At 37.4% G+C, this 72,089-nt stretch overlaps 6 protein-coding genes across 6 annotated transcripts; all 6 read left to right on the forward strand.

Annotated features, from left to right (window-relative positions):
* The first annotated feature begins 2,531 nt into the window (after positions 1-2,531).
* On the forward strand, positions 2,532-3,479 carry LOC125136479 (olfactory receptor 12D2-like). The gene has a single exon (XM_047797311.1). It carries the CDS (start codon positions 2,553-2,555, stop codon positions 3,477-3,479), a length of 927 nt encoding a protein of 308 aa, XP_047653267.1. The 5' UTR covers positions 2,532-2,552.
* A 12,350-nt stretch (positions 3,480-15,829) lies between these two features.
* Positions 15,830-19,704, forward strand: LOC125136576 (olfactory receptor 14J1-like). The gene is made up of 2 exons (XM_047797432.1): positions 15,830-16,732; positions 19,669-19,704. Exons 1-2 carry the CDS (start codon positions 15,830-15,832, stop codon positions 19,702-19,704), a joined length of 939 nt encoding a protein of 312 aa, XP_047653388.1.
* Positions 19,705-28,057: 8,353 nt separating this feature from the next.
* LOC125136386 (olfactory receptor 12D2-like) lies at positions 28,058-29,005 on the forward strand. Its single transcript, XM_047797155.1, has one exon. It carries the CDS (start codon positions 28,079-28,081, stop codon positions 29,003-29,005), a length of 927 nt encoding a protein of 308 aa, XP_047653111.1. The 5' UTR covers positions 28,058-28,078.
* An 8,171-nt stretch (positions 29,006-37,176) lies between these two features.
* Positions 37,177-38,115, forward strand: LOC125136577 (olfactory receptor 14J1-like). Its single transcript, XM_047797434.1, has one exon. The coding sequence runs from the start codon at positions 37,177-37,179 to the stop codon at positions 38,113-38,115; it is 939 nt and encodes a 312-aa protein (XP_047653390.1).
* A 13,153-nt stretch (positions 38,116-51,268) lies between these two features.
* Positions 51,269-52,216, forward strand: LOC125136495 (olfactory receptor 12D2-like). The gene has a single exon (XM_047797333.1). It carries the CDS (start codon positions 51,290-51,292, stop codon positions 52,214-52,216), a length of 927 nt encoding a protein of 308 aa, XP_047653289.1. The 5' UTR covers positions 51,269-51,289.
* Positions 52,217-62,998: 10,782 nt separating this feature from the next.
* LOC125136578 (olfactory receptor 14J1-like) lies at positions 62,999-63,937 on the forward strand. The gene has a single exon (XM_047797435.1). The coding sequence runs from the start codon at positions 62,999-63,001 to the stop codon at positions 63,935-63,937; it is 939 nt and encodes a 312-aa protein (XP_047653391.1).
* The last annotated feature ends 8,152 nt before the right edge of the window (positions 63,938-72,089 follow it).

Below are 72,089 nucleotides of genomic sequence, written 5' to 3' on the forward strand. Positions count from 1 at the left end.
TGAACTTTTGCAAAGCCCCAAAAATGAACCTCTGTAGAAAGATGAAAGAAGTACATGGCATTTATAACTAATTAGAAGGCTTGAAGAAATGTCAGATAGCATATATATAGTCCTTGGAATCAAGCATATAAAATATTTTATATAAAAGATATAGCAAGAAGTGAAGATACACATTGGAGAGACCAGCCTCATTCTCTCGGAGAGAAATGTGCCTTTAGATCCCAAACTTAGGAAATAATTTAGTGTTATTACCAACAATGAAGAGTCAGATTTGCAAGAAACAAAAGCAATACTACTTCTCCCTATTCCTCTTCTTTTGTTTTCCATAGGACCACATTGATAAATAAGTAAAAATAGTAAACATCTTTCTCTGTGGATCAATGGTATATGATTGGCCCTCATTCCTTAACTATCATTACACAATTTTTTCCACTTTACACAGAGTTTTTCTGGGGAAGTCCCCAAGAGGAGAAAGTGTATCCTTCAACCCTGTCACAGGAAATGAAAGGTAATTTAAGAAAACTTGAGGGAATTCCCATCGTGGCTCAGTGGTTGACGAAGCCGACTAGGAACATGAGGTTGGAGGTTCGATCCTGGCCTTGCTCAGTGGGTTAAGGATCCGGCGTTGCCGTGAGCTGTGGTGCAGGTTGCAGACGTGGCTTGGATCCCGCGTTGCTGCGGCTCTGGTTTAGGCCGGCGGCTACAGCTCCGATTGGACCCCTAGCCTGGGAACCTCCATATGCCACGGGAGCGGCCCAAGAAAAGGCAAAAAAAAAAGGAAGAAGAAAACTTGAGGCTACTGAGAATTGTACTGTCCATGGTTCTGAAACTAAAACATATTAGGGAAAAATCGTGGAAAGTATGGGGGAAAAGAAAGGAACTCAATGGAGTTCCCGTCGTGGCGCAATGGTTAACGAATCCGACTAGGAACCATGAAGTTGCGGGTTCGGTCCCTGGCCTTGCTCAGTGGGTTAACGATCCGGCGTTGCTGTAAGCAGCGTTGCTGTGAGCTGTGGTGTAGGTTGCAGACGCGGCTTGGATCCAGCGTTGCTGTGGCTCTGGCAGCTCAGATTCAACCCCTAGCCTGGGAACCTCCATATGCCGCGGGAGCGGCCCAAAAAAAGAAAGGAACTCAAGATGAAATTTCCCTAAGGAAAATTCTCTTATATTGTAGATATAAGAATGGATCCTGTTTATTCTTACAATAATCTTTTCAAACGCAGGGGACACCCTCTCTCTCAGGGTTTCAAAGTCTAGAGACCTGTGACTCATAAAAGACAGGCAGAATTTCAGAAAGAAATGGTTTTCGAAGATGAAGAGCTCAGGCTGCAACCCAAATATAAGCTATCACTTCAAATATTTTTCTACTATTTAGTTTCAAATATATTTTTACTATTTAATTTTCATGGGTATAAACCTGAAAAGATTCCATAGCTGTGAAGTTGAATACTGAATCAGGTAGGAAAATGAAATAGGAGACAAACTGGGAAGTTACCCATATTCTCTATCATCTTACTAGTATTAAAGTTAAATGTCCAGGATTTAGAGCTGGTTTTCTATCTTAGGATAGACTTTCACTGTATTTGTGGATTATGAAATCTCCGTACTGCCTATATTTTTCCTGCCATTTCTCTACATACTCTGCAAAGTAAATATGTAATTTCTAAATGAAATAAAACATTTGGTATAGGAAATCTGAATATGATTTTCTTTAAATGTTAGGGAAAAACTTTTCCCAGTGAATTTTTGATATCATATTGATTTGAGTGTCAGAGAACCAAAAAATTGTATCTTAAGAATTTATATCTTAAAAAGGAGTAATAAATTTTAACAATATACAAAATATACATGGCTATCAAACAAAGCTACTCTGAGTTCCTTGAAGACAGCCTTTTTAGAGGTGGAAAAAAAATTTAAATAGTTTCTCAAATTTCCCTAGCTATATAGCCTAGAGATGCCTAGAAATGTTCCCTAGTTCACATTTTTATTCCTTTTTATTGACATTAAATCTTTTTCTTCTCTTTCAGGGATTTTCCAGTTTTTGAATGGTACCATTTTTATTGGAAGCACACCAATGTCTGCGTATTTATTCAGATTTCCTTATAGCCCTTATTTTTCTCTAAATGTCTGTTCTTAAATAAAAACCCTTCAGATGGTTTCTTCCTAGGTCAAGAGATGGTGTAATGGAGTAGTTTACAATTTACCCTCTGTTAGAACTGACTTAGGACAAGAAAAGGCAAGTTGTGTCAGAACATAGAAGTTCAAAGATAAAATGGTAGGATAGAAATATGCACTGATCCCTAGGAGAAAGAAAAATACTATGATAAATCTAATAAAGAAAAAGCTTAGGTGAGTAACAGTTCATAACCAGTATATAACCTTAACCATTTTATAAGCTAATGGTCCACATACTGTAAAACCTCTGTGCTACTTACAACAACAAGGCTCTCCCTCAAAATGTTGTTGTCCAGGAGGGAAAATCCTCAGCCGGAGGACTTTAATTTCCAGCAGAGATAGCATTCCATATACTCTTCTGTCTTTGCTTTTAAGTGATGCCCAATCAAACATCAGTCACTGAATTTCTTCTCCTCGGAGTGACAGACATCCAAGAACTGCAGCCTTTGCTCTTCGTGCTTTTCCTCGCAATTTACTTGGTCATCGTGGCTGGGAACGGAGCCATCCTGATGGTTGTCATCTCTGAGCCAAGACTCCATTCTCCTATGTATTTCTTCCTGGGAAACCTGTCCTGTCTAGATATCTGCTACTCCACAGTGACACTGCCAAAGATGCTGGGGAACTTCCTCTCCTCACACAAAGCAGTTTCTTTCTGGGGATGCATAAGCCAGCTTCACTTCTTCCACTTCCTGGGCAGCACAGAGGCCCTGTTGTTGGCCGTGATGGCTTTTGACCGCTTCGTGGCTATCTGCAAACCACTTCGTTACACTCTTATCATGAATCCTCAGGCCTGTGCTCAAATGGCTGTCACTGTCTGGATCATTGGTTTTCTCTATGCCCTTCTGCACTCCATAATGACCTCTCACTTAAACTTCTGTGGATCCAACTACATCCATCACTTCTTCTGTGATATTAAGCCATTACTGAAGCTAGCCTGTGGGAACATTGAGCTTAACCAGTGGCTGCTCAGCATTGTCACGGGGACTATTGCCATGGGTCCATTCTTTCTAACACTTCTCTCCTATGTCTACATTATCATCCATCTTTCCTTCAAGACCCATTCTTGCAGCACGCTTCATAAAGCACTGTCCACTTGTGCCTCCCACTTCATGGTAGTTGTTCTTTTCTTTGCTCCCGTTGTTTTCACGTATATTCGTCCTACCTCAGGTAGCTCCATGGACCAGGACAGGATCATTGCCATTATGTACAGTGTGGTCACTCCTGTATTAAATCCACTCATCTATGCTTTGAGGAACAAGCAAGTAAAAGGAGCCTTAAGGAGGGTGATCAGAAGGAGGCTCTGACTTGAAGGAGTCTAGAGAAGTCTTCTGAGGCATAAAAAAAGGCAATGAGAAAGTTGAAATGTGAAATTACACTGCTTCTCAAATCATTTACCATATATATAACAGAAGGCACTGGATAAAAAATAAATAAATGTGTAGGTCTATTCAAGTTGTATTAAACAATGCATTCTTAGGTGATAGAAAGGGAAGTTGAAACAAATGAAACACCAGCCATGGAACTCATTCTGAATTTGTGAGGTATCAGGTGAATAAACTGATTTGCTATATATTCTAATGTGTTCACCTCCGTATTTACATATAGAAATATGCCTGTGTTGCCCATGAAGTGTATGATAGATAGTTTTAAAAATTGTTTATCTCTATGATCCCTCCAAGTTGGTAATTTTAGAACATTTTTAAGGATTTTAATTTAGGACCATAATCACTCAATTAAAAAATATATATTGACCTATATCCTTTAATGGGAATTTCAAGACAAACCTTATGATTTCGTGTGATCCAAGTAGGGAAGCAAAAAAAAAGTAATTAAAGAAAGACACTGTAATCATAAATTAACATAAATAATAAAAGCAGTGGTTCATGTAAAGAGTTCTGGAACCTTTTTTGGGGGGGGATATTTTAGAAGTCAAATGGTCCAACTGTCAAGGATTATTGCGAAATGTTACTAAAATGAAGGCAGGATTTTTTTTTTTCCCGCTGTACAGCATGGAGACCAAGTTACACACACGTATGCATACTTTTTCCTCCCATTGTTGTGTTGTGATGTAAGTATCTAGACATAGTTCTCAATGCTACACAGCAGGATCTCACTGTAAATCCATTCCAAGAGCAATAGTTTGCATCTGTTAACCCCAAGCTCCTGATCCCCACCCCCGACCCACGGCAGCCGCAAGTCTGTTCTCCAAGTCCATGAAGGCAGGACTAAATAACATCTCAAGAGTATCTCAGAGTTCCCGTTGCGGCTCAGTGGTTAATGAATCTGACTAGGAACCATGAGGTCACAGGTTCAATCCCTGGCCTTACTCAGTGAGTTAAGGATCTGGAGTTGCTGTGAGCTGTGGTGTAGGTCAAAGACATGGCTCAGATCCCTCGTTGCTGTGGCTCTGGCATAGGCTGGCGGCTACAGTTCCAATTAGACCCCTAGCCTGGGAACCTCCATATGCCACAAGTGTGACCCTAGAAAAAGGCAAATACATACATACATATATATATATATATATATATATATATATATATATATATACTATTTGTGTGGGTTTTTTTTTTTCTCAGCTTCTGGTCATGGAAAGCGTTGACTTGCAGAATTCTTTCTACTTTTTTGTTTGGTTTTCCTATTCTAAACTTATTTCACCAACCTAAATTATTAATTTTATTTTTCAGTTCCATAGAAAGAAAAAAAACTAGGTTAAAATGACGTTATTGTTCATAGAGGAAGAAAAAAGAATGAAGATATCTGCACTTCTGCATTCTAATTTATGCATAGTCCCATGTGATATGAATTGTATACAAAGAACCTGGTAAAGCAGGTAAGAAAAATGGAATGAAACAAGAAAGTAAATAAAGAAAAAAACTCACAAGTAATGTCAAATAAGATATCTCTATCTTCTCTAATAACTAAATAAAAAATATTTTTAAAACTTCAAGAAAAAAGGTATTTTGGGTACAGTAGATACCTTTCGGTCTTCCATATTAGGCCACTGTGAATGCTGTTCCTGGATTCCAGGCTCATTCTTAGAGTTAAATTTCTACATAGACTAACTTGCAATGTCCTAAGTTTGTTAAGGGACAAAACAGAATAAATGCAAAATTACATGTATCCGCTAACAAATACCAGCAGGAGTAACATGGAATTTGATGTTGAGAATGCTTAGGAGACTGGAGCATAAAACTGGATTTTGTGTTAGAACCCCTTACCATGGGGACATTGGACTCATAGGCAAGGACCCAAGGGATGTGGCCCTTCAAAGCCTAGACAAGGCAGTGGTCTATGAGGATGAGTGTGGAAATGCCTGAGTTGCCTTGAGAGGTAGGAGAAGGATAAAAGAGATTCAGGAAAGTGGAGTGGACATATCATGTGAGGTGAGAAAATACACCAGAATCTTATATTCCATGAGAGAGTCTAGAGGAGACATACCATTCACCAAGATCATCAGGAATGTTCTGGTAGAGGAGTATCAGAATTACCAAGTTCAGTGGTGACTCTCCTCTGTAGACTGGGGCTGACGATTGGAGAGATAACTACAGAGCTGGATCATTAAGAGTGATGGAGAAAAGGGGGATCTTAAGCAATAGAACACAGATGGTAGAACTGAACCACCAGAAATGAGACAGTTAAAATTTCCATAACAAACACTGAGGTCAGAGGGGCAGTCAAGAATCTCTGACCTACAGAGAGTTATGGAGATGGTTAAGACAATATTGTGTCTCTAGGGGCAAAATTAGGGGGCAGTCAGCAAGGGTACTGCTTAAACTCTACCGTTAAAAGGCAAGAGTGGAGAAGCAGAACACTGAGCGATCTTCCCCAGCAAAAGGTCACAATTACCTGTGCTGTTTCTTGACCTCAGTGCCTGAAAACTCAGTCATGGCCCCAGAGAAGAAGTGGACTGCAATACCATGGCAAACAAACATTACCTGAAAAGATACCCCTATTCTTCCCCAAAGAGAACTATTTCCATTTATGCTCCATTTAACTGTACACTGAGAAAAGGAAAATACCAAAATATTTCAAGAACTATTAGATATGTGGTCTGACGTGGCATCAACATGCCAAGAACCAAAGCATCATCATGGCCCACCTGTGAGTGTGGGCATAAGGAGATCGAGTAATAAATGGAGTCAGGTTAAATGACTTACAGTGTATCACCTGGTACTGAGACACATGCAATAGTCATTACCCAGCAATTAGGTATAAAATTTGGATTGAAATACCTAGAAGCTCCTTCAGCATGTCCTCAGTCAGTAGGAAATGAGCTATAATACTAGAGAAGGCCCAGTGGAGGCCTTTGAATATCTCATCTGGCTGGGATATATATTAAACCAAAAACAGTATCACATTATGAGTGGGATAGCCAAGATGAATGTCCCCTTTAAATGTCTAATGACAAAGATCACTTGAGTAGATCAGAAGGATCTTGGATAATGACTAATATAACTACTGATTAATCTCATAATATTTATTCATGATATATTTTTTCTGATGTTTTCTAATATCTACTGTGCTTTCATCTTTGTTTCTGTGCAATTCTCTTGCAGCTTGAGTAATCAAAACTTCCTGTCAATGTTATTTATTTCTTGCTTGACGATTGCAGATTTGTTGACTACAAAATCTACATGACTTTAACAACAGATGGATGAAAATGTTTGATAAATTTCAATTATTTTATGATAATAAGTCTCAGGACACTAGAAATATGATGAATGCAACTAAATTTAATAAATGACAACTGAAAAACTTACTAAAATATTGTCTATCAAAACTACAGTCAATGTCATGTGCTGTGAGGAACTTTAGAAATATACCTTCAAGATTTGAAAGAAAAACAAATGTTTTCCACTATCACATTTCTACTATTATAATTGAAGTTCTCAGTCAATATAATTATATAAGAAACTAAACAGTAAATAAAAGAAGAGGAAAGTAAGAGGCAAAAATTCTAAAAATGAAGACTATATTATTATTATTGTTAAAACCATGTAGATGTACCCCAATGAATTTTTCCATTCATACAAAAATCTAAACATGGATGTTTATAGCAGCTTCATTTATAACTGCCAAATCTTTTTTACTGATTTTTATTTTTTCCATTATACTTGGTTTACAGTGTTCTATCAATTTTCTACTGTACAGCAAATTGATCCAGTAATACACACACACACACACACACACACACACACACACACACACATATTCTTTTTCTCAAATTATGCTCCATCATAACTGACTAGATATAGTTCCCAGTGCTATATAGCAGGATCTCATTGCTTATCCATTCCAAGGGCAATAGTTTGCATCTATTAACCCCAGATTCCCAGTCTATCCCACTCCTTCCCCCACCCCCTTGGCAACCACAAGTCTGTTCTCCCAAGCCCATGAGTTTATTTTCTATGGGAAAGTTCATTTGTGCCGTATATTAGATTCCAGATATAAGTGATAGCATATGGTATTTGTCTTTCTCTTTCTGGCAATCTTCACTCAGTATGAGAGTCTTTAGTTCCATCCTTGTTGCTGCAAATGGCATTCTTTTGTTCTTTTTTATTGCTGAGTAGTGTTCCATTGTGTACATATACCACAACTTCTTAATCCATTCACCTGTCGATGGACATTTGGGTTGTTTCCATGTCTTGGTTATTGCGAATAGTGCTGCAATGAACATACAGGTGCATGTGCCTTTTTCAAAAACAGTTTTGTCCAGATATATGCCCAAGAGTGTGATTGCTGGGTCATATGGTAGTTCTATATTTAGTTTTCTGAGGTACCTCCATAATGCTTTGTACCAATTGATATTCCCATCAACATTGCTGGACGGTTCCCTTTTCTCCATACCCCCTCCAGCATTTGTTATTTGTGGACTTAATAATAATGGCCATTCTGATTGGTGTGAGATGGTACCTCAGAGAAGTTTTGATCTGCATTTCTCTAAAAATCAGTGATGTTGAGCATTTTTTCATGTGCTTGTTGGCCATCGGTATATCTTCTTTGGAGAAATGTCTATTCAGGTCTCTTGCCCATTTTTTAATTGCCCATTTTTTTTAGTTGTTGCCTTTTTGGTGTTGAGTTGTATAAGTTGTTTGTATATTTTAGAGATTAGGCCCTTGTCAGTTGCATCATTTGAAGCTTTTCCTCCATTCCATAGGCTTTTTGTTTGTTGTTTTTAAGGTTTCCTTTGCTGTGCAAAAGCTTCTTGGTTTGATTAGGTCCCATTGGTTTATTTTTGTTTTTATTTCTGTTGCCTTGGGAGACTGACCTAAGAAAACATTTGTAAGGTTGATGTCAGAGAATGTTTTGTCTATGTTCTCTTCCAGGAGTTTGATGGTGTCTTGTCTTATGTTTATGTTTTTAAGCCATTTTGAGCTTATTTTTGTGCATGGTGTGACAATGTGTTCCAGTTTCATTGATTTACATGCAGCTGTCCAGGTTTCCCGGTCCTACTTGCTGAAAAGACTGTCTTTTTCCCATGTTATATTCTTTTCCCAAAGCCTCCTTTGTTGAAGATTAATTGGCCATAGGTGTCTAGGTTTATTTCTGAGTTTTCTATCCTGTTCCAATGGTCTGTATGTCTGTTTTGGTACTAGTACTACATGTCTTGATCACTGTGGCTCTGTAATACTGCCTGAAGTCTGGAAGAGTCATGCCTCCTGCTTGGTTTTTGTTCTTCAGGATTGCTTTGGCAATTCTGGGTCTTTTATGATTCCATATAAATTTTTGGATTGTTTGTTCTAGTTCTGTGAAAAATGTCATGGGTAATTTGACAGGGATTGCATTGAAGCTATAGATTGCTCTGGGTAGTATGGCCATTTTTACAATATTAATTTTTCCAACCCAGGAGCATGGAATATCTTTCCATTTTTTTGAATCCTGTTTCATTTCCTTAATTAATGTTTTATAGTTCTCAGCATATAAGACTTTTACCTCCTTAGTCAGGTTGATTCCTAGGTATTTAATTTTTGGAGTTGTGATTTTAAAAGGTATTGTATTTTTATATTCCTTTCTAATATTTCATTGTTAGTATACAGAAATGCAACCTATTTCTGAATGTTAATCTTGTATCCTGCTACATTGTTGAATTCATTGATCCATTCAAGTAGTTTTTGTGTGGAGTCCTTAGGGTTTTCTATATATAGTATCATGTCAACGGCATAGAGTGACAATTTACCTCTTCTCTTCCAATTTGTATACATTTTATTTCTCTTGTTTGTCTGACTGTTGTGGCTAGCACTTCCAATAATATGTTGAATAAAAGTGGTGAGAGTGGGCATCCTTGTCTTGTTTCAGATTTAGCAGGAAGTCTTTCAGCTTTTCTCCATTGAATATTATATTGGCCGTGAGTTTGTCATAAATGGCTTTATCATGTTAAGATATGTTCCCTTTACACCCACTTTGGTAAGAGTTTTTATCATGAATGGATGTTGGACTTTGTCAAATGCTTTCTCTTCATCTATTGAGATGATAATGTGGTTTTGACTTTTATTTTGTTAATGTGGTGTATGATGTTGATTGATTTGAGTATGTTGAACCATCCTTGTGAACCTGGGATGAATCCCAGTTGGTTTTGGTGTATGATCTTTTTTATATGTTGTTGGAATCAGTTAGCTAAAATTTTGAGAATTTTTGTGTCTGCATTCATCAAAGATATTGGCCTATAATTTTCTTTTTTGGTGGTATCTTCATCTGGTTTTGAAATTAGGTGATGGTGGCTCCATAAAGTGTCTCTGGGAGTATTCTTTCTTCTTCAACTTTTTGGAAAAGTTTTAGAAGGATGGGTATAAGTTCCTCTCTGAATGTTTGGTAGAATTCACCTGAGAAGCCATCTCATCCTGGACTTTTGATGTAGGGAATGTTTTTATGACATACTCAGTTTCACTTCTAATGATAGGTCTGTTCATCAAGGTCTGTTTCTTCTTGATTCAGTTTTGGGAAGCTATAATTCTCTAGAAAGTTGTCCGTTTCTTCTAGGTTGTCAAATTTGTTGGCATATAATTTATCATACTATTCTCTTATGGTTTTTTGTATTCCTGCATATAACGGCCAAATCTTGGAATCAAATAAGATATTCTCCTAAAGGTGAATAGGTAAACTGGTACATCCATACAATGGACAATTATTCAGCAGTTTCAAAAAATACAACTATTAAGCTACAAAAAGACAGGAAGGCATTTTAAAGGCATATTGTCAAGTGAAAGAAGTCAATCTTTAAAAGGCTACATACTGTATGACTCCAAGAATATGGCATTCTGGGAAAGGAAAAACCAAAGCTAGTAAAAAGATCAGCGGTTGCCAAAGGTTTTAGGAGAGGGAGAGATAAAGTCATCATGCTCAGGATATTTTTAGGGCACTAATTGTCTTCTGTACAATACAGTAGTGGTGGATACATGACTATATACATTTGTCAGAATGCATAGAATGCACAACACAAAGATTGAAACATAATTAGAATCTTAAGAAATTCTGCCTGATACAAGACCAACATATACAAATCAATCATTCATCTATAGCAGTAAGAATTATGAAGAAAATTTAATCAGATATAAGTTACAATGAAAATAGAAACAAATACACTTTTTAAAATGAACAAAATATGCAAAAAATTTAAAATTCTATTGATATTTAAATTAAAACTGAATAAAAATACTAATACACCACATGTACAGATGAGATCATTAAACATTATAAACTTGTAATCTGCATATACACAAAAATGAATTTAATATAAATAAATCCCAGGAGAATTTTGTGAGGAATTCAAAACCTGATTCTAAAATTTATATTGAAGAATGAGACCTAATCAAACTGACAAGCTTTTGCACAGCAAAGGAAACCAAAAAGAAAACAAGAAGACAACTTACAGAATGGGAGAAAATAGTGTCAAACGATGCAACTGACATGGGCTTCATCTCTAAAATATACAAACAACTTATACAACTCAACAGAAAAAAGCCAACAACCCAGTTGAAAAATGGGCCAAAGACCTGAATAGACATTTCTCCAGGGAAGAAAGACAGATGGCCAACAAGCACATGAAAAAATGCTCAACATCTCTGATTATTAGAGAAATGCAAATACCATGAGATACCACCTCACAGCAGTCAGAATGGCCATCATTAATAAGTCCACAAATAACAAATGCTAGAGGGGGTGTGGAGAAAAGGGACCCTCCTGCACTGTTGGTGGGAATGTAAGCTGGTAGAACCACTATGGATAACAGTATGGAGGTACCTTAGAAAACAATATCTAGAACTACCATATGACCCGGGCATATATCTGGACAAAACTGTCCTTAAAAAAGATACATCACCTCTATGTTCATTGCAGCACTATTCACAATAGCCAAGAGCTGGAAACAACACAAATGTCCATCAACAGATGATTGGAATAGGAAGATGTGGTATATATACACAATGGAATACTACTCAGCCATAAAAAAGAATGAAATAATGTTATCTGCAGCAACATGGATGGAACTAGAGCCTCTCATCCTGAGTGAAGTAAGTCAGAAAGACAAAGACAAATACCATATGCTATCACTTATATCTGGAATCTCATATATGTTAAAAATGAACGTTTCCACAGAAAAGAAAATTATGGACTTGGAGAATAGACATGTGGTTGCCAAGGGGAAGGGGGAGGCAGTGGAGTGGTGGGGGAGCTTGGGGGTAATAGATGCAACCTATTGCTTTTGGAACGGATTAACAATGAGATCCTGCTGTGTAGGACTGAGAACTATATCTAGTCACTTATGGTGGAGCATGATAATGTGAAAAAAAGAATGTATATATGTATGAGTAACTGGGTCACCATGCTGTACAGTAGAAAAAAATTTGTATTGGGGAAATAACAATCAAAAGAAATTTTTTAATAAAAAATAAAATTTATATTGAAGAATAAATGGTCATAGATAGATAATTTTGCAGAAGAATTTTACTGACTGGACTTGATCTAAAAAATAGTGCAACTGGAATTTCCAATGTGTATAGCAGGTTAAGGATGTGGCATTGCCACAGCAGTGGCATAGTTCACAACTGCAGTGTGGTTTCAATCCCTGACCTGGGATCTTTGACATTCCAAGGGTGCAGCCAAAAAATAAGTAAAAAATAAAAAACAGAACAACTAAAGGAGCCCACATTAATAAAAAGTTATCATTTACTAGCATAAGAAGAGGTAAAGAGGATTTCCCATCGTGGCTCAGTGGTTAATGAATCTGACTAGGAACCATGAAGTTGCAGGTTCGACCCCTGGCCTTGCTCAGTGGGTTAAGGATCTGGCATTGCCGTGAGCTGTGGTGTAGGTTGCAGATGTGGCTCGGATCCCGAGTTGCCATGGCTCTGGCGAAGGCTGGCAGCTACAGCTCTGATTAGACCCCTAGCCTGGGAACCTCCATATGCCACAGGAGCAGCCCTAGAAAAGACAAAAAGACAAAAAAAAAGGAGAGGTAAATAAATCCATATACCCTATCTGTCTTGCTATGAGAAGTCAACACACAAGGAGAGAATACATTCAGATGCTGCAGGTGCCCTGTTGAGTTTTCACCCAAGAGCCAATATCAATTGCTCATCATGTGAGCAAATCATTTTAGACTTTCATTGAAATTGAGTTTTCAGGTGACGATAACCACTGCTGAAATCTGCCTGTAACTGAATAAGTGATCTCAAGCAAAAACTCTTCATCCAACCATACTAGAGAGAAAATAATAAATTGTTGTTTTATGTCACTTAGTTAGTTTGCTCTGCAGTGATGCACAACTGGAAGATGCTCACTAAGTGTTCCATCCTGGATGTACTGTGTAAGAGCTAAAAATTTTGCTGAGATTATTTGACTACTAAAGTTCTCATATTACTTAAATTCTTAGGAGAGGGGAAAATTCCTCTATGTCTGTCACTAGAGGAAAAAAATGTGTTAGAGCTTAATTAAATTCAACTCTACAGATAATTAAGAAGATCTGTTATGGATAAGGCACAGTGCAAGATGGAGGCTGTAACAAAAGATGAACTAGATAAGTCATTGTTTCAAAGAAATAACATTCTAATAAAATTATTTTTTATTTTTTCTAATAAAATTATTAAAATAGCTGAGAAAATGATAAATATCTATAGAGTATTACCTACTTCAACTTTGCAGTGACACACAGAGGGAACATGAGTCCCTTGAATAGGAAAAATAGATTTAACCCTTAATGTTGGGTTTTCCAGAATATAAGCCACAAATTGCAATGTGTTTCAACAGTTTAATCCCATGAACACAAATAAGCAGAAATTCCAGATAACTAGGTATGATCATTAACTCAAATCAAGAGAAAAATATTCCATAGGAAAACTCTATATAATTGCAAGTTTTGGCCCCAGGGTATTTTCAAGGAGCCCCAAATACCCACAGCATTTGAAAATCTCTCCACTCATGACAGAGGAGCTATATAGAGGAGCATAAACTCCAATAATGAGAATGGAAATCCTTATTTTTCCTCTCCACAGACAATGCTTTACTGAAAGTGGCTGAATTACCTTCTGCTAAGTAGTAGTTAACAAATTTTCCCCAAGTTTAGAAAGGAAGTTCCTGGATTTGTTCTGGTGAGTTTCTATGGGGTCGAAAATGGATGATTATACTCAATAATAGGGTTTGAGTGGGTGGGATAAAACCAGTCATTGTCATTTACTTCATAACAGAAAGTTTAAAAATTATCAACTGTGAATTTTTTAAATAAAAACTGAAAATCCAGGGAGAGATTTAAATTATTTCAGATACATTTTGCGCGGTGTAATTCCCATCTTCTCAGCAATTCCTTCCTTTTTGCAACTAGCAATCTAGAATAAATGAACCACAGGATGAAATCACTTGATATCCTTCTCTTCTTATTATTTATTTACCCTAACGGGGACTTAGAAGAGATGTGAGATCCTACCTCTATCTGAGATAGAGTGTTCTAACAGTACGGAAAAACGAAAAAGCTGATGATGTATCAAAACATTGTAATGTCTGCAAACAACCACATTTTCCATTTTCACAAAACAAGGGCCAGTAAAGATCCCAGAGAGAAAGACTGTAAGGACACAAAGATTGTGAGAAGCATGTGAGAATATGGTTCCTGTCACAACCAGTCATCTGGGTTACAAGTCTCTTCTATGTCTTAGGGAGAAATTCTGATGTCAATGAAATACAAAAATATTCAGTAACGATAAAGGCATGGTCCATATTTTGAGAGAAATACAGAAAATATTTCACAACCAGAAATAAATGATACAAATTATTAAATTATTCATATACACTTTTTGTTGTGTATTAAAAACACTAATATCTGCTTAAAAATAAGACCAAAGATAAAGGTATGAGGATTTCAATACCTCATATGCTAAAAGAGAGTCAAGTTGCAGAGAAAAAGTACTCAGTGAGATCAGAGAAGAAAAAGTAATCAAAATTCTGGATCAACATTCAAAGTAGAAAGCTACAAAAGCTTAGCAATTTCACTAAAGAAGTGACTCTTTTCTATCACTAATAACTTCTGAATCACTGATAAATATATCTTACTCTTGCTTTAATTTTTATTTAATTAAGAATAAAGGATAGGTCTGAGAATGAAATCTTATAAAATTAGGTCATGATGATAGTCATACAACTATAAATATAATAAAATTGATTGAGTTAAAAAAAAGAATAAAAGATGAGCAGTTGCTGTTGTGGCTCAGCAGTAATGAACCCAAGTAATACCCATGAGGATGTGGGTTCAACCACAGCCTTGCTCAGTGGGTTTGGGATCTGCAGTTGCCATGAGCTGTGATGTAGGCCGAAGATGCGACTCTGATCTGGTGTGGCTGTGGCTGTGGTGTAGGCCAGAAGCTGCAGCTCTGATTTGACACCTTACCTAGGAAATTCTATATTCCACAGATGCAGCCCTAAAAAGCAAAAAAAATCAATAAAATAAATAATATAAAATAAAATAAATAAAATAAATAAAATAAAATAAAATAAAATAAAATAATGGATAAATAATTTTAGCCATTTATCAACATTTTATTTCCTTTTAAAAATAATACCAGAAAGTTACTGGCCTTTTCCACTTCCTAATAGGAACTTGGCTTACTTTGCATTAAATTATATAACATTTTGTGTTAAAGGTAATGATTATTTGTATATTATAATGCAAATAAGAAAATGTCAATAAAAATGTGCTTTTCATTTTCAGTATTCATTTTTTCAAAAAACTCCTAGGAAAATGGATTGGGAATTTGTCCTCTCATACAAGAAAGGAAATTTAAAAACTGCAGTGAAAGAATCAGTGTGGTGGTGGCACAAATAGATATAATAACTAATGAGAAAGAACAGTCACCTCAAAAACTTATTAATAAATATGAACATGTGTTTGAACTGAGTGAAAATTTTAACATCCATAAAATTTTGATGCACCATACTTCCCAATAATAAAATATTTTCCTCTCCTTGGCCTGAAAAACATGACATTAAAATTCATAATCCAATTTACCTAACTCTTGTGCTTAAGTCAAAGTTATTTAAAATTACTCAATATGATTATTAGTATACAAAGTTACATAACATTTACAGTGATGAACTGTTGATTCTGGCATTATTTCCATAGGTCTCCATTCTGTCTTGCAGCCAGTAGCCTCCTTGGAAACTGAGAAGGAACATGGCCAATTTCACTACAGTGAGTGGGTTTCTTCTCATGGGATTTTCTGCCAAGCCTGAGCTAGAAGTCTTATGGGCCTCTCTGTTCTTAGTCTTATACTTAGTGGCTTTAACTGGCAACACACTCATTATCACTGCAACTTCCATGGATGACAGTCTCTACTCCCCTATGTATTTCTTCCTCAAACATCTTTCCTTCTTGGACATATGCTTTATTTCTGTGACGGTACCGAGGTCCATTTGTAACTCTTTCTTACATAATAGCAGTATTTCCCTCTGGGAATGCATACTGCAATGTCTGGCTTTCACTCTCTGTGGTTCTGCTGAGCTGGCCATGCTCACAGTGATGTCCTACGATCGCTACGTGGCCATCTGCCTTCCCCTGCGCTATGAAATCATCATGAATGTCAACACCTGTATTCACGGAATCCTAGCCGTCTGGATCAGTGGGGTCGTCTCTGGAGTTATGCATACATCTGCTACTTTCTCCATCCACTTCTGTGGTGCCAACGTCATCCACCAGTTCTTCTGTGAGGTTCCCCAGCTCCTAAAACTCGCCTGTTCTGATGAGTATGTCAGTGAGCTTGGGGTCACGGGCTTCGTGTCCTTGGTGGCATTTCTTTGCTTCCTCTCCATTGGCTTCTCCTACACACGCATATTCTCTACTGTGCTGAGGATCCCATCTGCCGAGGGGAGAGCCAAGGCCTTTGCCACTTGCCTCCCCCATCTAGCTGTGGTCACACTGTTTCTCTCTACTGGTGTCTTTGAGTTTCTGAAGCCACATTCTGACTCTCCAACTGCATTAGACTTTTTGCTTACTCTTTTTTATACTGTTCTGCCTCCCACACTTAATCCGATGATCTATAGCCTGAGAAACAAAGCCATGAAGGCAGCTCTACAAAGGGTTGTTAAAAGAAGAAAAGCTACCTCTTTTGCTGAATCACTGTAAACTTAATGAGGAAGTCTACTCCTTCCTCACTGAGGCAAATCACAATATACTGGAATAAGAGTCAATCAAGAAATTAAAGCTCAGACAGAACTCGTTATGAGGAAAGCCATAGGAATGGACTATCTTTGAGTAACAAAAACATTGACATGGAGTTAAACAAAAATTACGATAGTATGTGCAATAGATTTAAATTTTAGTCCATAATGTCAAGTATGGTGAAAACGTGAATTTCTTTCATTCTAAAGTCTCCAAATTGATTTTCCTTCCTGGTTCGTTTTATCAAGGTAGAGGAAAATTCTTTTTTTTTTTTCCTGAGTTACAATCAAGTTTGAAATATTATATAGTATTGAAGCATGCAGAATAACCACCTGGTTCCATATTCTCTGGCTATTCAAGGGTCCAACTGCTGTTCTAGTCATCTTTCAGGGCTTCAATTGGTAATGCACAATGGTCACCATCGAAAAGTCTATGTCAATTGTGTTATGTGAGTGAGAAGCTTAAGTAGTACAACAATCAGTGAATCAGAGAATGAATACAAGAAGAAATAAAAACACAATTAAAATAATGTTTTAAAAAGTCACATTTGAAAAATAGCAAAAACTTGATATAAATACAATATATAGTGACCAAAAATTCAAACCTGATGGATAGCACAAGCAGCAGATAAAATTCAAGAAAAGACAGAAACAATGCACTGACAGATCCAAGAATTTCCCAGAAAATGAGGAAAAAAGGAAAATACTTTTTGGTTAATGAAAAAGACTTTGAAGTCACAAATATACAGAGAAAAAGTTCAATATTTGTCTAACAATAGTTTCAGAAAGATCTAATCGCCATGTATTAAGAGAATGCATAACAGGCAACATCCAGTGCAACAACATTGAAGCCATTTCCCCAGAATTCTTTTTTTTTTAATATATGTTTTTTATTATAGCTATTCTATAGTGTTCTGTCAATTTTCTACTATACAGCATGATGACCCAGTTACACATACATTATATATTCTTTTTTCTCACATTATCATGCTCCATCATAAGTGACTAGACAGAGTTCCCAGTGCTACACCGCAGGATCTCATTGCTTATCCATTCTAAAGGCAATAGTCTGCATCTATTCACCCCAAGTTCCCAATCCATCCTACTTTCTACCACTCCCCCTTGGCAACCACAAGTCTATTCTCCAAGTCCATGAGTTTCTTTTCTGTGGAAAGGTTCATTTGTGCCATATATTAGATTCCAGATGTAAGTGATACCATATGATATTTGTCTTTCTCTTTCTGACTTACTTCACTCAGTATGAGAGGCTCTAGTTTCATCCATGTTGCTGCAAATGGCATTCTTTTGTTCTTTTTTATGGCTGAGTAGTATTCCATTGTGTATATATGCCACATCTTCCTAATCCAGTCATCTGTCAATGGACATTTGGGTTGTTTCCATGTCTTGGCTGTTGTGAATAGTGCTGCAATGAACATGCTGGTGCATGTGTCTTTTTCAAGGAAAGTTTTGTCTGGATATATGCTCAAGAGTCATTTCCCCAGAATTCTTAAAAACACAGATCTTCAGGATTGAGAAGCACAATAAAAACCGGTCAGTGTACGTAAAATGAATGCAAAAGTAGTTATGGCATCCTGAAACCATGGAATAATAAAAATGGAAATTTTTTAAATTTTAAAACAGAAAAAGTGATTTTATGTATGACTGACTGGGTCACTTTGATGTATAAAAGAAATTGCCAGAACATTGTAAATCAATCATAATAAAAAAATTATAAAAATAAAACTGTTGAAATGTAAAAAAATTAAAAATATAAATAAAATAATACCAGTATTGTATCCCAGAAGCTTTATTGTTTTACCTTTCATGTTTAGTTCTATAATCCATTGGAAACTTACCATTGTGATGGTATAAGGTGTTACTGGTCATTTTACTCACTGTTATCCAATTAACTACAATAATTACTTGGAAACAAACTTTCCCCCTAAAGAATGCAGTTGGTGCATTTGGAATAAATTTAGGAATTGTATGTATGTAAGGGTCTCTTACCTGTTCAACTGATCTATGTGTTTATGCTTATTCTATCAAGCTCCATTAATTACTGTAGCTATATAGTAGTATTTTATATTGGATAGTATAAGTTTTCTAACTCTGCTCTTCCAGATTTTGTTAGCTACTCCACATCTTTTGCTTATCTATATGTTTTAAATCAGGTTTTTAATTTGAAAAAAATATCTACTAAGATGTTCACTGAAGTACTCTGAATCCATAGCTCAAACTGAACTGTCCTTTTACCCCCACTGGACTTACCAGAGGATTTTAAAACCTTTACTTATAAGTCTACTGGCTCATTGCTATTGCTCATTTCAGTATGGTACACACATTCTTCCTTTAATTAAATAATAGAAACCAGTTAAAAGCATAAGAAAAAGAAGCCAAACTGTCTTCTTCAAAAGATTGTACCTACTAATGTACGAACAAGATACTTTTGCATTTTTTAGGTTCTTAAAAATTCATTCAGGAATGATACATAATTTTGGAAGTACTGGGTTTTATACATTTTTTATTCAATTTATTTCTCTATATCTGATGTTACTATAAAGTATATTTTTAAAAATTTATTGTCTAATTTTTGTGGTCAGCATATAAAAATTCAGTTTATGTTTGTATACTGATTTATACTCATTGATCTTCTATATTTACTTATAACTTCTAATAGACCTTTACAGAGATTCTTTCAAGTTTCCATTCCACATTGTTTTCTGTAAATAAAGAGTTCTATCTCTTACTTGAAAACTTAAAACTTTTATTTATTTTCCTTATTTTGAGCTGGCCAGGGACAGACTAGGTCAAATTATGGTACAGATTCTCACTAGCAGTGCAATCAGGGGCAAGCAGCTTATTTTTTCTGAAACTTTTGTAGGCAAGACATGAATGCAACACCTACTCTGAAAACAACTGAGATAATGAACGTGATATATTGCACAGGTCTTTGCAAATTATCCAAAAAACAGCAGAAACTAGTAAGAAAAATAACATAGAATACTTAAATTCTGTAATGGTGTTGATTAAATCACCTTAAATCTAACATAAAAGCTAAAAGACAAAATCATTCAAAATTATTCTAGAAGAGTGATATCACCAAGAAGACAACATAGATAATTCCCAGCTTCTATCCTCCTCACAAGGAGAATAACTAGCAACTTCATAGATAAGACAGAACACAGAGGTGAGGCCAAAGCAGTCCCCTGTACCACAGAGACCAGGACAAATGGCATTAGAAGGGGAGGAGGAGGAGCTCCCTGCTGCCTGCATTGCCCCTCCTCCAGGTCAGTGCAGCACCACACTGAGAGATCTCCCTTGAGCCTATGGTTTCTCCAGTGGGGAAAAGAAAGATCAAGGTGGACATCCCATGCTCCCCAGCATTGCAGGTCACTGCATGGGGACCCCTTCTCCAGGCTTACACCACAGGGACGGCAAGAGGGCTCTATAGAGCTTGACTGCTGGGAATGGGAATGTGATGGAGAAGAGGAAGGGGCTTCCAAAAACTAGTATTTGCATCTTGGCAGCAGAGTCCCTGTGTGTACCACCCAAATCATAATCCCAGCTAGCAGTTTTGCTCATTTTCAGAATCAAGAAAGTGGCACAGTCCATCCAGAAAAGTGGTCAGGGCACACGACTGCCTATTAAGGGCCCTCAAAAGAAGAGCCTTTCCAGTCCTGCAGCCTGGGATATGGCCATCATCAAAAAGACTACAAACAATAAATGCTGGAGAGGGCATGGAGAAAAAGGAACCCTATTACACTGTTGGTGGGAATGTAAACTGCTGCAACCACTGTGGAAAACAGCATGGAGATTCCACAGAAAACTAGAAATAGAATTACCATTTGATCCAGAAATCCCACTCCTGGGCATCTTCCAGAGAAAACCATTACTCGAAAAGACACATGTACTCCAATGTTCATTGCAGCACCATATACAATAGCCAAGACATGGAAACAACCTAAATGCCCATCAACAGAGGAGTGGATCAAGAAGATGTGGTACATATACACAATGGAATATTACTCAGCCATTAAAAGGAACGAAATACTGGCATTTGCAGCAACATGGATGGACCTAGAAATTATCATGCAAAGCAAAGTCAGTCAGACAATGAGGCACCAACATCAAATGCTATCACTGACATGTGGAATCTAAAAAAAGGATACAATGAACCTCTCTGCAGACAGATACTGACTCACAGCCTTTGAAAAACTTACGGTTTCCAAATGAGACAGACTGGGGGATGGGGGGATGCACTGCGGGTTTGGGATGAAAATGCTATAAAATTTGGTAGTAATGATTGTTGTACAACTATAAATGTAATAAAATGTATTAAGTAGTAAAAACAAATAAAATTTTTAAAAAGGGTTCTGAGCATAGAGAATCTTGGGATTAAGAACAATAAATAAAGTGCCCATAAATAAGCATTTGGGGGGAAATCTCTACTCTTTACCACCACGTTTACAGAGTCACTTAACACCAAGGGTGTCACAGAGCATATATGGTATATGGGAAATGACACTAAATAGAAATTAGGAAAACTAGCTTCTAAGTCCCACTCCTAGTACAGGCTTATTTTATATATTCCTGAGTTAGGTACATGTGTTATATATTATACTATCATTATTGCAAAATATTATATCAGTTATATGTCAAAGGGAATATATTTTGCATGATAATATAGAAATAGGTATATTATATAAACATAATATCCTGAAGGGTGGACTGGATGAGCTGTTCTCTAAATTGCCTTAGAACACTGATATTATTGAAACTTGATCATCTACTTCCCTCATTACCAATATTTTCAACATCACTGCCATTTCTGTCACCAGTTCAATAATGAATATCCTCACCATCAGCTTTATATAGTCAATATCATTTTTGTTGTCATCAGAATCACCCTACAGATCACCATCTTTGATTGCATTCCCATCAATATCACCAGTCCTCATCATGAGTAAGAGCAGAAACAGGCGCTATGCACATTTCCCCCCTTAGTGCATCATTTTTTCAGAATCTTTTGTCTAATTGTGTGTTTGAGCTATACTGAAGGTGTCTAAAGATTCTAGGCATCACTGCTGATATTGAAAGATTAGCAACAATTGGCCTATTTTAAGGTTATATTCCTGAGTTTTTAATAGAATTAAAAACATTTCCCATATAAGTGTTATTCATGAACTTTGTTCTGTAAAAATAAATTATCTATGTATCACTCAAAAAACGAATTCTTCTTTCTGATAAAGACTATCACAAAGTGATGCAGAGAAAGGATTTACTGCATTTTAAACAGAATGTACTCCAAGTCACTCACTACTGCTCCACCTTGTCTCTATATACTAAGCACTGTATCAAAGCAGAGAATATGTATTGTGTTTCTTTACGATTCTCCCTGTAGTTCATGTTATGGTACATTGTGCATTGTAGGATCTGACGAAATAATGGATGATTAATTCTGTCTAGGAAACCACTCTAGCTAGATAGATTAGGTAGAACCCTAATTTAGTATGAGTAACTCAGACAAAGCAGCTGGAGGCTGTGATATAAAGCATTAGAGGGAAGACGCTATGGCTCTGGGACCCTAGAGGTACATGTGAATGGGGAGCCTGTGAGCTTTGACTGAAGGCAAGGCCATACATGTGAAGGGAAAAACTACCTGAGATGTAACAAAGAACAAGCTATAGAATTGAAATAAAAAGGACGCTAGGGATGGAGCAGGGCTTGGGGAAGAGGAATATCAGGAGAATATGATTTTCTGACCCATCTGAACTGGGGAAATCTCATTAACACCTCATTAATAACACTGCCATCCAGGTGAGACAATAAATGGCCAAGCTTTTACAGTAAAATCTAGAGTATATATTACTCAAGATTCAGCTAACAAAGCCCAAAACCAAATCCTACCAATGCCTTTATTTTTTACAATTACCCACATATTTTTAGTTTAAAATAAAAACAACATAAAGATTATTATAAACATAAACATAAGACTAAATTGTTATCAGGAGAGGACCAAATGAATTATAGGATCCCATAACGAAATATTATGAACTCCATAAAAATGAAGTATCTCTAAAATAATGACATGAAAAAATGCCTACAGTACAAAAAGATTTGTGACTACTTTATATGTATTTTTTAATGTTAAGTATGTTATAACTAAACAAGTAGAAAAGGAGCTCTCTCAGCGGTAGAGTGTTTTTCAATTTTCAAATCCATATTTTTATAAGATTTAATTTTTTTGTCATTTTAGGGCCGAACCCATCGCATATGGAAGTCCCCAGGTTAGGAGTGGAATCGGAGCTGCAGCTGTCAGCCTGCACCACAGCCACACCATGTGGGATCTGAGCAGCATCTGCGACCTATATACCACAGCTCACAGCAATGCCAGATCCTTAACCCACTGAAAAAGGCCTGACATCAAACCCGCATCCTCTTGGATCCTACTTGGGTTCCTTACTGCTGAGCTACCATAGGAACTCTAAGATTTACTTTTTGAAAATAAGATGCATGACTTTTACATGAAAGAAAAACACTGAAGGGGGAAGGGGAGACAGGCAGGGAGTGTTTCCCATTGTTTCCCAGGCCCACAGCAGAACAGAGCACCAGAAAGCTGACTCCAAGATTCTGTGAACCTCAGTCTTAACACTGAGCCATTTGAGCTCTTGCCAGCTACTTGGTTGGGCAGGAAGGGTTAACAGGGAACTCCATCTTTAGCCCTCAAAGTCTCCCTTGATGCGCACATGTCCTCTTGTGCCCCCTGCAAAAGAAATGAGCCAGTTGAAATGACTCCCTCCTTTCTCCCCACTGGGACTACTCTAACATCTCTGCTATGGAGATTAAGGTTTGCTGGAGCCATGAAAAGAAGAGAGGGAAGAGAAGGCCCTGGGATCTGCAGATCTTTCTAGAGGTATGTGGCCTGGGCATCTGAGACTTCCCCTCTCCCCTAATCTCATTGAAACTGGAGATGAAGGTGGGCTCTGGAGAGACTGCTGGGTCATGCCAGATTCTCAGGGTGGGGGGATTTAGCTGCTGAGCCCCCAAAAACTAGGGGGACAAGCCTGAGCAGTTCCTCCTTGGCACACTGAAAGCACGCACCAGCCTAATTTATATAACCAGCCATAGCTTCCCTTGTGAGCACCAATGTAATATCTCCAAAGTCTGCTATACATGTTTCAGCATCAGCTCAAAATCAGCATGTTCAACCACAAAACCTTTTATCTTCCCCCAACCACACTGTATACCAATAGAGTGATTTAAAAACTATGCTTTATATACCAGCTTACTACATAATAGTTATCTTTATTTTGACAACATCTTTCATTCCCCATCCCCCAATTCAGTAAAGGTTTATCAAGAGTTCCTCAAAAAAATTTTTTATATATTTTTTCCTCACTACCCCATGCCTATCTTAGCACAATGTCCCTCTATATATCCTCCTAGTTTCCAGTGTTTCCTCACCCTTATAAAAACAATCTTTCTTAAATATGTCTTAACTAGGTTTGTCAAGTGTTTATGTTAGAAATATGATAAATGATAATGTCATAGGGAGCGTAGGTACTGTGAGACCAGCATGAGATCAAACCCAGACTGGACTTGGGATGGGGGGAAGGTTGGGAGAGCATGAAAGCCTCCTAAAGAAGGTAGCAGGTAGGCTAGGTTTTAAAGGAGAAGAAACAATTGGTCAGGCAAAGGACAAGGAACTAGGAAGGGCATTCCAGGCAGCAGGGGTATATTTGAAAGTCAAGATGTGCAATTCAGCACAGCACTTTTAAAGATTTGAAAATGAGTGTGTGTACCTGTAGAGAAGATGCTATCTAGAGAGATGTGGGTTTTGTATTGAAGACCATGAGAAGACATCAGTGTTTGGGAGCAGACAGGAATGCTATGGGAAAAATATATGTAGATGTAGACTTAGGTATCTACATAAATACATACTTCCACTCTTAACAGTGTTATTTCTAGTTGTCAAATTAATAAAGGAACTTCAAAAGAGTCAGAAAATAATTAATAAAATGGTAATAGTAAGTCTTTGCCTATTATTAATTCCTGTAAATATAAATGAATTAAATTATTTAATCAAATGTTATAGAACATCTAAATGGATTTAAAAAAAACTGAGATCCTTCTGTATGCTCCATACAAGAGACTCACTTTAAGGAACAGACTAAAAGTGAAGGGGTGGAACAGGTATTCTATGCAAACCTTTGTGAAGACAAACTTGCTGGTCTGTCTACACAGAGAAAAAGCAGAGCCAATTCTGGATGATTCTATGAAAACATTTAAATATGAACTCTATAAAACTGTAGTGCTAAATAGCAAGTATAAAACTTATCTCTAATAAACAAGAAGAGTTGACACGATTTGTTGGGGACAGTGTCAAATAAAAATGCAGTACCCTTTACACAAAAACTATTAAAAATTTCAAAATTATGGGGGAAAAAAGCATTAAATCAAGCATGGGGCCCTGTTAACACAGATCCCTTAGTGACTGTATAGATGATATGCCCATGAAGCTTGCCTTGTAATAAAAGAATATTTTTAAGACAATGTCATTTTGACTTGAGGAAAAGATAATTTGTAAGTAATACTTCAAAGAGACAAACATGAAATAGGAAAATCTCTGATCCTGACTTCATCAAAATGATGGCTTTCTAGACAATTGAGGAATCTGCAGATGAGATGATCAGTATTGGAGGAATACTGCTATTACCCTCTAGAACTAGAAATCCTCAATTTAAATCCTATTTTCACAATTTGTTGAAAAAACAGGGAAATTTAATGATGACTATAGTTAATAATATGATATTGTATACCCAATTTATCATATTGTGCACCTTGAATATTTGCAATTAATTTCTTCAACTGGTCCTCAATAGAGTTGAGGAAGGAGGAACAAATTTTATTTAAGTTGCCTGAGACTCGTGTTTCTTAAGATAAAATAGAAATGATTTTAGTACTTACTTCACTGGGTGTTTGGAAGAAGTAATAGACTAATACATGTAAAGAACTCAGAATAATAATTTACACAATCAGAAAGCAATAACTTTTTTATTTGTATTATATTTATAGCATATTCTGTAACAAGAAATTATTCATGGGATGAATATATAATGAACTTCTGGAAAACCACAAAAATGAACCTTAGTAGAAAGATGAACGAAGTACGCAGCATTCACAACTAATTAGAAAGCTTGGATAGATGTCAGAAAGCACACAGATATTCCTTGGATGAAGCAGAAAATATTCTGCCTAAAGGATATAGCAAGAAGTGAAGATACACATTGGAGAGACCAGCCTCATTCTCACAGAGAGAAATGTGAGCTTTGGGATCCCAAACTTAGAAAGTAATTTAGTGTCATTACCAACACTGAAGAGTCAGATTTGGAAGAAACAAAAGCAATACTACTCCGTAATCCTCTCCTTTTGTTTTCCATAGAGCCACATTAATAAATGAGTAGAAAACTAAAGATAATCATCTTTCTATATGAATCAGTGGTATGTGATTGGCCTTCATGCTTTAACTGTTATTACCCAATTCTTTCAATTTTACACATAGAGTTTTTCTGGGGAAGTCCCCAAGATGAGAAAGTGTATCCTTCAACCCTGTCACAGGAAATGAAAAGTAATTTAACTACAAAAATAGGAGGCTAGAAAAGTAATTTAACTACAAAAACAGGAGGCTAGTGAGAATTGCACTGTCCATGGTTCTGAAACTAAGAAAGAAACATATTAGGGGAAAAAAAACAAAGGCAGAGTGAAAATAAAAATGGAACTCCAGATAGGAGCTCCCCAAGGAAAATTCTCCTAGATGGTAGATATAGGAACAGATCTTGTTTATTCTTACAATAATCTTCTCAAACCCAGGGGATACTCTCTCTCAGGGTTTGCATGTCTAGAGATCTGTGGCTCTTAAAAGACAAGCAGAATTTCAGGAAAAAATGGCTGGGGAAGATGACAAGCTTATGCTGCACCCCCAATAGAAGCTATCACTTCAAATATTTTTTCTACTACTTCCTTTTCAAATATATTTCTACTATTTCCTCTTCATGAGTATAAACCTGAACAGATTCCATAGCTGTGAATTTGAATACTCAACAGGTATGAGAATGAAAACAGGAGACAAGCTGGGAAGCTACTCATATTCTCTATCATCTTACTAGTATTAAAGCTAAATGCCCAGAATTTAGAGCTGGTTTTCTATCTCAGGATAGACTGATTATGAAATCCCTATACTGCCTACATTTTTATCGCCATTGTGTTTGTGATTATGAAATCCCAATACTGCCTACATTTTCATCGCCATTTCTCTAGATAGTCTGCAAAGTAAATATGTAATCTGTAAATATTCACATGTGGTGAGTAAAATAAATCATTTAGTAAAGGAAATCTTATTATAATTTTCTTTAAAAGTCAGTAAAATTTTTTCTCCAAGTGAATTTTTGATATAATATTGATTTGTGGGTCAGAGAACAAAAAAATTGTATTTAAACATATACGTCTTAAACAAGAGTAATAAATTTTAACAATATACACAATATACGCGGCTATAAAAGAAAGCTACTCTGAATTCCTTGAAGCCAGCATTTTATACCGGTGGAAAAAAATTTAAATAATTCCTCAAATTTTTCTCTAGCCATATAGCCTAGAGACCCCTAGAAATGTTCCCTAGTTCACATTTTTATTCTTTTTAATTCATACCAAATTTTTTTCTTCTCCTTTCAGGGATTTTCCAGTTTTTGAATGGGAGATTTTTAGAGGAAAAACAACAATTTCTGCATATCTATTCAGATATACTTATAGATTTTATTTTTGTCAAACTATCTGTTCTTAAGTAAAAATCACTTCAGACAGTTTCTTACTAGGTCAGAGATAGTGGTGTAATGGAGTAGTTTAAAACTTACTCTCTGTTACAGCTGACTTAGGATAAGAAAAGGCAACTTGTATCAGAAAGTAGAAGCTCAGAGTCACATCAGATTGTAGGATGGCAACAGGCTCTGAATCCCTGGGAGAAACAAAAATACGACGATAAATCTAATGAAGAAAAACAGGTAGGTGAGTAACAGCTCATAACCAAGATCTAACCTTTGCATTTTATAAGCTAACAGTCCACATCCTGTAAAACCTCCATGCTGGGACTATTTACAACAACAATGCTCTCCCTCAAAATGTTGTTGTTCAGGAGGGAAGATCCTCAGCCGGAGGACTCTAATTTCCAGCAGAGATAGCATTCCATATACTCTTCTGTCTTTGCTTTTAAGTGATGCCCAATCAAACATCAGTCACTGAATTTCTTCTCCTCGGAGTGACAGACATCCAAGAACTGCAGCCTTTGCTCTTCGTGCTTTTCCTCGCAATTTACCTGGTCATTGTGGCTGGGAACGGAGCCATCCTGATGGTTGTCATCTCTGAGCCAAGACTCCATTCTCCTATGTATTTCTTCCTGGGAAACCTGTCCTGTCTAGATATCTGCTTCTCCACAGTGACACTGCCAAAGATGCTGAAGAACTTCCTCTCCTCACACAAAGCAATTTCTTTCTGGGGATGCATAAGCCAGCTTCACTTCTTCCACTTCCTCGGCAGCACAGAGGCCCTGTTGTTGGCCGTGATGGCTTTTGACCGCTTCGTGGCTATCTGCAAACCACTTCGTTACACTCTTATCATGAATCCTCAGGCCTGTGCTCAAATGGCTGTCACTGTCTGGATCATCGGTTTTTTCCATGCCCTTCTGCACTCCATAATGACCTCTGGCTTACACTTCTGTGGTTCCAACTACATCCATCACTTCTTCTGTGATATTAAGCCTTTGCTCAAGCTGGCCTGTGGGAACATTGAGCTTAACCAGTGGCTGCTCAACACTGTTATAGGGACCATTGCCATGGGCCCATTCTTTCTAACACTTCTCTCCTATGTCTACATTATCATCTATCTTTCCTTCAAGACCCATTCTTGCAGCATGCTTCATAAAGCACTGTCCACTTGTGCCTCCCACTTCATGGTAGTTGTTCTTTTCTTTGCTCCCGTTGTTTTCACGTATATTCGTCCTACCTCAGGTAGCTCCATGGACCAGGACAGGATCATTGCCATTATGTACAGTGTGGTCACTCCTGTACTAAATCCACTCATCTATACTTTGAGGAACAAGCAAGTAAAGGTAGCTTTGAAGAGGGTGATCAGAAGGAGGCTCTGAATTGAAGGAATCTAGAGATCTATTCAGAGCATAAATAGACAGGCAATGGGGAAGTTGAGATGTGAAAATAACCTGCTTCTCAATTGTTTACCATATACATAACAGAGGAAACTGTATATATAAAAAAAAATGGGAAAGTCTAGTTGGCTTGTATAAAACAATGTGTTCTTAGGTAGGAAAAAGGAAACTTGAGCACATGGAACACTACCCGTCGAACTCCAATGCTAAATTTGGTTTTGACCTATGATGTGACAAAATTGATTTGTTATATATTCTAATGTGCTTGCCTCTGAATTTATATATACAAATATGCTTATTTTATCCATGAAGTGTATAGATGGATAGTTTTTAGGTCTGATTATCTGTAGGATCCCTCAAAGTTAGCAATTTCAGTACGATAAATAAAATCAGCAAGCTTTTATGTTTTTAAGGATTTTCATTTAAGACCATAATTACTCAATTAGAGAAATAAATGTTAACTTATATGCTTTAAGGAGAATTTTTTAAGACATACTTCATGATTTCTTGTTATCTAAGCAGGCAGGTACCAAAAATGTAATTAAAGAAAATGACATTTTAATCATAAATTAACAGAAATAAAATAACCAGTGATTCATCTAAAAAGTTCTGGAACCATTATTTTCACAGATTTTTTACAAGTCAAACAGCCAAAACTGTCAAGGATCATGGTGAAATATTACTAAAAGTGGAGGCAGTTTTTTAAAAAATCCAAGAATATCTTTTATCCTATTTGTGGTTTATTTTTATTCTCAGCTTCATGTCATGGAGAGCATTGACTTACAAAATTTTTTCTACTTTTTTGTTTTGTTTTCCTATTCTACCCTTATTTCAACAAACTAAATTATTAGTGTCATTTTTCAGTAACGTAGAAAGAAAAAAAACTAGGTAAATGACTCGCTAAAGGTTATTGTTCACAGAGGAAGAAAAAAGAACCAAGATGTTTGGACTCTTGAATTCTAATTTATGCTTATCCCTATGTGACAGTAATTGTATACAAAGACCCTGGTAAAGCAGTTAAGAAACAATGACGTGAAACAAGAAAGTAAATAAAGAAAAAAAATCTCACAGATAATGTCAAAAAAGATAACTATACCTTGTCTAATAACTAAATAAAAGAGTATTTTTTAAAACTACAAAAAAAAGATACGTAGGTACAATAGATGTCCTTTCTGTCTTCCATATTATAGTAGACAACCGTGTATGCCTTTCTTGAATTCCAGATCAAATTATGAGAGTTAAAGATCTGCATAAACTAACTTGGGATTTCCCGAGGCTGCTAAGGGAAGAGACAGATTAAGATCAAAATTTCATGCATCATGCACCCGCATATTCATTGCGGCACTATTCACAATAGCCAGGACATGGAAACAACCCAAATGTCCATCGACAGATGATTGGATTCGGAAGATGTGGTATATATACACAATGGAATACTACTCAGCCATAAAAAAGAATGACATTATGCCATTTGCAGCAACATGGATGGAACTAGAGAACCTCATACTGAGTGAAATGAGCCAGAAAGACAAAGACAAATACCATATGATATCACCTATAACTGGAATCTAATATCCAGCACAAATGAACATCTCCTCAGAAAAGAAAATCATGGACTTGGAGAAAAGACTTGTGGCTGCCTGATGGGAGGGGGAGGGAGTGGGAGGGATCCGGAGCTTGGGCTTATCAGACACAACTTAGAATAGATATACAAGGAGATCCTGCTGAATAGCATTGAGAACTTTGTCTAGATACTCATGTTGCAACAGAAGAAAGGGTGGGGGAAAAAATGTAATTGTAATGTATACATGTAAGGATAACTTGATCCCCTTGCTGTACAGTGGGAAAATAAAAAATAAAAAAATAAAAAAAAGAAACTAAAAAAAAATTGCATGTATCAGCTAGCACATACTAGCAAGAATAACCATGGATCTTAATTTTGAGAGTGCTTAGGAAAGAGACTGAACACAATATTGGATTTTATGCTAGAATCTCTTCCTTCGGGGACACTGGATCCTTAGGCAAGGACCCCAAGGAATGTGGCCCTGAGAAGCTTAAACAAGGCAGTGTTCCATGATATCAGTGTGGAAAATGCCTGAGTTGTTGTGGCAGATGGTACGAGAAGGATAAGAGAGATTCGGCAAAGTGGAGTGGACATATCATGTAAGGTGAGAAAATACACTAGAATCTTATGTTCCATGAGAGACCATAGAGGAGATATAGCATTCACCAAGATCAGCAGGAATGTTCTGGTAGAGGAGTATCAGAATTACCAATAAGTTCAGTGGTGACTCTCCCCTGTAGAATGGGGATAATGGTTGGAGAGAAAATTACAGAGCTGGACCATTAACACTGATGGAGAAAAGGGGCATCTTAAACAATAGAGGACAGATGGTAGAACTGAACCACCAGAATCAAGACAGTTAAAATTTTCATAAAATTTTCAAGGCAGCCAAGAAGCCTTGACTTACAGAGTTGTGGACACGGTTAAGAGAGTATGGTATCTCTGGGGGCAAATTTAGGGAGCAGTCAACAGGGATACTGCTTAAACTCTACAGTTAAAAGGCAAGAGTGGAGAAGCAGGACACTGATGTTCTTCCCCAGTAAAAAGTCAGGATTACCTACTCTGTTTCTTAAACTTCTTGCCTGAAAACGTAATCATGGCCCTGGAGAAGTGGCCTGCAACACCACGGCAAACATTAACTGAAAAGATACCCCTATTTCTCCCCAAAAGGAACTATCTCCATTTCTGCTGGATTTAACTGTATACTGAGAAAATGAAAATACCAAAATATTTCAAGGACTATTAGACACTTGGTCTGAGTTGGCATCAACATGTTAGAGTGGGCATAGGGAGATCAGGTAATAAATGGAATCAGGTTAAGTCCCAACTTACAGTGTATCTCCTGGTACTGCAGACACCTTCAATGGTCATTCCCCAGCAATTAGGCATAAAATTGGGACTGAACTACCTAGAAGCTCCTTCAGCGTGTCCTTGGTCAGTAGGAAATGAGCTATCATATTCAAGAAGACCAAGTGGACACCATTGAATGTGTCCATCTGGCTGGGATATTAAACTAAAACCAGTAACATATTCCGAGAGGAATAGCCAAGATGAATGTCCCCTTTAAATATCTAATGACAAAGATCACTCGAGGACATCAGATGGATCTTGGACGATGACTAATCTAACTACAATTTATCTCATAGTATTTATTCATGTTGTATTTTTTCTGAAGTTTTCTAATATCTACTATGCTTTTATCTTTGTTTCTGTGCAATTCTGTTGTAGCCTGAGTAATCAAAACATCCTGCCAATATTATTTATCTCTTGCTCAACTCTGCCACAGAATTCTAAACCACAAAATAACAGATGGATGAAAATGATGATAAATCTCACTTATTTTTATGATAACTCTCAGGACACTAGAAATATAAGGAACACAACTAAATTTAATAAATTATAGCTACGAAACTTACTAAAATGTTGTCTATCAGAACTACAGCCAATGTCACGTGCTATGAAGAACTTTAGAAATATCCCTTCAAGATGTGAAAGAAAAACAAAGGTTTTCCACTATCACATCTCTGCTACTATAACTGAAGGTCTCAACCAAGGTAATTAAATAAGAAACTAAATAGTAAATAAAAGAAGAGGAAAGGAAGAGGCAAAAGTCCTATTCAATGAAGAGTACATTATTATTGATATTTTTAAAATCCTGTAGATTTACCCAAATGAGTTGAAAACTTCTGTTTATACAAAAACCTGTACATGGATGTTTATAACTGCCCAAACTTGGAAGCAAACAAGTTATCTTTTAATAGGTGAATGGGTAAACCAGCACATCCATACAATGGACAGTTTACAAAAATATACCTGTATCAAGCTACAAAAAGACACAAAGTCATCTTAAGGGCATATCTTTAAGTGAACAAAGCGAATCTTGAAAAGGCTACATACTATATGACTCCAAGAATATGGCACTCTGGAAAAGGAAAAACTGAAGCCAGTAAAAAGATCAGCGGTTGCCAGAGGTTTGAGGAGAGGGAGAGATAAAGAGGCCATGCACAGGGGATTTTTAGAGCATTAAAATATTCTGTACAATACAGTAATAGTGGATACATGACTATATACATTTGTCAAAATGCATAGACGGCACAAGGCAAAGAAGGAAACAATTCTAATATTAAGTAATGCTGCCTGATACAAGACAGACATATACAAACCAATTATTCATCTACAGCAGTAAGAATTATTTAGAAAATTTAATCAGATATAAGCTACAATGAAAATAGAAACAAATTTCACTTTTGAAAATGAACAAAATTTGCAAAAAAAAATTTTTTTCTTTCTTTCTTTCTCTCTCTCTCTGTTTCCTTCTTTCTTTCTTTTAGGGCTGCACTGCAGCCTATGGAGGTTCCCAGGCTAGGGGTCTAATTGGAGCTGTAACTGCCAGCTTCCACCATAGCCATAGCAACAGGGGATCACAGCCGGGTCCAAAACCTGTAACACAGCTCAAAGCAATGCCGGATCCCTAACCCACTGAGCAAGGCAGGGATTGAACCTGAATCCTCATGGATGCTACTCAGATTCGTTTCCGCTGAGCCATGACAGGAACTCCAAAATTTGCAAAAATTTAAAAATTCTATCCATAGATTTTAATTAAATCTGAATAAAAATAAAAATACAACACATGTATAGATGAGATAATTAAACGTTATAAACTTGTAATTTGCACATGCACAAAAATGAATTCAACATACTTTAAAGAAATTTCAGGGGAATTTTGTGAGGAATTAAACAACCTGATTCTAAAATTTATACTGAAGAATAAATGTTCATAAATAGATAATTTTGCAGAAGAATTTTAATGATTGGACTTGGTCTAAATAATAGAACAACTGGAAGTTCCCATGTGGTGTAGTGAGTTAAGGAACTGGCACTGTCGCAGTCGTGGCACAGGTTACAACTGCAGCGTGGGTTCTATCCCTGGCCTAGGAATTTCCACATGCCAAGGGTGCAGCCAAAAAATAAGCAAAAAATAAAAAACAGTACAACTAGATGAAGTCACATTAATTAAAAAGCTCTCAGTTACTAGCATAAGAAGTGGTAAACAAATTCTTATAACCTAACTGTCGTGTTGTGAGAAGCCAAATCATAAGGAGAGATTACATGCAGATGCTGCAGTTGCCCTGTTGAGTTTTCAGCCAAGAGCCAACATCAATTGCCCAATGCTTGACAGCTCATCAATGTGATGATGATTAATTGCTCAGCAATGTGAGCAAATCATTTCGGACTCCCATCTAAATTGAATTTTCAGGTGTCTATAACAACTGTTGAAATCTGTCTGAAACTGAATAAGAGAGCTCAAGCAGAAACTACTCATCCGCACATACTAGAGAGAAAATAATAATTTTTAAGTCACTCTGTTATGCAATGATGGACAACCAGAAGATGCTCACTAAGTGTTCCATCCTGGACGTACCGTGTAAGAGTTCAAAATTCCTGCTGAGATTATTTGATCACTAAAGTTCTTATATTACTTAAATTCTTAGGAGAGAAAAAAATTCCTGTCTATGTGTCACCAGAGGAAAAAATATGTTAGAGATTAATTAAATTCATTTTCACAGATAATTAACAGGATCTGCTATGGATAAGGCAGAGCACCAGACAGCATTTGTAACACAGAGATGAACTGTTTCATGGAAACAGAGTAAGTCACTGTTTCATGGAAATAACATTCTAATAAAAATTAATAAAAGAGTTGAGAAAAGGATAAATAACAATAGATTACTGACAATTACTTTGAATTGGCAGTGATACACAGAGGGAACATGATTTCCCTGAATAGGTATTTACATTGCAATGAAAAAACTGAAAAATAGATTTAACCCTTAATGTTGGGTTTTCCCAACAAATACGAGCCACAAATTGCAATGTGTTTCAATAATTTAATCCAATGAACACAAATAAACAGAAGTTCCAGATAATTAGGTGTGATCATTAAATCAAATCAACAGAAAAATACTCCACAGGAAAATTCTATATAATTGCAAGTTTGGGTCCCAGGGTATTTTTCAAGGAGCCTCAAATACCCACAGCGTTTGAGGATCTCTCCACTCATGACACGGGAGCTATATAGATGAGCATCATGAGAATGGAAATCCTTATTTTTCCTCTCCACAGAAAATGTTTCACTGAAAGTGGATGAATTACCTTTGGCTAAGTAGTAAATGATTAATTTTCCCCAAGTTTAGAAAGGAAGTTCCTGGATTTGCTCTGGTGAGTTTCTGTGGTGTCTAAAATGGATGATTATACTGAATAACAGAAAGTCAATGAATAACAGGGTTTGAGTGGGTGGGATAAAACCAGTCATTGCCATTTATTTCATAAGTGCTAAAATTAAAAAGCATTTTAATGTGGATTTTTTAAATGAAAATTACAAATTCAGCAGAGAGATTTAAATTGTTTGTTTCAGAAACATTTTGTGCAGTGTAATTCCCATTTTCTCAGCAATTCCTTCCTTTTTGCAACTAGCAAAGAAATCTGGGATAAATGAACCACGGAATGATACCACTTGATATCCTTCTATTCCTGTTATTTATTGACCCTAACGGTGACTTAGAAGAGATGTGAGATCCTACCTATATCAGAGAGAGAGTGTTCCAACACTACAGAAAAATGAAAAAACTGAGTAATAAAATACTGCAGTGTCAGCAAAACAACCATATTTTCCATTTTCACAAAACAAGGACCAGTAAAGACCCCAGAGAGAAAGACTGTAAGGCCACAAAGATTGTGAGAATATGCTTCTTGTCACAACCAGTCATCCAGGTTTCAAGTCTCTTCTATTACTTAGGGAGAAATTCTGATGTCAATGAAATATAAGAAAAATTCAGTAACGATTAAGCCACGTTCCATATTTTGAGAGAAATACAAAAAATATTCCATGACCAGAAATAGATGATACAAATTATTAAATTATTCATATACACTTTATGTTATGTATTAAAAGCACTAATATCCACTTTGAAATAAGACAAAGACATGAGGATTTGAATGCCTCATTTGTTAAAAGAGAAAAAGTTGCAGAGAAAAAGTACTCAGTTGAGATCAAAGAAGTAAAAGTAATTAAAATTCTGGATCAACACTCAAATTAGAAAGTTACAAGAGCTTTGTAATTTCACTAAAGAAAAGTGACTCTTTTCTACCACTATTTCTGAATCACTGATAATTTTATCTTATTGTTACTATAATTTTTTAATTAAGAATAAAGGATTAAATAATTTTTAGGTGTTTATCAACCGTTTATTTCCTTTCAAAAATTATACCAGGAAGTCTCTGGCCTTTCACCATATCCTACAAGGAATTTCAAATTTTTCAAATTAATTTATTTAATATTTTATGTTAAAGGTAATGATCATCTCTATATATCATAATGCAAATAAGATAATGTCAATAAAAATGTGCTTTTTATTTTTGGAATTATTTATTTTTTTCAAGGAATTCTTAGAAAAAAGCATTGGGAATTTTTTCTCTCATATATGGAACATACTTATAAAATTGCATTGAAACAGTGGGTGTTTTGATGCTAGAAATAGATATAATAACTATATCTAGTCTCTTATGATGGAGCATGACAATGTGAGAAAAAGAATATATACATGTATGTGTGACTGGGTCACCTTGCTGTACAGTAGAAAACTTACAGAACATTGTAAACCAGCTATGATGGAAAAACAAAATTCATTAAAAAAAAACTAATGAGAAAAAAAGTCACCTCAAAAATTTATAAATATGAGTTTGTGTGTTTGAACTGAGTGAAATTTTAATGTACATAAAATTTTGATGCACTGTATTTCCTAAAAATAAAATAATATATTTTTGTTCCTTTGCCTGAAATGCATGACATTAAAATTCACAATCTACTTTACCTAATTCCTATGCTTAAATCAGAGTACTTAAAATTGTTCAATATAATTATTAGTATACAAAGATACATAGCATTTACAGTGATGTACTAGTGATCCTGCCTTCCTGCCTTAACATCCCTGAGTAAGTGGATTATATTGATAATTTAAAAAAAACTTTATTTCTATTGGTTTCAATTTTGTCTTGCAGTCAGCATCCTTCTTGGAAACTGAGAAGGAACATGGCCAATTTCACTACAGTGAGTGGGTTTCTTCTCATGGGATTTTCTGCCAAGCCTGAGCTAGAAGTCTTATGGGCCTCTCTGTTCTTAGTCTTATACTTAGTGGCTTTAACTGGCAACACACTCATTATCGCTGCAACTTCCATGGATGACAGTCTCTACTCCCCTATGTATTTCTTCCTCAAACATCTTTCCTTCTTGGACATATGCTATATCTCTGTGACGGTACCAAGGTCCATTTGTAACTCTTTCAGGCATACTAGCACTATTTCCCTCTGGGAATGCATACTGCAATGTCTGGCTTTCACTCTCTGTGCATCTGCTGAGCTGGCCATGCTCACAGTGATGTCCTACGATCGCTACGTGGCCATCTGCCTTCCCCTGCGCTATGAAATCATCATGAATGTCAACACCTGTATTCACGGAATCCTAGCCGTCTGGATCAGTGGGGTCGTCTCTGGAGTTATGCATACATCTGCTACTTTCTCCATCCACTTCTGTGGTGCCAACGTCATCCACCAGTTCTTCTGTGAGGTTCCCCAGCTCCTAAAACTCGCCTGTTCTGATGAGTATGTCAGTGAGCTTGGGGTCACGGGCTTCGTGTCCTTGGTGGCATTTCTTTGCTTCCTCTCCATTGGCTTCTCCTACACACGCATATTCTCTACTGTGCTGAGGATCCCATCTGCCGAGGGGAGAGCCAAGGCCTTTGCCACTTGCCTCCCCCATCTAGCTGTGGTCACACTGTTTATCTCTACTGGTGTCTTTGAGTTTCTGAAGCCACATTCTGACTCTCCAACTGCATTAGACTTTTTGCTTACTCTTTTTTATACTGTTCTGCCTCCCACACTTAATCCGATGATCTATAGCCTGAGAAACAAAGCCATGAAGGCAGCTCTACAAAAGGTTGTTAAAAGAAGAAAAGCCTACCTCTTTTGCTGAGTCACGTCTATCCCTTCCTCATTAAAGAGACAAACCACAATCTACTGGAAAAACATAACAGTCAATTAAGAAATTAAAGCTCTGGAGTTCCCGTCGTGGCGCAGTGGTTAACGAATCCGACTAGGAACCATGAGGTTGAGGGTTCGATCCCTGCCTTTGCTCAGTGGGTTAACGATCCGGCGTTGCCCTGAGCTGTGGTGTAGGTTGCAGACGCGGCTCGGATCCGGAGTTGCTGTGGCTCTGGCATAGGCTCGCAGCTACAGCTCCGATTAGACCCCTAGCCTGGGAACCTTCATATGCCGCGGGAGCGGCCCAAGAAATAGCAAAAAGACAAAAAAAAAAAGAAATTAAGGCTCTAATAGAAGTCGTTATGAGGAAAGCCATAGGAATGGACTATCTTTGAGTAACAAAAACATTGACATGGAGTTAGACAAAAATTACACTGGTATGTGCAATAGATTTAAATCTTAATCCACAATGTCAAGTCTGATGAAAATGTGAATTTCTTTCATTCTAAAGTCTCCAAATTGATTTTCCTTCCTGGTTCATTTCTGTCAAGGTAGAGGAAAATTCTTTTTTTTTTTTCCTGAGTTACAATCAAGTTTGAAATATTATATAGTATTGAAGCATGCAGAATAACCACCTGGTTCCATATTCTCTGGCTATTCAAGGGTCCAACTGCTGTTCTAGTCATCTTTCAGGGCTTCAATTGGTAATGCACAATGGTCACCATCGAAAAGTCTATGTCAATTGTGTTATGTGAGTGAGAAGCTTAAGTAGTACAACAATCAGTGAATCAGAGAATGAATACAAGAAGAAATAAAAACACAATTAAAATAATGTTTTAAAAAGTCACATTTGAAAAATAGCAAAAACTTGATATAAATACAATATATAGTGACCAAAAATTCAAACCTGATGGATAGTACAAGCAGCAGATAAAATTCAAGAAAAGACAGAAACAATGCACTGACAGATCCAAGAATTTCCCAGAAAATGAGGAAAAAAGGAAAATACTTTTTGGTTAATGAAGAAGACTTAGGAGTCACAAAGATACAGAGAAAAAGTTCACTATTTGTCTAATAATAGTTACAGAAAGATTAGTGTCCATGTATTAAGAGAATGCATAATAGGCAACATCCAGTGAAACAACATTGAAGCCAATTCCCCAGAATTCTTAAAAATACAGATCTTCAGGATTGAGAAGCACAACAAAAATTGGTCAGTGTATATAAAATGGATGGAAAAGTAGTTATACCATCCTGAAACTGTGGAATAATAAAAATGGAAATTTTTAAAATTTTAAAACACAAAAAGTGACTTTATGTATGACTGACCGGGTCACTTTGATATACAAAAGAAATTAACAGAACACTGTAAATCAATCATAATAAAAATTATAAAAATAAAACTGTTGAAATATAAAAACAAAAATTAACAATAAAAATAAAACAAACCAATCTTATATCCCAGAAGCTTTACTCTTTTATCTTTCATATTTAGTTCTATAATCCATTGGAAAATAAACATTGCGATGGAATAAAAAAAGTGTCATTGGTCATTTCACTCATCGATATCCAAATTAATTGGAAATAAACTTCTCTCAAAAAATTGCAGTTGGTGCCTTTGTAATAAATTTAGAAATTATATGTGTGTGAGGTTCTTTCATCTATTCAATTGATCCCTGTGTTTATGCTTATTCTATCAAGCTCCATTAATTACTGTAGCTATATAGTAGTATTTTATATTGGATAGTGTAAGTTTTCTAACTCTATTCTTCCAGATTGTGTTATCTGCTCCAGATCTTTTGCTTATCCATATGTTTTAGAATCAGGTTTTTAATTTGAAAAAAATATCTACTAAGATGTTGACTGAATTACACTGAATCCATAAATCAAACTGAACTGTCTTCTTACCCCACTGGACTTATCAGAGGATTTTAAAAACTCTCCTTATAAGTCCGCTGGCTCATTGCTATTGCTCATCTCAGTATGGTACATAAATTCTTCTTTAATTACATAATAGAAACCAGTAAAAAGCAAAAGATAAAAACTGAACCGTCTTCTTTAAATGGAGGCATTTTCCAATTTATTACCAAGAAACTTTTGAATTGATCTAGGTTCTTAAAAACTCTATCAGAAATGATAACTAAATTTGGAGTAGTGGTTTATACATCTTTGATTTGATTTATTTCTATAATTCTGATGTTACTGTAACATGGAATTTTAAAATTTAATTGTCTAATTTTTGTGGTCGCTATATAGAAATTCGATTTATTTTTGTATATTGACTTAATACACATTCATCTCCAAAATTTACTTATTATTTCTAATAGATCTTTATAGAGTCATTCAAATTTCTACTACACATTGTTTTCTGTAAATAAAGAGTTTTATCTCTTATTTCACATAACTTAAAACTGTTACGTATTTTCCTTGCTTTTGAGCTGGCCAGGGACAGATTAGAATCAAATTATGGTTTACCTTCTCCCTATCAGTGTAATCAGGGGCAAGTGCTTATTTTTTCAGAAACTTTTGTATGTAAGACATGGATGCAACACCTACCTTGAAAAACAATTCAGATAATGTGTATGATGTGTTGCACAGATCTTTGCAAGTTGTCAAATAAATAGTAGATACTAGTAAGAAAAATAACAATAGTCAAATGCAGAACACTCTAATACTGTAATGGTGGTGATTAAATCACCTTAACTTTAATATAAAAGGTAAAAGATAAAATTATTTAAAATTACACTAGAAGAGTGATATCACCAAGAAGAAAACATAGATAATTCCCAGCTTCACTCCCCATCCCAAGAAGAATAACTAGCAACTATTCATGGATAAGGCATCACAGAAAAAATGACAGAACACAGAGGTGAGGCCAAAGCAGTTCCCTGCACCAAGAGACCAGGACAAATGGCATTAGAAGGGGAGGAGGAGGAGCTCCCTGATGCCTGCACTGCCTTTCCTCCAGGTCAGTGCAGCACCACACTGAGAGGTCTCCCTTGAGCCTATGGTTTCTCCAGTAGGGAAAAGAAAGACCAAGGTGGACATCCCATGCTCCCCAACATTGCGGGTCACTGCATGGGGACCCCCACTTCAGGCTTACCCCACAGGGACGGCAAGAGGGCTCTACAGAGCTTGACTGCTGGGAATGGGAATGTGATGGAGAAGAGGAAGGGCTTCCAACAACTAGCATTTGCATCTTGGCAGCAGAGTCCCTGTGTGTACCACCCAAATCATAATCCCAGCTAGCAGTTTTGCCCATTTTCAGAGAAAAGAAGGTGGCACAGTCTGACCAGGAACGTGGTCAGGGCACAGGTCTGCCTACTTGGGGTCCTCAAGTGAAGAGCCTTTCTAGGGCTGCAGCCTGGGATGCTGCCTCTGCCACCTAAGCATTGAGCCAAGTCATAGCCCAGCGCACAGCTGAATGGAGCTGCCAGCACCACCTGACTAGAAAGCCTGGTCAGAACACCAACACAGCTGCATAGCCCACTAATGCTCTTCTGGAATGCCTGGAAGGCATAGCTGATTGTTTATAGAGTAAATCCAGTGACTCTGATCAGTAAGGGAACTTGGGATTTGGGTCAGCTTGAGTCATGTCCATGAAGAGTCCTGCTAGCCTTGGAGCTCGTTCTCCCCCTCCACGTAGGCAGGGAGACAGATTGGTAGCCGCATCCATTATCTAATAGACCCTTCAGCTTCCCCAACCAGGGAACTTAGCTAGACTATGGGGAAGCTGCACAGCCCATATAGCAGCCCTGCTTAGAGTGGATTTGAATGAAGAACACAACCCATGGCATTCCCCATCTACAGAGCAAGCCAGTGGCCCCATTTAGTCAGGGAAATCAGTACACAGCATTGCCTCATCCAGGACACAAACAACAAAATGTGCAGACCCTGCCAGGGCAGAGAAGCTAATTCATACCCTCACCTATGGATCAGTATAGGAAGCATGACCAGAGAACCCAGGCAACAGTAGAGACCATCCTACAGCATCACACTGGAAAGAGAACCAAGCCAGTAGCCATATTCTACTATTTCTCAGTCAGGGGAACACTCTCCTCCCCTCCGCCACCTCATAGCTCAGGATGTAGCCTATCACAAAACTAGACCCTGACACCAAGCCCAATTGCTCAAGGAGATTATCAGCAATCTACAGATTCAATGGAATCTCTATCAAAATACCAATGGCCTTTTTCACAGAACTACAACTAAAAACCCTAAAATTTGTGTATAATTACAAAAGACACCAAATAGTCAAAGCAATCTCGAGAAAGAAGAACAAAGCTGGACAAATTACTCTCCCTGATTTCAAGCAATATCACAAAGCTATACTACAAAGCTATGGTCAAAGTAATGTGATAGTGGCATGAAACCAGGTGTATAGATCAATGAAACAGAATAGAGAGCCCAGAAATAAACCCTCACTCATATGGTCAATTAATCTGTAACAAAGGAGGCAAAAATATACCCTCATGAATCGGTGCTGGGAAACTGGACACCTACATGCAAAAGACCAAGCTGGACTGCTTCCTCACACTATCTATAAAAATAAATTCAAAATGGATTAAACTTAATGTAAGACCTGAAACCATGAAACACTTAGCAGAAAACATAAGCAATACACTCTTTGAATTAATCTTAACAATATTTTTTTGGATGTTTTTGCCTCTGGCAAAGGCAACAAAAGCAAAAAACAAAAACAAAAAAAACAAGTGGTACTACATCAAACTGAAAAACTTTCATACAGTGAAAGAAATCATCAACAAAATAGAAGACAGCCTACTGAATAAGAGAAGACATTTGATAAGGAGTAAATTTCCAGAATAGACAAAGAACTCATAAAACTCAACATCAAAAAACTCCAAACTGATTGAAAAAAAGGCAGACAAGAGTTACCTGCTGTGGCTCAGCAGGTTAGGAACCTGACATAGTGTTCATGAGGATGCAGGTTCGGTCCCTGGCCTTGCTCAATGGGTTAAGGATCCAGTGTTGCCACAAGCTGCAATGTAGCGGGCAGATGCGGCTTAGGTCCAGGTTTGCCATGGCTGTGGCATAGGCCAGCAGCTCCAATTGGAAGCCTAGCCCAAGAACTTACAAATGCCACAGATGCAGCCATAAAAAAATAAAATAAGCAAATTTTACTTAAATTCTCTGAGCCTCACTTTTCTTGAGGTATATAGGAATGATTTTAGTACTTCCTTCACTGGTTGTTTGAAAGAAGTAATAAACTAATACATGTAAAGAACTCAGAACAATTAATTGACACAATCAGCACACAATAATTGTTTTTTATTTGTATCATATTCATAGCATATTCTATCATAAGAGATTATTAATAGGATGAATACATAATGAACTTATGCAAAGCCACAAATATGAACTTCAATAGAAAGATGGACAAAGTACATAACATTTATAATTAATTAGAAAGCTTGGAGGGGATAAGGATCAAGATGGTGGAGAAATAAGATGTGATGCTCACTTTTTCCCATGAACACATCAAAAAAAATTGACATGTAGAATGATCTGCACAGAACATCTACTGAATGCTGGTCTTAAACCTTCAAAAAGGGCAAGAAACCCCTCACATAACTGGGTAGAACAAAAGAAAAAGAGGTGGGGGGAAGGAGAGAAAAGGAATCAGGATGGAACTGGCACTCCTGAGAGGGAGCCGTGAAAGAAGAAAGGAATCCACACCCTGGGAAGCCACCTAATTGACGGGGAGATTTGCCAGGATGGAGGGACCTCAAAGTTGCTGAGAAAAGCACAGCAACTAGACTGAGGACAAAGCAGAATGTGAGCCACACAGACAATCTGCACCACTGCCACCAGACACCACAGACTGAGATGCTTGAGCAGGGACTGGGCGCTGAGATTCACACTCTGAGTTCAATTCCTAGGAGAGGACTAGGGTTGGCTGTGTGGAGACAGCCTGAGGGCCTAGGGAGCATTGCACCATGGGCCAGGGAGCAGAACACCATAGCTGAGGAAACCTCGGAGGAGGTCTGGGCCTATAGAAGAAGCAAGGTGCCATTGTTGGGAGGGTGAGAGAAGGAGGGGCAGACCACCATAGGAATATCTTTCCCTGAGCACACACAGAGTCTCAGAGGGCAGGGTGCCTCTAGCGCAGGCTACAGTTGGCGAGGCACCACTTGCTTGGGCTACAGGAGACCAGGTGTCTTTTGTGCGGGCTATGGGTGGCCGGGCACCTCTTGTGTGGGCTAAGAGCAGTAGGGTGGGGGTGTTAAGTGCCATGTGGTGTCTCTTCTGTGATCTACTGGGGGGTGGAGGGGAAAAAACCACAGCATTCATCTCAGAAACGGGGGGGGGGGGCGTGGTCCACCACAACTAGGGGTCTGTGAACAGGCTCCACCTGAGGACCCAGTCACCTCAAAATTCGGAAAAAAAGAGGGCATTGCAACCAAGCACCACCTGTTGCTGCTCCCACTCCTGTGGGAACACACACTGCTGCTGCCACTTCCAAACAATAGACACAATAGAAAAGCTAGACTTCATTGACATTTTCAGGACACCACATCCAAAAAAATCAGGATATACATTCTTCTCAGGTGCACATGGAACATTTTCAAGGATCAATCACATAAGGGGCACAAAACTAACCTCAACAAATTTAAGAGTACAGCAATTATTTCAAGTAACTTCTCTGACCACAATGGCATGAAACTAGAAATCAACAACAGGAAAATAAATGAGAAAGAAACTGACAACATGGAAACTAAACAACATGCAAAAAAAAAAATGGGTCAAAGAGGAAATCAAAAGGTAAATTTAACAATACCTCAAGAGAAATGATAATCAAAACATGACCACTCAAAATCTATGAGATTTCAGAAAAGAAGGGCCTAGAGGGAAGTTAATAGTGATACAGGCCTTCCTCAGAAAAGAATAAAAATCTCAAATTGACAATATAACATACCACCTAAAAGAACTAGAAAAAGAAGAACAAACAAAATGCAAAGTCAGCAGAAGGAAGGAAATCATAAAAATTACAGAGGAAATCAGTAAAATAGAGATTAAAAAAACAATACAAAAATAAATCAATAAAACAAAGAGCTGGTTCTTTGAAAAGGTAAACAAAACTGACAAACGACTGGCCAGACTCACAAAGAGGAGCGAAAGAACAGAAATAAACAAAATAAGAAATGAAAAAGGAGAAATCACAATGTACACTGCAGAAATACAAAAAAAACATGAGATTACAATAGTATGCCAACAAATTTGACAACCTAAAAAAATGGATAAACTTCTAGAGAATTACAGCCTCCCAAAACTGAGTCAAGAAGAAATAGATCAACTGAACAGACCGATCACTAGATATGAAATTGAATATGTCATAAAAACACTCCCTACAAATTAAAGTCCAGGACCAGATGGCTTCACAAGAGAATTCTACCAAACATACAAAGAGGAACTGATACCCATCCTCCTTAAACTTGTTCAAGAGGTTGAAGAAGAAGGAACACTCCCAAATGACACCACTTTTATCCCAATACCAAAACCAGACAAAGATACCACCAAAAAAGAAAACTATAGGCCAATAGCTTTGATGAATATAGACATAAAAATTCTCAACAAAAGTTATAGCCAACTGAATCCAACAACATATAAAAAAGATCATACACCACAACCAAGTGGGATTCACCCCAGGTTCACAAGGATGGTTCATCATACCCAACTCAATCAATGTCATACACCACTTTAACAAAAAAAGTAAAAAAAACCACATGATCATCTCAATAGATGTAGAAAAAGCAATTTACAAGGTCCAACATCGATACATGATTAAAAAAAGCGGCTATAGAGGGAACATACCTTTAACATAATAAAAGCCATTTATGACAAACCCACAGCAAATATAATACTCAATGGAGAAAAGCTGAAAGACATCCTGCTAAAATCTGGAATAAGACAAGGACGCCCACTCTCACCACTTTTATTCCACATAGTACCGGAAGTCCTAGCTACAGCAATCAGACAAAAAAAATGAAATAAAAGGTATCCAAATTGGAAGAAAAGGAGTAAAATTGTCATTGTATGCAGATGACATGATACTAAATATAGAAAACCCTAAGTACTCAACCCCAAAACTATTTGAACTGATCAGCAAATTCAGCAAAGCAGTAGGTTATAATATTAGCATTCAGAAATCAGTCACATTTCTGTATACTTACAATGAAACATTAGAAAAGGAATACAAAAATACAATACCTTTTAAAATCGCACCCCCAAAAATCAAATACCTGGGAATAAACCTGACCAAGCAGGTAAAATACTTATATACTGAGAACTATAAAATATTAGTCAAGGAAATTAAAGAAGATGTAAAGAAATGGAAAGCTATTCCTTGCTCCTGGGTTGGAAAAATTAATGTTGTAAAAATGGCCATACTACCCAAAGCAATCTACAGATGCAATGCAATCCCTGTCAAATTATCCATGACATTTTTCACAGAACTAGAACAAACAATCCAAAAATTTATATGGAACCACAAAAGACCCAGCATTGCCAAAGTAATCCTGAGGAACAAATCCAAGCAGGAGGCATCTCTCTCCCAGACTTCAGGCAATATTACAGAGCCACAGTGATCAAGACCGTGTGGGTACTGGTACCAAAAGAGACATACAGACCAATGGAACAGAATAGAGGACCCAAAAATAAACACAGACACCTATGGTCAATTAATCTTTGACAAAGGAGGCAAGAACATAAAATGGGGAAAAGACAGTCTTTTCAGCAAGTATTGCTGGGAAACCTGGACAGCCACATGCAAATCAATAAAACTAGAACACACCCTCCCACCCACACATGAAAATAAACCCAAAATGGCTTAAAGACTCAAATATAAGACAAGACACCATCAAACTCCTGGAAGAGAACATAGGCAAAACATTCCCTGACATCAAATGTAAAAATGTTTTCTTAGGTCATTACCCCAAGGAAACAGAAATAAAAACAAAAATTAAACCGAAGGGACCTCATCAAACTGACAAGCTTTTGCACAGCAAAGGAAATCATGAAAAAACAAAAAGACAACCTATGGAATGGGAGGAAATAGTTTCAGACGATGCAACTGACAAGGGCTTAATCTCTAAAATATACAAACAACTTATACAAGTCAACAGCAAAAAAGCCAACAACCCAATAGAAAAATGGGCAAAAGACCTGAATAGACATTTCGCCAAAGAAGATATACAGATGGCCAATAAGAACATGAAACAATGCTAAACATCACTAATTAACAGAGAAATGCAAATCAAAACTACCATGAGGTACCACCTCACACCAGTCAGAAATGGCCATCATTAACAAGTCCACAAATAACAAATGCTGGAGAGGGTGTGGAGAAAAGGGAACCCTCCTACACTGTTGGTGGCAATGTAAATTGGTACAACCACTATGGGAAACAGTATGGAGGTACCTCAGGAAAGCAAATACAGAATTACCATATGACCCAGCAATACCACTCTTGGACATATATCCAGACAAAACTTTCCTTGAAAAAGATACATCACCTCTATGTTCACTGCAGCACTATTCACAATAGCCAAGACATGGAAACAACTTAAATGTCCAAAGACAGAGGAATGGATTAAGAAGATGTGGTATATGTACACAATGGAATACTACTCAGCCAAAAAAAAGAACAAAAGAATGCCATTAGCAGCAACATGGATGGAACTAGAGACTTTTATCCTGAGTGAAGTTAGAAAAAGAAAGACAAATACCCTATAATATCACTTATATCTGGAATCTAATATATGGCATAAATAAACCTTTCCACAGAAAAGAAACTCAAGTGGACATGGAGAACAGTCTTGTGGTTGCCAAGAGGGAGGGGCAGGGAGCAGGATGGACTGAGAGTTTTGGGTTAATAGATGCAAACTATTTCATTTTGTTGGGTAAGCAATGAGATCCTGCTGCTTAGCACGGGGAACTATATCTAGTCACTTGTGATGGAACATGATGGAGGATAATGTGAGAAAAAAGAATTTATATGTATATATGTGTTTGACTGGGTCACGCTGCTGTATAGTAGAAATTGACAGAACATGGTAAATCAACTATAATGAAAAAAATAAAAATCATTTTTAAAAATGGAAAAAATTAGGGAGTTCCCATCGTGGCGCAGTGGTTAACGAATCCGACTAGGAACCATGAGGTTGCAGGTTCGATCCCTGCCCTTGCTCAGTGGGTTGGGGATCCCACGTTGCCATGAGCCATGGTGTAGGTCACAGACACGGCTCAGATCCCATGTTGCTGTGGCTGTGGCATAGACCAGCGGCTATAGCTCCGATTCGACCCCTAGCCTGGGAACCTCCATATGCCGAGGAGCAGCCCAAGAAATGGCAAAAAAAAGACCAAAAATTTTTTTAAAAATTTAAATAATAATAATAATAAAAATGGAAAAAACTCTGCTAAAACTTAGAAAAAAAAATAACTATGAGGTACTACCTGACACTGGCCAGAATGTCAATCATTAACGAGTCAACAAATAAAAATGTTGGAAAGGGTGTGGAGAAGAGGGTATCCTCCTTCACAGTTGGTGGGAATGTAAACTGGTACTACCACTACGAAAACAGTAAGGTGGTACCTCAGAAAATTAAATTTAGAACTACCATAGGATCCAGCAATCCTGGGTATATATCTGGACAAAACTTTCATTGAAAAAGATACATGCACCCCCTATGTTCATTGCAGCACTATTCAACAAAAGCAAGACATGGAAACAACACACAAATCAACCAATGAATGGATTAAGAAGATGCAGTAATATATACAATGGAATACTATTCAGCCGTAAAAAAAGAACAAAATAATGCCATTTGCAGAAACATGGATGGAACTAGAGCCTCTCATACTAAGTGAAGTAAGTCAGAAAGACAAAGACAAATTCCATATGATATCACTTATATCTGGAATCTAATATACAGCACAAAGAACTTATCTTACAGAAAAAAAAAAAAAAACTCACGGACTTGGGAAACAGACTTGTGGTTGCCAAGGGGGCAGGGGGAGGGAGTAGGATGGACTGAAAGTTTGGCGTTAGTAGATATAAACGATTGCAATTGGAGTGGATAAGCAACGAGATCCTGCTGTATAGCACATGAAAATATATATAGTCACTTGTGATGGAACATGATGGAGGATAATGTGATAAAGAATGTGTACATATATACATATGTATATATGTATGACTGGGTCACTTTGCTGTACAGCAGAAATTGATAGAACATTGTAAATCAAGTATAATAGAAAAAATAAAAATCTTAATAAAAATTTAAAAAGCAAAACGTATCCGGAGTTCCCATTGTGGTGCAGCAGAAATGAATCCAACTAGGAACCATGAGGTTGTGGGTTCCATCACGGGCCTCGCTCAGTGGGTTAAGGATGCGGCATTGCCGTGAGCTGTGGTGTAGTTTGCAGATGTGGCTTGGATCTGGCATTGCTGTGGCTGTGGCTTAGGCCAGCGGCAACAGCTCCAATTAGACCCCTAGCCTGGGAACATCCATATGCCGCAGGTGAGGCCCTAAAAAGACAAAAAAAAAAAAAAGTGTATCCTTTCAATCCAATGGCAGGAAATGAAAGGTATTTTAACTAAGAAAACATGAGGCTGGTGAGAATTGTACTGTCTATGGTCTGAAATTAAGAAAGAAATATGTTAGGGAAAAAACATAGGAACAATGAAAGCAAAATGGAACTCAAGATAGGAGTTCCCCAACGAATATTCTCTTAATACAGCAGATATAGGAAGGGATCTTGTTTATTCTTACAATAATCCTCTCAAACCCAGGGGACAAGCTCTCTCAGGCTTTCCATGTCTAGAGATCTGTGGACTACAAAAGACAGGCAGAATTTGAGAAAGAAATAGCTTGGGAAGATGATGAGCTTATGCTGCAACCCCAATACAAGCTATCACCTCAAATATTTTTCTACTATTTACTTTACAAATATTTTTCCGTTTATTTTTCATGAGTATAAATCTGAAAAGATTTCATAGCTGTGAATTTGAACACTCAAATCAGGTATGAGAATGAAAACAGGAGACAAGCTGAGAAGTTACTCCTATTCTCTATCATCTTCCTAGTATTGAAGCTAAATGCCCAGCATTTAGAGCTGCTTTTCTATCTTAGGATGGACTCCTCACTGTGTTTATGGATTAGGAAAATGCTTTACTGCCTACATTTTTATTGCCATTTCTCTATATATTCTCCAAATATGTAATCTCACAATGTTCACACTTCAGTGAAGTCAATCATTTAGTACAGGAAATGTGATTGCTATTTTCTTTAAAGGGTAGGAAATTTTTCCCCCAAGTGAATTTTTGATACAATATTGTTTTGTGGGTCAGAGAACAAAATATGTATCTTAAGCATTTATATGTTAAACAGGAGTAATAAATTTTTTAAAATATACAAAATATAAGTGGCTATCAAAGAAAGCTACTCTGAATTCCTTGAAGCCAGACTTTTATAGAAGTGGATTAAAATTTAACTAGTTTCTCAACTTTTTCTCTAGTTATCTATATAGCCTAGAATCCCATGGGATCCCTAGTAATGTTCCCTAATTCATATTTTTATTCTAGTCACATTAAATATTTTTCTTCTCCTTTCAGAGATTTCCCAAATTTTGAATCATTCCCTTTTTATAGGAAGCACACTAATGTCTGCGTGTCTATTCGGATTTTCTTATAGCTTTATTTTTCTCAACTTGTCTCTTATTAAGTAAAAACCCTTCAGATGGATTTCTACTAGGTCAAGAGATAGTGGTGTAGTGGAGTAGTTTAAAATTTACCCTCTGCTGACTTAGGATAAGAAAAGGCAACTTGTATCAGAAAGTACAAGTTCGCAGTCACATCAGATGGTAGGATGGCAACAGGCTCTGAATCCCTGGGAGAAACAAAAATACGACGATAAATCTAATAAAAAAGAAAAGGTAGGTGAGTAACAGCTCATAACCAACACATAACCTTTGCATTTTATAAGCTAACGGTACACATCCTGTAAAACCTTTGTGCTGGGACTATTTACAACAACAATGCTCTCCCTCAAAATATTGTTGTTCAGGAGGGAAGATCCTCAGCCGGAGGACTCTAATTTCCAGCAGAGATAGCATTCCATATACTCTTCTGTCTTTGCTTTTAAGTGATGCCCAATCAAACATCAGTCACTGAATTTCTCCTCCTCGGAGTGACAGACATCCAAGAACTGCAGCCTTTGCTCTTCGTGCTTTTCCTCGCAATTTACCTGGTCATTGTGGCTGGGAACGGAGCCATCCTGATGGTTGTCATCTCTGAGCCAAGACTCCATTCTCCTATGTATTTCTTCCTGGGAAACCTGTCCTGTCTAGATATCTGCTACGCCACAGTGACACTGCCAAAGATGCTGGGGAACTTCCTCTCCTCACACAAAGCAATTTCTTTCTGGGGATGCATAAGCCAGCTTCACTTCTTCCACTTCCTCGGCAGCACAGAGGCCCTGTTGTTGGCCATGATGGCTTTTGACCGCTTCGTGGCTATCTGCAAACCACTTCGTTACACTCTTATCATGAATCCTCAGGTCTGTACTCAAATGGCTGTCACTGTCTGGATCATCGGTTTTTTCCATGCCCTTCTGCACTCCATAATGACCTCTGGCTTACACTTCTGTGGTTCCAACTACATCCATCACTTCTTCTGTGATATTAAGCCTTTGCTCAAGCTGGCCTGTGGGAACATTGAGCTTAACCAGTGGCTGCTCAACACTGTCACGGGGACTATGGCCATGGGCCCATTCTTTCTAACACTTCTCTCCTATGTCTACATTATCACCCATCTTTCCTTCAAGACCCATTCTTGCAGCATGCTTCATAAAGCACTGTCCACTTGTGCCTCCCACTTCATGGTAGTTGTTCTTTTCTTTGCTCCCGTTGTTTTCACGTATATTCGTCCTACCTCAGGTAGCTCCATGGACCAGGACAGGATCATTGCCATTATGTACAGTGTGGTCACTCCTGTATTAAATCCACTCATGTATACTTTGAGGAACAAGGAAGTAAAGGGAGCCTTGAGTAAGCTGGTAAAAAGAAGATTCTGACTTGAACAAATCTAGAGAAGTCTTCTGAGGCACAAAAAAACCTGCATTAAGAAACTTGACATGTTGGAGTTCCTGTCATGGCTCAGTGGTTAACCAGCCTAAGATCCATGAGGATGCGGGTTCAATCTCTGGCTTCACTCAGTGGGTTAAGGATCCAGCATTGCCATGACCTGTGGTGTTGGTCACAGGCACAGCTCGGATCTGGCATTGCTATGGCTGTGGCATAGGCTGGCAGGTACAGCTCCAGTTAGACCCCTAGTCTGGGAACCTCCATATACCATGGGTGTGGCCCTAAAAAGACAAAAGACAAAAAAAAAAGAAGGTTGAGATAGGAAATTATATTGGTTCTCAAATCATTTACCATATGTATAACAGAGGGAGCTGGATAAAGAAAAAATAAATGGGTCTTAGTCAAGTTGTATTGAACAATGCAGTCTTATGTAATAGAAAGGAAAACTGAACAAATGGAACACCAGCCACGGAACTCCACTATTGAATTTGTTTTTGAGATATCAGGAGATAAAACTCATTTGTTACATATTCTAATGTGTTCGTTTCTAAATTTACATATGGAAATATGCCTATATTCCCCATGAAGTGTATTATTTTTAAGTCTCTTTATATATATTATCCTTTCAAGTTACTATTTTTAATATATTTTTAAGGATTTTCACTTAGAACTATAATAACAATAGGAAAAATAAATGTTAACTTACATGCTTTAAGAGGAATTTTAAGATGAACTTCATGATTTCTTGTGGTCCAAGCATGGAGGTAAAAAAAGTAATTAAAGAAAATGACACTGTTACCATAACTTGACTGACATAAAATAACGAGTGGCTCATCTAAAGAGTTCAAGAACCATTATTTACAGATGTGTTTTAGAAGTCCATGTCTTGGCTATTGTGAATAGTGCTGCAATGAACATGCGGGTGCATATGTCTTTTTTAAGGAAAGTTTTGTCTGGGTATACGCCCAAGAGTGGGACTGCTAGGTCATATGGTAGTTTTATGTAGAGTTTTCTAAGGTGCCTCCATACTGTTCTCCCTAGTTGTTGTACCAGCTTACATTCCCACCAACAGTGCAGGAGGGTTCCCTTTTTCTCCACACCCTCTCCAGCATTTGTTATTTGTGGACTTATTAATGATGACCATTCTGACTGGTGTGAGATGGTATCTCATGATAGTTTTGATTTGCATTTCTCAAATAATCAGTGATGTTGAGCATTTTTTCATGCTTGTTGGCCGTCTGTATATCTTCCTTGGCGAAATGTCTATTTTTTCATGTGCTTGTTGCCCATCTGTATATCTTCCTTGGCGAAATGTCTATTTGCATTGGGTTGTTGGCTTTTTTGCTGTTGACTTGTGTAAGTTGTTTGTATATTTTAGAGATTAAGCCCTTGTCAGTTGCATCGTCTGAAACTATTTCCTCCCATTCCATAGGTTGTCTTTTTGGTTTTTCATGATTTCCTTTGCTGTGCAAAAGCTTGTCAGTTTGATTAGGTCCCTTCGGTTTAATTTTTGTTTTTATTTCTGTTTCCTTGGGGTAATGACCTAAGAAAACATTTTTACAGTTGATGTCAGGGAATGTTTTGCCTATGTTCTCTTCCAGGAGTTTGAGGATGTCTTGCCTTATATTTAAGTCTTTAAGCCATTTTGGGTTTATTTTCATGTGTGGGTGGGAGGGTGTGTTCTAGTTTTATTGATTTGCATGTGGCTGTCCAGGTTTCCCAGCAATACTTGCTGAAAAGACTGTCTTTTCCCCATTTTATGTTCTTGCCTCCTTTGTCAAAGATTAATTGACCATAGGTGTCTGTGTTTATTTTTGGGTCCTCTATTCTGTTCCATTGGTCTGTATGTCTCTTTTGGTACCAGTACCCACACGGTCTTGATCACTGTGGCTCTGTAATATTGCCTGAAGTCTGGGAGAGAGATGCCTCCTGCTTGGATTTGTTCCTCAGGATTACTTTGGCAATTCTGGGTCTTTGGTGGTTCCATATAAATTTTTGGATTGTTTGTTCTAGTTCTGTGAAAAATGTCATGGATAATTTGACAGGGATTGCATTGCATCTGTAGATTGCTTTGGGTAGTATGGCCATTTTTACAACATTAATTTTTCCAACCCAGGAGCATGGAATAGCTTTCCATTTCTTTACATCTTCTTTAATTTCCTTGACTAATATTTTATAGTTCTCAGTATATAAGTATTTCACCTCCTTGGTCAGGTTTATTCCCAGGTATTTGATTTTTTGGGGTGCGATTTTAAAAGGTATTGTATTTTTGTATTCCTTTTCTAATGTTTCATTGTAAGTATACAGAAATGTGACCGATTTCTGAATGCTAATATTATAACCTACTGCTTTGCTGAATTTGTTGATCAGTTCGAGTAGTTTTTGTATGGAGTCCTTAGGGTTTTCTATAGATAGCATTCACAACAGCCAAGACATGGAAACAACCCAAATGTCCATTGACAGATGATTGGATTAGGAAGATGTGGTATATATACACAATGGAATACTATTCAGCCATGAAAAAGAACAAAAGAATGCCATTTGCAGCAACATGGATGGAACTAGAGACTCTCATACTGAGTGAAGGAAGTCAGAAAGAGAAAGACAAATACCATATGATATTACTTATACCTAAATCTAATATAGGGCACAAATGAAACTTTCCACAGGGAAAAAAAATCATGGAATTGGAGAATAGACTTGTGGTTGCCAAGGGGGAGGGGGAGGGATGGATTGGGAGCCTGGGGTTAATAGATCCAAACTATAGCTTTTGGAATGGATTAGCAATGAGATCCTGCTTTGTAGCACTGGGAACTATGTCTAGTTGCTTACAATGGAGCATTATAATGTGAGAAAAAAGAATGTATACATGTATGTTTAACTGGGTCACCATGCTGTATGGTAGGAAAAAAAATGTACTGGGGAAATAAATTTTTTTTTTAAGAATTAAAAAAAATTTAAAAAGAAGTCAAATGGTCAAACTGGCAAGGATTATTGTGAAATGTTATTAAAAGTGGAGGGAGGTTTAAAAAAAAAATCTCAGGAATACCTTCTATCCTACTTGTGGTTTATTTTTATTTCTCAGCTAATAGTCATGGAAAGCTTTGACTTACAGAATTTTTCTACTTTTTTGTTTGGTTTTCCTATTCTAAACTTATTTCACAAACTAAATTATTAGTTTTGTTTTTCATTTCTGTAGGGGGAAAGAAACTAGGTAAATGACTTGCTAAGGTTATTGTTCATAGGGGAATAAAAAAGAACCAAGATGTTTGGCCTCTGGCATCCTAACTTATGTTTATTCCCATGTGATAGTAATTATATACAAAGAACCTTGTAAAGCAGTTAAGAAAAATGGAATGAGACAAGAAAGCAAATAAAGAAAAAATCATGCAAGTAATGTCAAATAATATATCTCTACTTCTCTAATAACTAAATAAAAGAATATTTTTAAAACTTCAAGAAAAAAAGGTATTTGGGGTAAAACAGATACACTTTCTGTCTTCCATATTATAGTAGACAATCATGGATGCTGTTCCTGGATTCCAGGCTAATTCCCAGAATTAAATTTCTACAGAGACTCTTGTGATGTCCAGAGGGAAGAAACAGAATAAATGTAAAGTTAAATCTATCAGCTAGCACATACTAGCAGTAGTAACCATGGAATTTGATTCTGAGAGTGCTTAGGAGACTGAAGCATAAAGTTGGATTTTATGTTAGAATCCCTTACCTCAGGGACATTGGATTCTTAGGCAAGGACCCAAGGGATGTGGATCTTAAAAGCTTAGATAAGGCAGTGGTCGAGATGATGAGTGTGGAAATGACTGAGTTGCCCTGGCAGAAGGCAGGAGAAGGATAAAGACATTCAGGAAAGTGGAGTGGACATGTCATGTGAGGTAAGAAAACACACCAGAATCTTACATTCCATGCGAGAGCGTAGAGGAGACATACCATTCCCCAAGATCATCAGGAATGTTCTGCTAGAGGAGTACCACAATCACCAAATCCAGTGGTGAGACTCTCCTCTGTAGACTGGGGATGACTGAAGAGATAATTACAGAGCTGGATCATTAATAGTGCAGGGAAAAAGGAGTCCTTAAACAATAGAGGACAGATGATAGAAGTGAACCACCAGAATCGAGACAGTTAAAATTTCCATAACGAACAGTGAGGTCAGAGGGGCAGCCAAGAAGCCTTTACCCACAGAGAGTTCTGGAGATGGTTAATACAATATGGTGTGTCTAAGGACAAAATCAGGTATCAGTCAACAAGGATACTGCTTAAACTCTACAGTTAAAAGGCAAGAGTGGGAAGCAAGAAACTGTGATCTTCCCCAGTAAAATGTCACAGTTACTGTCACTGTTTCTTGAACTCATTGCCTCATCATGACCCACATGACAGAGAGGGCACGGGGAGATCAGGTAATAAGCGGAGTCACATTAAATCCTGACTTACAGTGTATCATTTGGTACTGCAGACACATCCAATAGTCATTCAGCAGCAATTAGGTATAAAATTGGGATTGAACTGTCTAGAAGCTCCTTCATCATGTCCTTGGTCAGTAAGAAATGAGCTATCAGGAGTTCCCATCGTGGCACAGTGGTTAACGAATCCGACTAGGAACCATGAGGTTGCGGGTTCAGTCCCTGCCCTTGCTCAGTGGGTTAACGATCTGGCGTTGCCGTGAGCTGTGGTGTAGGTTGCAGATGCGGCTCGGATCCCGCGTTGCTGTGGCTCTGGCATAGGCCGGTGGCTACAGCTCCGATTCAGCCCCTAGCCTGGGAACTTCCATATGCCTCGGGAGCAGCCCAAGAAATAGCAACAACAACAACAGCAACAACAACAAAAAAAAAAAAAGAAAGAAAAAAGAAATGAGCTATCATACTAGAGAAAGCCAAGTGAAAGACTTTTAATGTGCCCATCTGGCTGGGATATTAAACCAAAAACAATGTCATATTCTGAGAGGGATAGCCAAGATGAATGTCCCCTTTAAATATCTAATGACAAAGATCATTTGAGGATATCAGACGGATCTTGGATAATGACAAATCTAACTTCTGATTTATCTCATAAGATTTATTCATTCTACATTATTTCCTGATCTTTTCTAATATCTACTGTGCTTTCATCTTTCTGTGCAATTCTGTTGTAGCTTGAGTAATCAAAATATCCTGTCAATGTTAATTTATTTCTTGCTTGACTCTGCCACAGGTTTGTAGACAACAAAAATCTACATGAGTATAACAACAGATGCATGAAAAAGCTTGATAAATTTCAATTATTTCTATGATAATAACACTCAGGACACTAGAAATGTAATGAACACAACTAAATTTAATAAATTATAGCTGCAAAACTTACTAAAATCCTGTCTATCAAAACTATAGCCAATCTCATGTGCTATGAAAAACTTTAGAAATACCCCTTCAAGATTTGAAAGAAAAATAAAGGTTTTCCACTATCACATCTCCGCTACTATAAGTGAAGGTCTCAACCAATGTAATTAAATAAGAAACTAAATAGTAAATAAGAGGAAAGGAAGAGGCAAAAAGACTATTCAATGAAGAGTACATTATTATGGATTTTTTTTTTTGTCTTTTTGCTCTTTCTTTGGGCCGCTCCTGTGGCATATGGAGGTTCCCAGGCTAGGGGTCTAATCGGAGCTGTAGCCCCCAGCCTACACCAGAGCCACAGCAACGCAGCATCCGAGCCGCGTCTGCAACCTACACCACAGCTCACGGCAACGCTGGATCGTTAACCCAACCTCATGGTTCCTAGTCGGATTCGTTAACCACTGCGCCACAATGGGAACTCCTATTATGGATATTTTTAAAATCCTGTAGATTTACCCAAATGAGTTGAAAACTTCTGTTTATACAAAAACCTGCACATGATGTTTATATTAGGTTTATTTATAACTGCCAAAACTTGTAGCAAACAAGTTATTCTTCAACAAGTAAATGGGTAAACTGGTACATCCATACAATGGACAATTGTTAAGCAGTTTCAAAAAATATAGCTGTCAAGCTACAAAAAAACCACAAAGCCATCTTAAAGGCATATTGTTAAGTGAAAGAAGCCCATCTTGAAAAGGCTACATATTATATGACTCCAAGAATATGGCATTCTGGGAAAGGAAAAACTGAAGCTAGTAAAAAGATCAGCAGTTGCCAGACATTTGAGGAGAGAGAGAGATAAAGAGCTCATGCACAGGGGATGCTAGGGCAGTAATTATATCCTGTATGATACAGTAATGGTGGATACATGACATTATTACATTTGTCAAAATGCATAAAATGCACAATACAAAGAATGAAACATAATTAAAATCTTAAGAAATGCTGCATGATACAAGATCAACATACACAAATCAATTAAGGTACAATGAAAATAGAAACAAATTCACTTTTAAAATGAATAAAATGTTCAAAGATTTTTAAATGTTACCAAGGATTTAAATTAAAATTGAATAAAAATACCAATACATCCACATGTATAGATGAGATAATTAAACATTATAAACATGTAATCTGGGAGTTCCTGTTGTGGGGCAGCAGAAACGAATCTGACTAGGAACCATGGAGTTGTGGGTTCCATCCCTGGCCTTGCTCAAAGGGTTAAGGATTCAGCATTGCTATGAGCTGTGGTGTGGGTGGCATACACAGCTGGGATCTGGTGTTGCTGTGGCTGTGGTGTAGGCCGGCAGCTGTAACTCCGATTACACCCCTAGCCTGGGAAACTCCACATGCCGCAGGAGTGACCCTAAATTAAAAAAAAAAGAAGACAAAAAAAAAACATGTATCTGCATACACACAAAAGTGAACTTAATATACTTTTAAGAAATTCCAGGGGAATTTTGTGAGGAATTTAAAAAACTGATTCTAAAATTTATTTATTTATTTTCCTCTTTTTTAGGTCTGTACCTGCTGCATATGAAGTTCCCAGGCTAGGGGTCAAATCAGAGCTGTAGCCTCCAGCCTATACCACAGCCACAGCAACGTGCTATCCCCAACCCATTGAGTAAGGCCAGGATCTGAACTCACATCTTCACAGATACTAGTAGGGTTCCTACCAGTGAGCCACAATGGGAACTGCTGATTCTAAAATTTATATTAAAGACTAACTGTTCATAAATAGATGATTTTACAAAAGAATTTTAACAATTGGACTTGATCTACAAAATAGTACAACTGGAAGTTCCCATGTGCTGTAGCCGGTTAAGGATCTGGTGTTGTTGCAGCAGTGGAGCAGGTCACAACTATGGTGCGGTAACTTCTACATGCAAAAAGTGCAGCCAAAAAATAAGTAAAAAAATAAAAAACAGTACAACTACATGAAGCTACATTAACTAAAAGGCTCTTGGTTACTAGCATAAGAAGAGACAAATAAATCATGGAACCTAACTCTTGTGCTGTTAGAAGCCAACAAAGAAGGAGAGATGACAAGCAGATGCTGCAGGTGTCCTGTTGACTTTTCAGCCAAGAGCCAACATCACTTGGCCATCATGTGAGTGAATCATTTTGAACTTTTATCTGAATTGAGTTTTCAGGTGACTATAATCACAGCTGAAATCTGCCTGTAACTGAATAAGAGATCCCAAGCAAAAACTGCTTATCCATACATACTAGAGAGAAAATAATAAACTGCTGTTTATAGTCACTTAGTTTGTTATGTAGTGACAGACAACCAGAAGATGCCCACTAAGTGTTCCATCCTGGACGTACTGTTTTAAGAGTTCAAAATTCCTGCTGAGATTATTTATCACTAAAGTTCTTATATTACTTAAATTCTTAGGAGAGAAAAAATTCCTGTATGTCTGTCATTAGAGCAAAAACATGTTAGAACTTAATTAAATTTGATTCCACAGATAATTAACAGGATCTGCTATGGATAAGGCACAGTGCCAGACAGCGTTTGTAACACAGAGATGAACTAGATTAAGACATTGTTTCCTGGAAATAATATTCTAATAAAAATTATTAAAACATCTGAGAAAAGGATAAATATCAGTAGGTTATTACCAATTACTTCAACTTTGCATTGATACACAAAGCGAACATGATTCTCCTGAATAGGCATTTACTTTGCAATGAACAAACTGAAAAACAGATTTAACCATTAATGTTGGGTTTTCCAGAATATAACTCACAAATTACTAAGCATTTCAACAATTTCATCCAATGAATGCAAATAATCAGAATTTCCAGATAACTAGGTGTGATCATTAAATTAAATCAACAGAAAAATACTCCACGGGAAAGCTCTATATAATTGCATGTTTGAGTCCCAGGGTATTTTCAAGTAGCCCCAAATACCCAGAGCATTTGAGGATCTCTCCACTCATGACACAGGAGCTATATAGTGGAGCATAAACTCCAATTATGAGAATGGAAATCTTTATTTTCCTCTCCACAGAAAATTTTTACTGAAAAGTGTCTGAATTACCTTCGCCTAAGTAGTAACTGACAAATTTTCCCCAAGTTTAGAAAGGAAGTTCCTGGATTTGCTCTGGTGAGTTTCCGTGGTGTCTAAAATGGATGATTATACTGAATAATATAAAGTAAATGAATAACAGGATTTGAATGGTTGGGATATAACCAGTCATTGTCATTTATTTCTTTAAAGGTAAAATTAAAAATTTACTAACTATGCACTTTTTAATAAAAACTGGGACTCCAGGAGAGAGATTCAAATTCTTTGTTCCAGAAACACATTGCACTTTTCTCAGCAATTCCTTCCTTTTTGAAACCAGCAAATAAATTTGGGATAAATGAACCTCAGGATGACACCACTTGATATCTTTCTATTCTTGTTATTGACTGACCCTAACAGTGACTTAGAAGAAATGTGAGATCCCACCTATATCAGAGATTAAAATAGAGTGTTAAAACAGTAATGAAAAAAAAAAAACAAGGATATAACAAAATATTGTAATGTGAGCAAAACAACCATATTTTCCATTTTCACAAAATAAAGACCAGTAAAGATCCCAGAAAGAAAAAATGTTAAGGACACAAAGATTGTGAGAAGCATGTGAAAAAATGCTTCCTGTCACAACCAGTCATCCAGGTTTCAAGTCTCTGTCATTTCTTAGGGAGAAATTCTGATGTCAATGAAATACTAGAAAATTCAGTAACAAGCCATGGTCCATATTTTGAAAGAAATACAGAAAATACTTCACAACCAGAAATAAATAATAATAAATTATTAAATTCTTCCTATAGACTTTTTGTTATGTTTTAAAAGCACTATGTCCACCTAAAAACAAGACAGAAGCACAAGAATTTCAATGCATCATTTGTTAAAAGACAGAAAGTAGGGTACAGAGAAAACATACTCAGTGAGATCAAAGAAGCAAAAGTAATTAAGATTCTGGATCAACATTCAAAGTAGAAAGCTACAAGAGCTTTGCAATTTCACTAAAGAAAAGTGACTCTTTTCTATCACTAATAATTTCTGAATTACTGATAATTATATCTCATTCTTGCTTTAATTTTTATTTAATTAAGAGCAAAGGATTAGGAGTTCCCGTCGTGGCTCAGTGGTTAGCGAATCCAACTAGGAACCATGAGGTTGCGGGTTTGGTCCCTGGCCTGGCTCAGTGGGTTGGGGATCCGGCGTTGCCATGAGCTGTGGTGTAGATCGCAGACACAGCTCGGATCCCGCATTGCTGTGGCTCTGGTGTAGGCCAGCGGCTACAGCTCCGATTAGACCCCTAGCCTGGGAACCTCCATGTGCCGCAGGAGCAGCTCAAGAGGTGGCAAAAAGACAAAAAAAAAAAAAAGGCAAAGGATTAAATAATTTTTAGATGTTTATCAATCTTTTATTTCCTTTTAAACATTGTACCAGAAAGACTCTGGCCTTTTGCCATTTCCTAATAGGAAGTTCAAATTTTTTGGATCAATTTATGTGGTATTTTATGTTGAAGATAATGATCATTTGTATATCATAATGCAAATAAGATAATGTCAATAATAATGTGCTTTTCATTTTTAGTATTACTTATTTTTTCAAGGGATTTTTTTTTTTTGTCTTTTTGCCATTTCTTGGGCCGCTCCCATGGCATATGGAGGTTCCCAGGCTAGGGATCGAATGAAAGATGTAGCCACTGGCCTACGCCAGAGCCACAGCAACGTGGGATCCAAGCCACGTCTGCAACCTACACCACAGCTCACCGCAACACCGGATCCTTAACCCACTGAGCAAGGGCAGGGACTGAACCCACAACTGCATGGTTCCTAGTCAGATTCGTTAACCACTGCACCACGACGGGAACTCCTCAAGGAATTCTTTAAAAAAGCATTGAGAATTTGTTCTCCCCTATATGAAATGAAACTAAAAAATTGCAATTTAACAATCAGTTGATGGTGGTACAAATAGATATAATAACTAATGAGAAAGAATAGTCACATCAAATACTTACTTATGAGTTTGTATTTGAACTGAGTGAAAATTTTAGTGTACAAAAAATTATGATGCACTATTATTTCCCAATAATAAAATATTTTCTTCCCTTTGCCTGAAATGGATGACATTAAAATTCATAATCTACCTCACTTAATTCTTATGCTTAAGTCAGAGTACTTAAAATTGTTCAATATAATTATTAGTATACAAAGATACATAGCATTTACAGTGATGTACTAGTGATCCTGCCTTCCTGCCTTAACATCCCTGAGTAAGTGGATTATATTGATAATTTAAAAAAAACTTTATTTCTATTGGTTTCAATTTTGTCTTGCAGTCAGCATCCTTCTTGGAAACTGAGAAGGAACATGGCCAATTTCACTACAGTGAGTGGGTTTCTTCTCATGGGATTTTCTGCCAAGCCTGAGCTAGAAGTCTTATGGGCCTCTCTGTTCTTAGTCTTATACTTAGTGGCTTTAACTGGCAACACACTCATTATCACTGCAACTTCCATGGATGACAGTCTCTACTCCCCTATGTATTTCTTCCTCAAACATCTTTCCTTCTTGGACATATGCTTTATTTCTGTGACGGTACCGAGGTCCATTTGTAACTCTTTCTTACATACTAGCAGTATTTCCCTCTGGGAATGCATACTGCAATGTCTGGCTTTCACTCTCTGTGGTTCTGCTGAGCTGGCCATGCTCACAGTGATGTCCTATGATCGCTATGTGGCCATCTGCCTTCCCCTGCGCTATGAAATCATCATGAATGTCAACACCTGTATTCACGGAATCCTAGCCGTCTGGATCAGTGGGGTCGTCTCTGGAGTTATGCATACATCTGCTACTTTCTCCATCCACTTCTGTGGTGCCAACGTCATCCACCAGTTCTTCTGTGAGGTTCCCCAGCTCCTAAAACTCGCCTGTTCTGATGAGTATGTCAGTGAGCTTGGGGTCACGGGCTTCGTGTCCTTGGTGGCATTTCTTTGCTTCCTCTCCATTGGCTTCTCCTACACACGCATATTCTCTACTGTGCTGAGGATCCCATCTGCCGAGGGGAGAGCCAAGGCCTTTGCCACTTGCCTCCCCCATCTAGCTGTGGTCACACTGTTTCTCTCTACTGGTGTCTTTGAGTTTCTGAAGCCACATTCTGACTCTCCAACTGCATTAGACTTTTTGCTTACTCTTTTTTATACTGTTCTGCCTCCCACACTTAATCCGATGATCTATAGCCTGAGAAACAAAGCCATGAAGGCAGCTCTACAAAAGGTTGTTAAAAGAAGAAAAGCCTACCTCTTTTGCTGAGTCACGTCTGTCCCTTCCTCATTAAGAGACAAATCACAATCTACTGGAAAAACATAACAGAGTCAATCAAGAAATTAAAGCTCAAACAGAACTCGTTATGAGGAAAATCACACGAATAGACTGCCTTTTAGTTAATGAAAACATTGACACAGAGTTATTACAAAAATTACTCTTTTAAGAGCAACAGATTTGTATCTCACCCCACAACGCCATGTATGGTAAAATGGTGAATTACTTTAATTCTAAAGACCCAAAATTAATTTTCCTTCCTGGCTCATTTCCTTTTTTTTTTTCCTTTTTTTTCTTTTTTTTTTTTTTTTGCCTTTTTCCCTTTTCTGAGGCCACTCCCACAGCATATGGGGGTTCCCAGGCTAGGGGTCAAAATGGAGCTGTAGCCACCAGCCTACTCCACAGCCACAGCAACACCGGATCCTTAACCCACTGAGCAAGGCCAGGGATCGGACCCTCAACCTCATGGTTCCTAGTCAGATTCGTTAACCACTGAACCACAACGGGAACTCCTTTCCTGGCTCATTTCTACCAAGGTATAGAAAATTCTTTTTTTTTTTTTCCTGAGTTACAATCAAGTTTGGAATATTATATAGCATTTAATCACACAGAAGAAGCACCTGGTTCAATAATCTCTGGCTGTTTAAGGATCCAGCTACTGTCCTATTCATCTGGCAGGGCTTTAATTAGTAATACACAATGGTCACCATGGGAAATCTCACTATGTCAATTGTATTATGTGAGTGAGAAGTTTAAATAGTACAACAATCAGTGACTCACAGAATGTATATAAGAAGAAATAAAAACATAACTAAAATAATATGTTTTAAAAAGGCATATATGAGGAGTTCCAATCGTGGCGCAGTGGTTAATGAATCCAACTAGTAACGATAAGGTTGCGGGTTCGATCCCTGGCCTTGCTCAGTGCGTTAAGGATCCAGCATTGCGGTGAGCTGTGCTGTAGGTCGCAGACGTGGCTCAGCAGCTACAGCTGGCAGCTACAGCTCCGATTAGACCCCTAGCCTGGGAACCTCCACATGCCACAGGTGCGGCCCTAGAAAAGGCAAAAAGACAAAAAAAAAAAAAGGCACATACGAAAAATAACAAAAATTTGATATAAATACAATATATAGTGACCCAAAATTAAAACTTAATGGATAGTATAAGCAGAAGATAAGGAGTTCCCATCGTGGCGCAGTGGTTATCGAATTCGACTAGGAACCATGCAGTTGTGGGTTCAGTCCCTGCCCTCGCTCAGTGGGTTAATGATCTGGCATTGCCGTGAGCTGTGGTATAGGTTGCAGACGTGGCTCGGATCCCGCGTTACTGTGGCTCTGGTGTAGGCTGGTGGCTATGGCTCCGATTCGACCCCTAGCCTGGGAATCTCCATATGCCGTGGGAGCAGCCCAAGAAATAGCAAAAAAACAAAATAAATAAATAAATAAATAAATAAAAAGAAGATAAAATGCAGGAAAAGACAATTTGCTGATAGACTCAAGAACTTCCCAGAAAAATGGAGAATAAAGGAAATATTTTTTTTTGTTAATGAAAAAGACTTAGGAGTCGTGAAGATGGGGGGCAGAGTTTAATATTTGTCTAACAATAGTTCGAGAAAGATCCAGTGTCCATGTATTGAGAGACTGTACGAGAATAAATATCCAGAGAAATAACTTTTAAGACTTTTTCCCCAGAATTCTTAAAAACACAGATTTTCAGGTTTGGGGAGAACCACAAAAATTGGTCAGTGTATGTAAAATGAACGCAACTTAGTTAAATCATCCTGAAACTAAAGAATAATAAGAACAGAAACTTTTAAACAGAAAAAGTGATTGTAAAATAATACCAATGCTACATCTCAGAAGCTCTATTGTTTTGCCTTTCATATTTGGTTCTATAATCCATTGGAAAATAATCATTATGACGGAATAAAATTAGTGTCATTGGTCATTTCACTCATTGATATCCAATTAAATACAATAATTAATTGGAAACAAATTTCTACCCATAAAAAATTTCAGTTGGTGCCTTTGTAATAAACTTAGGAATTGTATGTGTGTGAGGTTCTCTCAAGTGTTCAATTGATCTATGTTTTTATACTTATTCTATCAAGTTCTACTAATTACTGTAGCTACACAGTCATTTTTATATTGGATAGTGTGAGTTTTCTAATTCTCTTCTTCAAGATTTTATCTACTCCAGATCTTTTGCTTATCCATATGTTTTAGAATCAGGTTTTTGATTTTTAAAATATACCTATGAAGATTTTGACTGTAGTACATTGAATCCATAAATCAAACTGAACTGTCTTCTTATCCCCATTGGACTTACCAGAGGATTTCAAAACCTTTTCTTATAAGTCTACTGGCTCAATGCTATTGCTCATCTCAGTATGGTACATACATTCTTCTTTAATTACAAAATATACCATTAAAGCACAAGAAAAAAAACTAAACTGTTTTCTTAAAAGAATGTATCTTCTAATTTATGAATAGAAAACTTTTGCTTTTATATGGGATCTTAAAAATTCTATCAGAAATGATACATAACTTTGGATATAGAGGTTTATACAGCTTTGATTTGATTTATTTCTATGATTTTGATATTGTGTAAACAGTAATATTAAAATTTAATTGTCTAACTTTTGTGATCAGTATATAGAAATTCAATTTGGAGTTCCTTTCGTGGCTCAGTGGTTAACGAATCCGACTAGGAACCATGAGGTTGCGGGTTCCATCCCTGGCCTTGCTCAGTAGGTTAAGGACCCGGTGTTGCCGTGAGCTGTGGTGTAGGTTGCAGATGCGGTTCAGATCCTGTGTTGCTGTGGCTCTGGCGTAGGCCGGTGGCTACAGCTCCAATTCAACCCCTAGCCTGGGAATCTCCATATGCTGCGGGAGCAGCCCAAGAAATGGCAAAAAGACAAAAAAAAAGTTCAATTTATTTTTGTACATTAACTTTATATTCATTCATCTTCCATATTTACTTGTAACTTCTAAATGATCTTTACAGGGTCATTCAAATTTCTATTACACATTCTTCTCTGTAAATAAAGAGTTTTATCTCTTACTTTTTAAACTTAAAACTTTTATTTATTTTCCTTGCTTTTGAGCTGGTCAGGGACAGATTAGAATCAAATTATGGTTTACTTTCTCCCTATCAGTGTAATCAGGGGCAAGTGCTTATTTTTTCTGAAACTTGTATCTAAGACATGGATGCAACAGCTACCTTGAAAAACAATTCAGATAATGTGTATGATGTGTTGCACAGATCTTTGCAAGTTGTCCAATAAATAGTAGATAAATTTGTAATAAAAAATAACTGTCAAATTCAAGATAATACTGTAATGGTGGTGATTAAATCACCTTAAATATAACATAAAAGCTAAAAGATAAAATCATTCAAAATTATTCTAGAAGAGTGATATCACCAAGAAGAAAACATAGACAATTCCCAGCTTCTACCCCCTCACAAGGAGAACAACCAGCAACTATTCATAGATAAGGCATCACAGAAAAAAATGATAGAACACAGAGATGAGGCCAAAGCAGCCCCCTGCACCACAGAGACCAGGACAAATGGCATTAGAAGGGGAGGAGGAGGAGCTCCCTGCTGCCTGCACACCTTTCCTCCAGGTCAGTGCAGCACCACACTGAGAAGTCTCCCTCGAGCGCATGGTTTCTCCAGTGGGGAAAACAAAGATCAAGGTGGACATCCCATGCCCCCAGTATTGTGGATCACTGCATGGGGACCCCCACTTCAGGCTTATCCCACAGGGACGGCAAGAGGGCTCTACAGAGCTTGACTGCTGGGAATGGGAATGTGATGGAGAAGAGGAAGGGGCTTCCAACAACTAGCATTTGCATCTTGGAAGCAGAGTGCTGCCTGTACCACCCAAATCATAATTCCAGCTAGCAGTTTTGCTCATTTTCAGAGACAAAAAGGTGGCACAGTCTATCCAAAAAAGTGGTCAGGGCACAGGTCTGCCTATTTGGGATCTTCGAGTGAAGAGCCTTTCCAGTCATGCACCCCAGGATGCTTGCCTCTGCCACCTAAGCACTGAGCCAAGTCATAGCCCAGCGCACAGCTGAATGGAGCTGCCAGCACCACATGACTGAAAGCCTATCCAGAACACCAACACAGCTGCATATCTCACTGATGCTCAAGTGGAAAGCCTGGAAAGCAAAGCTTAGTGTTTACAGAGTAAATCAAGTGACTCTGAAATCAGTAAGGGAACCTGGGATATGGGTCAGCTTGAGTCATGTCCATGAAGATCCTTGCTAGCCTTGGAGCTGGTTCTCCCCCTCCATGTAGGCAGGGAGACAGATTGGTAGCCGCATCCATTATCTAATAGACCCTTCAGCTCCCAAACTAGGGAACCTAGCTAGACTATGGGGAAGTTGCGCAGCCCATATAACAGCCCTGCTTAGAGTGGATTTGAACCAAGAACACAACCCATGGCATTCCCCATCTACAGGGCAAGCCAATGGCACCCTTTGGTCAGGGAATTCAGTGCAGAGTATTGCCTCATCCAGGACACAAACAATAAAATGTGCAGACCCTAGGGCCAATTTGGCTGAACTGCCAGGGCAGAGAAGCTAATTCATACCCTCGCCTATGGATCAGTATAATACCCAGTTCCAAAAGTCTAGGAAGCCTGATCAGAGAACCCAGGCAACAGTAGAGACCTGGGTCTTACAGCATCACATGGGAAGAGAACCAAGCCAGCAGTCCTATCCTACTATTTCTCAGCCAGGGCAACACTCTCCCCACTCTGGTACCTCATAGCTCAGGAAGTGGCCTCTTGCAAAACTAGACCCTGACACCAAACCCAACTGCCCACGGAAATTACCAGCAATCTACAGATTCAATGTAATCTCTACCAAAATACCAATGGAATTTTTCACAGAACTACAACTAATAATCCTAAAATTTGTATAGAACCACAAAAGACCCCAAATAGCCAAAGCAATCTCAAGAAACAAGAACAAAGCTGGACATATTACTCTCCCTGATTTCAAACAATATTATAAAGCTACTGTAGTCAAAACAATGTGATAGTGGCATAAAAACAGATGTATAGATCAATGAAACAGAATAGAGAGCTGAGAAATAAACCCTCACTCATTTGGTCAATTAATCTGTAACAAAGAAGATATACAATTGGGAAAAGACAGCTTCTTCAAGAAACAGGACTTGGAAAACTGGAGAGCTATGTGAAAAAGAATCAAAATGGACCATTTTTCTCATGCTATATATAAAAGTTAACTCAAAATGGATTAAACACGTAATGTAAGACCTGAAACCATAAAACTCTTAGAAGAAAACATAGGCAGTATTCTCTTTGAATTGGTCTTAACAACATTTTTTGATGTCACCTCAGGCCAAGGCAACAAAGCAAAAATAATTAAGTGGGGCTACATGACACTGAAAAAAAACCTTCATATAGTGAAGGAAAATGAAAGACAATGTAGTGAATAGGAGAAGATATTTCATAAGGAGTTACTATCCAAAACAGAAAAAGAAGTCATATAACTCAACATCAAAAACAACCAAACTAATTAAAAAATGGGCAGAGGATCTGAATGGACATTCTTCCAAAAAAGACATACAGATGGCCAACAAACGCAGGAATATATCCAACATCACTAATCATCAGAGAAATGCATATTCAAACTACAATGAGACATCACTTCACCCATGTCAGAATGAGCATTACCAAAAAGACAACAAATAAAACATGTTAGTGACAATGTGAAGAAAAGGGAACCCTCATATAGTGGGTACAACAAATATGGAAACAGTATAAAAGTCTGGCCCCAAATTAAAAATAAACCTACCATATAATCCAGCAATTCCACTATGGGTATCTATCCTAAGAAAACAAAAACACTAATACAGAAAGATATAAGCAGCCCTATCTTCTTTAAGGGTTAGGAAATGTTATGGCCACATGTGCACCTCTTCAAAATAAACTGACTTAAGGAAACAGAGCAGTAACTACAGAGCGAATGTGAATTTTTAACTATCTTTCTGATTTGACTTCCAAGTCCTTCTATTTTTTTTAATGGCCACACCTTTGGCATATGGAAGTCCCCAGGCCAGGGATCAAATCAGAACTGCAGCTGCCAGCCTACGCTACAGCCATAGCAACGCCAGATCTGAGCCACATCTGTGACCTACGCTGTAGCTGGCAGTAATGCTAAATCCTTAACACACTGAGCAAGGCCAGGGATCAAACCCACATCCTCAGGGACACTATATAGGGTTCTTAACCCGCTGAGCCACAATGGAAACTCCCCAAGTCATTCTTAATAGCAGACTTCTGTTTAACCATCTATTCTATTCCTCAACACCATGTATAGACAATTTTCTCAATGGAAAATTCCTCCGGATTTGCCACTAATGAGTAAATCTGGTGGAAGTCTCCAAGGACAAGAAAGATTCCTAATGCAAGCCAACCCCTTCCAATCCTAAGAGAGATGAAGACTGTTAATATTCAGATCTTCACTACCTGTGGATGTCATCTCACCAAATGTAGGCAAAGGATCCTGGGTTCTCTGGACTCTCCCACTTGCTTTATAAGAGCACTGGATAAAATTCATATATCCAAGACCATCACTCATGGAATGAAGATTAGGAAAGCTAGTAGGTAAGTGTGGAAGGTAGCACTTGACAAAGAGTATCATAGGCCAGACTTCCGAATGGAACATAGAGGATGGATTCTGCACTCAGGGGCTAGATCTGTATCCATTTCCAAATCAATATGTAAATCAGCCTAGCAGTAGGAAATATCTTAAGAGAAGCGGACGAGTAGCTGGAGAAGGCTGAGGCGGACACATTAAAATATTAGGATATTGTCTGTCTGAGACTGAAATTTTAGAACATTAGGACTTCACACTTTTACATAGGTAAGACCTCCTATATTTTCGATGCTGAAAATTCACAAAACCTCAGTTCTTAACCACATCTGATCTGAGACACAACATCAGTGATTATTTTTCAGGTGAATTACCTGGAGATGGATACAATAGCAGTAAGATAATTCAAGCAAAACCATCAAGAAGATCCAACTTGGGAAAAGATGAAAAAATGGGAGAGAAGCAGTTATGTCTGAGCTGAAGGAAGTATTGTTCTTAAGAGACAAAGAAGTAAGAGAAGCCTTAATCTTATAGGAAAAGGGAAAATCCCCCAGCTTCCAATTTTAAAAATCCTCCTAAAACCTATTTTATGGGGGAGAGAGCCCAGAAACCTGTAACTTAACTAGCTCTCCAGGTCAAAGTTAGAGAAGCTCTTTCCCAAGTATTAACAAATGCTTTGCATAAAGAGGGAAAAGATTATTTCCCTTTATCCTAAATCAATTATCCACTGGCACATTTAAAGAGTTACTATATGTATGATGTAATGGAAAAATAAAAGGAAACTGTGCCATATAATTAGATAGAAGCAATTGGACGGTAAGTTTTGGACAGACCTTATGCTCAAATTTTAACTGTTAGTTTAAAGGACTTTTAAAAGGAAAATGTGATTCCTAATCTGAAGGTATTTATAATATAATTAATAAGAGAAAACGTGTATGTCATAAAGATTAGAAACACCTTAATACAATATTCAATTAAGGGCTAGATTATCTTATCTACATAACAGTGTGTAAAAGCATAAATAATCATATACATGGAGCTATGAAGTGATTGCCCCAAGAAGAGAAGAGATTAAATAGTGATGAGTAGTAGAAAATCATGTTTATTGATAGGTGAATAAAAAAGTAGAAGTTCTTGATAACCAGGCACAGATAGGTATAAGTGCCACATTAGAAAATAAGACAACAGGAGTTGTCATCATGGCTCAGCAGAAACAGATCCCTCTAGCATCCATGAGGATGCACGTTCAATCCTTGGCCCTGCTCAGTGGGTTAAGGACCTGGCATTGCCATGAGCTGTGGTGTAGGTCGCAGATGTAGCTCGGATCCTTCATTACTGTGGCTGTGGTGTAGGCCAGCAGCTACAGCTCCAATTCGACCCCTAGCCTGGGAACCTCCATATGTTGTGGGTATGTCCCGAAAAGACAAAAAAAAAACAAAAAACAAAAAAAGAAAATAAGACATCAGAGATATTTGAGAAAGGAATAATCAGGCCAAAAGCAGAAAGTT

Source organism: Phacochoerus africanus, chromosome 9 (assembly GCF_016906955.1).
Source record: "Phacochoerus africanus isolate WHEZ1 chromosome 9, ROS_Pafr_v1, whole genome shotgun sequence".
In the NCBI taxonomy this organism is placed as follows: Eukaryota; Metazoa; Chordata; class Mammalia; order Artiodactyla; family Suidae; genus Phacochoerus; species Phacochoerus africanus.

Excerpts from the sequence above, each read along its gene's own strand:
- LOC125136479 (XM_047797311.1), top strand. The coding sequence starts at position 2,553 with ATGCCCAATCAAACATCAGTCACTGAATTTCTTCTCCTCGGAGTGACA.
- LOC125136576 (XM_047797432.1), top strand. The coding sequence starts at position 15,830 with ATGGCCAATTTCACTACAGTGAGTGGGTTTCTTCTCATGGGATTTTCT. Across the intron at positions 16,733-19,668 it reads TGAAGGCAGCTCTACAAAGG|CTTATTTTTTCTGAAACTTT; the intron begins GTTGTTAAAAGA and ends AGGGGCAAGCAG.
- LOC125136386 (XM_047797155.1), top strand. The coding sequence starts at position 28,079 with ATGCCCAATCAAACATCAGTCACTGAATTTCTTCTCCTCGGAGTGACA.
- LOC125136577 (XM_047797434.1), top strand. The coding sequence starts at position 37,177 with ATGGCCAATTTCACTACAGTGAGTGGGTTTCTTCTCATGGGATTTTCT.
- LOC125136495 (XM_047797333.1), top strand. The coding sequence starts at position 51,290 with ATGCCCAATCAAACATCAGTCACTGAATTTCTCCTCCTCGGAGTGACA.
- LOC125136578 (XM_047797435.1), top strand. The coding sequence starts at position 62,999 with ATGGCCAATTTCACTACAGTGAGTGGGTTTCTTCTCATGGGATTTTCT.